Source organism: Galleria mellonella, unplaced genomic scaffold (genome assembly GCF_026898425.1).
Source record: "Galleria mellonella isolate WM207_F2 unplaced genomic scaffold, CSIRO_AGI_GalMel_v1 utg117, whole genome shotgun sequence".
In the NCBI taxonomy this organism is placed as follows: Eukaryota; Metazoa; Arthropoda; class Insecta; order Lepidoptera; family Pyralidae; genus Galleria; species Galleria mellonella.
In genome coordinates, this window is record NW_026441980.1 from 720,642 (window position 1) to 792,730 (window position 72,089).

At 34.9% G+C, this 72,089-nt stretch overlaps 1 protein-coding gene across 2 annotated transcripts; it reads left to right on the forward strand.

The window, feature by feature from the left end:
• Positions 1–20,064: 20,064 nt before the first annotated feature.
• Positions 20,065–45,237, forward strand: LOC128201242 (uncharacterized). Of its 2 annotated transcripts, none has more exons than XM_052897629.1 (4): positions 20,065–20,306; positions 43,175–43,218; positions 43,888–44,045; positions 44,871–45,237. In XM_052897629.1, exons 1-4 carry the CDS (start codon positions 20,080–20,082, stop codon positions 44,988–44,990), a joined length of 549 nt encoding a protein of 182 aa, XP_052753589.1. In that variant the 5' UTR covers positions 20,065–20,079; the 3' UTR covers positions 44,991–45,237. The 2 variants fall into 2 exon arrangements, 1 of the variants encoding a protein (XP_052753589.1); XR_008253129.1 differs by lacking the exon at positions 20,065–20,306 and adding an exon at positions 42,938–42,989.
• Positions 45,238–72,089: the final 26,852 nt, after the last annotated feature.

Here is a 72,089-nt window from a genome sequence, read left to right on the forward strand (position 1 = left end):
TAATAAATAGTCGTTTGCTTGGGCACCTCTGTCCCAATTGTTTCTACCTTTCTACCGTGAAGCAGTTGTTTTTGCATGGCTGTGTTTCGGTTTGAAGGGTGAGATATGGCAGTGAATTTACAGGGTACAGAGGAATATCACCTGAGTCCTCAGAAATGGCAACGCATGGGAGATATCATGGGCGAAACATATACTCTGTTATATTCAAGGTACTGCTCATGTTTACAGCTGACGGTTACCACTTTCTATAAGGTGGGGCGTAAACTTGTTTGCCATTCTAAGTTGCATAAAAAATAAATAAATAATTGTACATTATACAACGTTTCTCTTTAAAGGAAATATAATAAATTTGGCGGTAAAAAACAGCACAGTGGTATAATACCTAGACTGCAAGAAGAATGCCATAGTCAATACATTGTATTTTTGATTACATAGATAAAGCTTCTCCATATAAATTCTTTCCTACAAATAGGTTAACTTTTTTATCATTGTATGTGTAAATCGCATTACTATATATATATATATATATATATATATATATATATATATATATATATATATATATATATATATATATATATATATATATATATATATACTATATAGGTATAATAAAAGTAACCAATCTATCAACGCAATAATACCTGAGTCGAATCCTCGAACCACTCTCGCCGGAATGTAATTGTAGATACATTGCATGCACCCATTCAGATGAAATGAAGAAATAAACCGAACGGGGCGGCGATAAAACCTTATTACACATCTTTTGTATACAATTAAAGTGAATACCTCACACGTGTGCGTGTTATGGTAATATCGCTCGAGCGGTAAATTATTGCTCGCCATTTATCGTGGATGTGAATTATTCACGAAACTAGAGGATAAAAGATGCACTTCACGGTATAAAAATACATAGTGATTTATTAGAATCGAAATGTATAAGTAGGAGTGAAGTTTTTTTTTCAAACTACATCCAATACGTGGAAACACTGTCTTCGTGTGGTTTTTTTTTTTTTGTTTTTGCTTGTTACGCGTTATTTTAGTCGATTATAATTTTGTTCATTCTTTTTTGCAATCGACAGGATTTATTACCGTTGTTGTTGTTATATCAGCCGTGAAGTGTCCACTGCTGGGCATAGATTGAATACAAATTAATTTTGAAATTGCTGTTTTTAAATCACTATATATGATACTCAATATATTTTTTTTCCTTAAAATTAAAAATTTAACATCCATCATTTTACGTTAGTAAATATTACTTATTACATTATTACTATATAATTATTTAAATAAAAAAAGTAACTCTTTAGTGAAATATTAGCATAAAAAAGCAGTGGATCGCATAACAAAGTCTCGGGCGAGGTGAGTTGCCACATGAATATGGAGCGACTCATAATGAAAGGAAAGAAGAGGTGTTAATCTTAATAAAACTTTGAGGGATTCGAGTTTTAATTAATACAATCAAAACAAACAGTGGGGCCGCTCAACGGCTTATAACTAACAGGGATGGACTCCCGACACGGTTTGGTTAGTTAATTTGTGATTATATATTTTATTTATTTATTTATTTCTAAATAACTTGGATCCATTTTTGTTAGTAAGTATACTTAAAAATTATGTTAATACTTAATCACTAATAATGATCTAGTCCTCTCGGCGAGCATTTTCACGAGAGGACTATCTAATTTATTAACAAACATGTTCAGGATACTATTGCTACTCCCGCGTATTATATATATATATATAAAATAAATAAAATAATACAACAATAAATATAATAATAAATACAAATCATATTGTCTCAATACACGTATAAAATATTTTACATAGTCGATATGTATTTATTACATACATAATGTATTTTATGATTATTACATGGGTGATTGCCATAATACATTGATAAATAAAAAAAAATTACTAACAAATAATTGAAGATGTAGTAAATACATAAAAAAAAATGGCAACAGCAACCATGACGAAATTTTAATATAACTATATCTATATATAAATACATATCTATTTAAATAAATTAAGCGATCAAATCAATATGAAATTAAATTGTGTTTCACATAAAACTGACTTAATTTTATTTATTATACATATTTTTGATTTAACAACTAAACGACTGAACCGATTATAATAAAATTTCCTATGAGACCAATCTGCAAGTATCTCCTTTCAGACAATAAAAAAAATTCCAAATCGGTCTACAAGTATCGGAGTTATGAGGTAACATTCATTAAAAAAATACATAAAATAATGAATAAAATACAAACGAACTGTGAATGTCCTTCTTTTTGAAGTTGGTTGATAAAACATCAAATTAAAAAAATAATACCATATTATTAGTAAATTTTATTGATGGGTTCATATGAAATCTATTCTATATATGGTTCATGTATTAGGTTATAAAAAAAATTAAATATTTATTTTGAGATTTTTATTTCTCCAAAAAGAGTTAACAGAGTCCGCCCCTGTGCAACTCGACCCGTGGCCGACCCTTGAGACTTTCATTAACCGTTGAATTTTATTAAAAATCTCACCTATTAATCTCTACTGTAAACTCATTTTCATACTCAACTCCGCTCTCTTTATTTCACATAAATTTACCGACACTCGTTAAACTCCTTTAGAAAAACGAACATAGCGTTTTCTTCATTTATTTATTTTTTCATAATAAAATAAGTTTTAATAAAATAAGCCGACGGCCCACCTGATGGAAAGTGGTAACCGTCGCCTATAGACATGAGCAGTAGCATGGACATAACAGAGTATACTGTTTCGCCCATGATACCCCCCATGCGTTGCATAAGTTTCTGTGACATCACATTTTCAAAATATTTTTTATCTCTAAAAACTGATATCCGTCTAAAAAGCCTACATACCTATAATACGTAATATAATTTATCCCTCACAATCCATGTTTTCCATTAATTTTTATATACACACTAGCTGCATCCCACGGCTTCGCCTAGCAGAATTAGTATATAAACTGTCCTATGTGTCAATTAGAATAGCCATGCATCAAATTTTGTTTTTGCATGATGTAGTAATAAAGTAGTAGTACCAGAGGGAGACTTTGTATAAAAGTCGTTTGCTTGGGTACCTCTGTCCCATTTGTGTTTCAATCATAAAGCAGTTGTGTTTGCATGGCTGTGTTTCGGTTTGAAGGGTGGGATATGGCGTGAATTACAGGGTACAGAGGAACAACACCTGAGTCCTCAGGAATGGCAACGCACGGGGGTTATCATGGGCTGTTATGTCCATGGTACTACTCATGTCTACAGGCGACGGTTACCACTTTCCATCAGGTGGGCCGTCAGCTTGTTTGCCATTCTAAGTTGTATAAAAAAAAATCCATTCATCCATGCATCCACCCATCCATTCTAAGTTGTAAACTTACACATTTATTATATTATGAGAACTAAAAAAAATATATAGCACTTATTCTAAACTATTTGTTAATATTATTACTATTAAGTGAAACGTTAACAGTAAAGGCTACTGCACTACTGAAATATGAAGTACTTTTATTGGTTTCTAATATACAATTATAGATGGGAGATTTTATAATATATTGCAATAGATAGATAGATAATTTATTTACATCACTTACAGCACACAAATTACAATACAAACATACACATAATACACAGCAAAAGAGATAAAAGAAAAAAAAACAAAAAGCAAAATATGTGAAACAACAATTTCATTAATTTTTGTATATATCAATTAATATATACAAAATTTAATCGTCACTATATTATGAGGTAGTTACTATATTTAAAATTGTATAAAGAAAGATGCTTGCTCCTTCAATATTGTGAACAAGCATGAAACTTAGAATAAAAAAAAAATTATGTAACTTCTTCTTCAGTCGTCTATTAAACAGTGCGGATTTTATTCTTTTTATTATCACGGAAAGTGAAATTTAACTGCCTCTTCAAATGATATAAGAGTTTAACTATTGCGGTTTACCATAAAGGTGCGAGTTTAACTGTGGCGTTTTACTGTGAAGGGTTGGATGGGAATCCCTCAAATGCGACTTTTGGGCACTTTTATGGCGTGAGAAAAAACAGCAGGTGGGCTTTTGGCGCGATATTAAAATGTTTCATGTAAATTTCAGACGTTTCCCCGCTATATTTCAGGAGTTGTGATGTCTGTCTGTAAATTTGGTATTCATGGACGACTCTTAGTTTAATATTGGGGTTACAATACCGTCTCTATGGTGTTGTTTTTCCTCAAGAGATTTCCGAGTTTCACCAGATTATGAACTTTTTCGATTAAATAAATAAATATTTATACGACTGTATTTTTTAGTGGTCCCTTCCTTTCTTGTGGGTGTCGTAAGAGGCAATTGAGAGAACTTAATGGTCAGGAAATTGGGAGCAGCGTTTCTTAAAATATCACCAAAATCTAACTATGACTTTCAGCCTGCCTGCTAAGTATTGCAGCTACTGGCAAATCTCCTCTTATGGGGAAAGCCTACGTTCATCAGTAGACAGCTGATATGATGATGACGATGATGAATAGTAATATATATATATATATATATATATATATGAATGTGTAAATATAAATATTATTAGTAATATTATTAATCACTCCACATTATTTCTACATTACACCCGTGCGAAGCGAAACAAGGTTTATATTTTTTACGAGACCAAATCAACTCCATTCATGCTGTGTAATCGGTTTGATATTATCACAGATGTCTCTCGATGGCACATTGTGATGCATTACGCGTCAACAGTCTGATCCCTGGCTTTTCCGCTTTCGTGTTATTCCCTTTAAACGATGTACGATATATTTGCTGAAATGTTGGAGAACAAAAATAAAGTTTTATCTCGCAACAAGTATCTATGTTATGTTCTGCAAAAGATTTACTTCAATCGTAAACACACAGAAAAATCGCGTCTATATCTTATCAACAAAAAAAATACTCTGCAAAAAAAATAGCTTCAATCGTCATATAATTAAAACTAAACCAAATAGAGTTAAAACTATCGATTAATAATTAAACACACAGAAAAATCGCGTCTATATCTTATCAACAAAAAAAATACTCTGCAAAAAAAATAGCTTCAATCGTCAAATAATTAAAACTAAACCAAATAGAGTTAAAACTATCGATTAATAATTAAACACACAGAAAAATCGCGTCTATATCTTATCAACAAAAAAAATACTCTGCAAAAAAAAGATAGCTTCAATCGTCAAATAATTAAAACTAAACCAAATAGAGTTAAAACTATCGATTCCAAAAAGAATAGTGAAAATCGGTTTGTTAAGAGTAAAAAAAACAGACAAAAATCTTCTTTTTCTGTATATAGCTTAAAAAACAATGGTAGTAAGATTTATTAATTTAATAACCATATTACGAAAATGTCTGGTATAAAAGGCAGACTTAATGGTATGTAAAGGGAGCTTAACGATCGAATGAAGGGCAGCAGCATCCCTCTTAAAATGTCACCAAAGCCAAATTGCAGTTGCCAACCTGCCTGACAAGAGTGGTAGCTAATGGCAAAACTCCTTATAGAGAAAGCCTACATTCAGTGGTAAGATAACGACTCCTATAATCATATTATAAATAGTATGTAGCATTCTCCTTAAAAATATTTAAACTTAAAATTAGATTTTCTTCACGTTACGAACCGATACGACAACATAACCTTCAAGAAAAGAGCACTCGGTCTCTTTTTATGTTGGATTGTATTGGACATGTTTCTATGTCCATTAGTGGAATTTGATTAGAACATTTTGTTCTAAGTAGATGTATGTCTGTTATTTGTTTTTTTTTTAGTCTTACCTGGATTTCTTAGTGTAGTAATAGAATAGTAATTACAACTAACTATTCCTTATTAGCCTTTATTAATGATAACGTTGGGGATGAAAGGCGTTAGTTCGTGCGTTTTTCAAGGCACTTCCTTCCACGCGCAACCATTCTTTGGAATCAACTTCCAGCAGCAGTATTTCCGAACCGATACGACAACATAACCTTCAAGAAGAGAGTATATTCCTTTTTAAAAGGCCGGCAGCACACCTGTAAAGCCGTTGGTGTTGTGGGTGATCATGAGCGGCGGTAGTCACTTACCACCAGGTGAGCCGCATGCTCGTTTGCCCACGGTGTTGTAAAAAAAAAGTTACAAAATTTACAACTTTTCTCTAAAAAAGTCGTAACTAACTTGTCGTAATGCACTAAATCAAAATAAATGTGTTCGATCTGAAAATTTCAAATAATTAAAGATTATAAATGAAGGTAGCTAACGCGAATTTTTGTCCCTAAGCTCGGGTAGTTGACATGTTTTCTCGCAGAAGTGTCTCGCTCCTGTCCCCGCTGACTGAGTGCCCTCGACGTAAGCTATGTGCATAAATTTAGTAGAGAGTTGTGTCACGCCACCTTTGTGATGTGTCGAGGACTTGCAGTTGACACGGTCTCGCCTCGAATCACGAATAATACTATATACTACTATATATTAGTTCACCAAAAAAGTCTGTATGTGCAAACTAAATTTATAGACGGAAAAACTTGAGAAATCCATTTTTTTATACAACTCGCCCACCTGATGGAAAGTGGTAACCGTCGCCTATAGACATGAGCAGTACCATGAACATAACAGAGTATACTGTTTCGTGCATGATACCCCCATGCGTTGCCATCCCTGAGGACTCAAGTGTTATTCCTCTGTACCCTGTAAATTCACTGCCATATCCCAACCTTCAAACCAAAACACAGCCATGCAAATACAACTGCATCACAGTTGAAACACGAATGGAACAAAGGTACCCAAGCAATCGACTTTTGTACACAGTAAAATGCTTTACAAGAGGGAAACTTTGTCCTTTATGCCACCATTTAACAAACAAACTAAATTTTACATTTATAACATAAATAGAGCCAATAAATTAACCACGTCAAGAATTTAAATTGATGTAATCTTGTTCTAAATATTGTAGAATCACTACTGTACTTAATATTAGAGAAAACAAATCATAGATATAATATAGTATGTATATTTATCCTAAATCGTGCAAATAAATAAATACATTCATAAATACATTAAACTCATCACAATTTTCACATATCTCAATGTAATCCTTTCCGTAACAAAATGTTATAGCCGAATCCAATTTACTTCTAAACAACCTGCGAGTACCTTATTTCATAAAAAGAACCCCTTCGGTAATAAAGAATAATATTAACCTCACAAGCGCCAGATGATTCATTTTACTTTCCGAATATTTACCACATTTTGCTACCCTTTATTGGAAATGTTAGCCACAACTACGAAGGTCGGTTGATTGATTGAGCAATTTATTCGCAAACACTTACTGTTCCATAAAATATATTCGCGCTACTAATATTGTGGATAATATTAAAAAACAAAAATATTAATGACCTGACACACGTTTCCACAAAAAAAAAAATTTCGACATGACAAAATTCGTATTACACTACGAATCGAATGCGGGTTTACATAATTTTACAAAAGCATCAAGGCCAACTTTACAAAAGCAAGCATAAAGGGAGGCCAAAGTTTTTATACCACTGTGGTGGCAAACAAGCATACGGCCCACCTGATGGTAAGCGGTTACCGTAGCCTATGAACGCCTGCAATACCAGAGGTATTACGCGCGCGTTGCCGACCCTGAAGAAACCTCTTTACCCCCTTTTGAAGAACCCCATGCTGTAGTCTCTCGGGAAAACCTCGGCAGGGAGCTCATTCCATAACCGGCCAAAGTTCAGCAGTGGACAAATACCGGCTAGTATGATGATGATAATTATACTAGATAACATATTTTCAATCAATCGTTTAATATATTTTGTCATTCATCGATATATTTTGTTCGTTTTACAATGAGAACACTGGTATTAGTAAAGGACGAATGTGCATTTACAAGTGCTTTTGTAAATTTGTAAACACGCATTCTTACAATTGCAGAAAAACGAATGCGGATTTACAAAACGTTTCTATTAAGCAAGAGTGGCATTCATATAAATCAAAATAGAAAAACTCATTATCAAAAATCAAATATTTGCAAACGGCTTTAATTGAATAAAGAACAAGACGTCGATCAAACAACGCCGCAGTAGGGAATCAAATTGAAACAATATCCCGGTTCAATCAAGGCGCGAGTTGGGCGCTGAATTTTTGCATGTAAACTTATTCATGGACATTACTTATGCATGCAGCAGCGAAAATATTACAAGATTTTAATGAAAGAAATATTAATTTTAAGGTAAGTTTTCTTTGCGGTGGCGGCGAGGGTGAAATGAAGTTCGCTCAGCTAATACTCGGAGTGGCCGGCTGGGATTCTACGCAAAATTTCCACCACACATTTTAGTGGGGAAACTTTCTGTTGGTGCTATTTTTGTGAGGTAATTAAATATTATTTTGATGCTTTGGTATTTTAAATAATTCGCAAAGAATGAAACAAACTTATTCTGTTTAGAAATCACAATGAAAATGTTACTCTTTTAATTTTATTTAAATGCAGTTAAACGATTAAACATACTTATTAAGTATTTACTCATTAAGTATAGGTGTCCATAGATTACAGTAACCGTTTACCATCAGACCGGTCGTATGCTTTTATTACTCTGCTCTCTCTCTCTCGTACGCTATTAATACTCTACAAAATTTCATTTTGTACGTAATGCTCGTATATAATAAGATACTTTTATAAAAAAATATAATTTACATTTCTTTCCGAATAAAAAATGTCCAACTTCTTAAAATGTAAAGAACAATATCGAAGAAAGAGATCGACTAACTAAACGAATCTACAAATCTCGCGAAGAAGTTGTAAACGGTCGAAAAATAAAAGTTTATCAATTTAAAAAGACAGCTACAAGATGGTAATGTAAGAAAAAAATACAGTCACAGTACCTACTTTATTCAAATGCGCCGTCGCGAACAGTCGAACTGGAAAAAATATGAATATGATTTCCTCACGCACTTAGTGAAGTTTCCTCGCGCCAAATGAACCGTATTTCGAGCCATAACACTCGCATTATTCAAAAAAACTTCACAGAAGCGCCATAGACGGTACGACAAGTCGCACGCGATCGGTCGCATTGCAATAAAGAAAACACAATGGCGAAAAAATAAATACCAACCTCAGTTTAGCTGCTACATTACCTCACAATGAAAGTATTAACGTGTTACTTATCTGTGATTACATTTAAAAGTTAGTAAATTAACGTATAACTAATATAGGTTTCTCGTCGTATGAAAAATTTCCACAATATATATATTTATTGGCGTATTCATCTTACATTGAAATAAGAAAATAAAAAGTTTTTTTTTTCATTCTGCAGTCGGAGGTCAATTATCAACATCTATTTCACTTGTTCACACAAAAATTTTATTTTAATTTAACTTCATTCAAATATATTTATAAAAAAATATAATTTCTGTCATTCAGATCATCTTTGACTTTATTATATTCCACACTAATATAAAACAGGTATAAAAAAATATAAATTAACTAATTTACAATGAATTATTATAATTTATTTAAATATAAACATATAAAAGTACATAATCTAATTTTAATTTTGATAAATGTATTTAATTCTTCTAATTTTTGATATTATATAATTTTAGTTTTACCTGTAGTTTTAGGTACTATTATTGCTTGAGAAATCTTCCAGTGAATGTTAAGCTTTTATTCAAAATACGTCTTAAGAACACTTGGAGAGGGAAGCGCCTTAACTTTTTATATACATTTTGGTGGCTAAATGAACTGAAACTGTGTCTCGCAGATGCTCAAGAAAGTATTTCTCTTTTTTAGGGTTCGGTAATAAGATACAAACACCGTTTTTAAATTACCATCTTAATATTACATGCTATTTAATAATATTATCATGAAAATATAATTAAAGAGGCGCTGAAATATATATTTGCTTTTAAAAAATATATATTAATTATGTATTCGATAGAGAATTAAATGAAGAACCTCTTTTTATCCATAGGTACAAATTTTCACTGAGTTCATAGTATTATAAATAAAATTCTGGATGGGCTTAGATTTTTTTTTACAACGCAGGGGGCAAACGAGCATGTGGCTCACCTGATGGTAAGTGACTACCGCCGCCCATGATCACCCGCAACACCAGCAGTATTGCAAGTATGCTGCCGGTCTTTTAAAAAGGAATATGTTCTTTTCTGAAGGTTAATAACCTTCATTAGGCATTAAATCCGCCTTTTGTATTGAACATTTTTTTTTGTAACGTGGTCAATAAAGAATAAATAAATATATTATATTAAATAGTAATAGATTTTAAGGAGTCTTTCCATACAAACTGTATTTTGACTACATCACCTTACATATTATGGTCAATGCCCAAGAAAAATTAGAAGTAACGTGCACTTAACAAATATACACTATAGCTATGAGAGCTATGGTATATATCTGTATACCAGAGGGAGACTTTGTTCAAGAAACGATTGCTTGGGTACCCCTGTCCCATTCGTGTTTCTACCGTGAAGCAGTTGTGTTTGCATAGCTGTGTTTCGGTTTGAAGGGTGGAATATGGCGTGAATATACAGGATACAGCAAGAATGGCAACGCATGGGGGGTATCGTGGGCGAAACAGTATACTCTGTTATATCCATGGTACTGCTCATGTCTATAGGCGACGGTTACGACTTTCCATCAGGTGGGCCGTCAGTTTGTTCGCCATTCTAAGTTGTATAAAAAAAGCTACCAGAGAACTATTAAGACTTTACTGTTCAAAACTCAACTACGGACCCTCAGATTAAACAGAACTCTCTAATGTTAGCTTGTTTCATCCTGATTGTTAGTCTCGCAAGCAACGAGCCCACCCCGAAACGTCTAATGATGTGCATCAACAACGACTGTATTTTGCATATAACCTAACAAAGTATTTGTTTTGCTAGAACCTAAATTGGTTATATAGTAAACAAACAAAATGCTAGCAAATAAAACTATAATGAAGTTGTATAATAAGTACATGGTTAAAATATAGGTTCGAAAATAAGTAGAAATAGGAAAACTGGTAGTAAATTAAATGTAAATAAAATATAGAATAAGCACCCTAGCCAAGATGGTATATTAGATAGTAGACTAGATTGGACGACAACATAACCTTCAAGAAAAGAGCAGAGGGAGACTTTGTACAAAAGTCGATTGCTTAGGTACCTCTGTCCCATTCGTGTTTCTACTGTGAAGCAGTTGTGTTTGCATGGCTGTGTTTCGGTTTGAAGGGTGGGATATGGCGTGAATTTACAGGGTACAGAGGAATAACACCTGAGTCCTCAGGAATGGCAACGCATGGGGGGTATCAGAGGCTCTAAAATCCAGACTTATTTTTGGTTGAAGTTAGTAACCGTCACTTATTTTTTTTTAATGGATGATAATGGAATAGTAACCCCGCCTGCGCTAATGGTATACACTGGCGAGGCACCAGTGACGGACGATAGGTGAGGATGAAAGCAGGTCAGTTGACCCATAATGATGAATTCATAAAAAAACATTCAAGATGGTTTCCAGGGGAAACCGCTTGGAGGTCGACCTGATAAGGTATATTGTTAGCAATGGAGCCTCTAGTCCCATTACTAACAAACCCTTTCCCCCACCGTCACTTATTGAATACAGCTTCAATTTAACTACAATGTTTCCTCTATTTTTCAAAATACTTTTATACTAGTGAATTCATTCCAATCACTTGGTCAGCCACATTTTCATCCGAGTAATATTTACGGAAAACAAAAACAGTGGCGCACCTACCGGCTGAATTAATTTGAATAACATCTGAATATTTTCGTGGGTGAATCCATCATGGTAATACGGATTCCTGTACTTATATATTTCGGGTAGATACGGTGAGATTAGAGAGAATCGTGAGAGACAAAATTGATTTTTAGATGAATACAATAATCTGTCTCATTTATTTATATTACAAATTATCCTATTTTTTATTATCATAGTATATTTTCGAAACAGTATACTTTGTTATGTCCATGGTATTGCTCATGTCTATAGGCAACGGTTACCACTTTCCATCAGGTGGGCCGTCAGCTTGTTTGCCATTCTAAATTGCAAAAAAAAATATGTATGAAGATGTTTAGACTTTTAAATGTTTCGACGTTTACTAAACGTCTATACAGATATAGTATTATACCCTCAAATACACACATACAGATGAAATGTCAACAGGGCTTTATAGCTACTAGCTGACTCGGCAAACGTTATTTTGCTATATACATTATTTCGAGAACTATACATAAAAATGTATCGTACTACAATTATTATATTCGATTGCCATCTTGCAAACCTATTGCGGCATATAAAAATCGCGATTAAAAACAGGGGTTGATCGTAAAAGCATGAACATTTTAATTTGTATGTATTTTTTAATGCTAAATCATAATAAAAAAATATAAAAAAAATTTTAAAAAGGAATAAAAAAAAATTTGAGTTAGGTCACCCTCATCATTGAGGGGTATGAAAAATAGATGTTGGCCGATTCTCAGACCTACCCAATATGCACACAAAATTTCATAAATATCGGTAAAGCCGTTTCGGAAGAGTTTGGTAACAAACACCGTGACACGAGAATTTTATATATTAGATAATAGAATAGTGATAAAAGTGACGATTTAAAATAACTTTTCAATAGTCTTATTTAATAAAATTTACTTAGAAATTGTATTTTGATGGATCCGAATTAAGTTTCATATAAACGTATTTGAATGAATAGACGTCCCTGGTTTGATACACAGTATATTTTTTATAATGAATAAAACAAGATAAACTGTTTACAGTTAGTAATAACTAAATAAACATAATTAACCTTTATTATATAAATATAAATGTGCGTATGTTTGTGTGTATGTATGTATATATATATATATATATATATTTCATATGTATTAGTTTATCCATATATATTAAAAGTAATGTTTATGTATTATATGTGCATTTCTTATGTGTATATTATATTTATATAGTGTATTGCCTTAATGTGTTACTATAATTGTCACATATTTTTCACCACATCTGCCCTTCATACGCTTTCTGTTTTTATACAGTGGTTAGCTGGTAGAGAATGACATATGGCATTAAGCTCGCCATTTGTATATATTTTATATATATATATATATATATATATATATAGATAGATAGATAGATAGTGAAGATAAATAAGAATATACATACAAGTGAATATTGGTTGACTTCACAGCAATGTAAGCGTTATTTCCCGGGCATCCATCATTCCTATACACGAGGGTGAGCACAGCGAGGCGTTATCACACGCCATAAATATAGTGCATAACATACAGACTTACATTGATACCTATCTGCAATATATAACTATTCTTTTACACATTCATATCAATCAGCCGTTAACTGTCTACTGCTGTCCACTGCTGACATGTTCAGCCTTGCCCATAAGGGGAGTGTTGCCAGTCGTTGCCAGGCTTGGCAGACGGGTTGGAAACGGTTAGGCTTTAGAGAGGTTTTAAGAGGGACGCTACTGCTCATTTCTCGACTATTAAGCTCCTTTAGTCGCCTCCTATGTCACTTACAACACCCACGGGAAAGAAAGGTACTTGACGCTAGTAAAAATGGTCGTAAAAATAAAGACCAATTGCCCTTGAAGACAAGAAAAGAAAGAAATATTGAACTATAATCTTTTGAAAAAAAAATGTAGTATATCTATGCGTCAAAATAAATTACTGAAAAAAAGTAAGGATAATAAAGATTTTGCTTATTGTCCATTAAACAAACATTTATACACAATAGAAGCCACAGACAGCCCTCTGTGTCGAGGCTGTTTCGATGCTGAAGAAACGGCTGCTCACGTAATCCTGGAATGTGAAGCTGTGGCCCATCGACGTTTAGAAATCCTCGGAACAGTGAGATCGCTCCATGAGGCCTGTGAAGATCCCAGGAAGCTTCTGTGCTTCTGGGCGAAGCTAGGTTGGCTATACTAGCCACGACTCATACGCACAACGGCTCAAATGAGAGGCTAAACGCGGAAAATAGAGTCCTATTTACATTATATTACAAAAATTTTGCTTGACGGTTTTTTTAATTCATAATTACACTATTCATATATATTCATATTACTACTGTATAATCAAACTGCCATATTTTATATCTACATATATACTTGTATAAATAAATTCAATTTACCGTTATCTTATCGAGGGAAGAAGTTGACGCGATTGCAGCATCTCGATTCTCTTTAATTCACCCCCCTCGAATACATTAGACGCTATTTGTTTTTGCTACATTAACATTTTTATGGCCAAGGAATCACTTACTGTACGCAACAAATTAAACGACACGCAGTCGCACAAATAAAATGTTTATTGCCGTAGCATAAAGGCCAAAATTGCATAACGTTATATAGTAATTTGTTAGCAATGTGACAATGTCTGGCGATCTACTTGGAATGTGAATAAATGACTTTGGTACCGCTTTATAAAGTTATATCTCAATTATAGAATCTTTATTACAATATCCTTACGATAAACGACTTGCATTTCTTAAAATTACCACTCTACGGAACCAGGGAGCAGTCGCTGATTTGATCTTCTTGCACAAAATACTCCACAATAATGTTAAATGCATCAAAAACTGAATGTTTCTCATAAGATCCCTCGCCATCCCATCAACAAGACATTTAGTCTTAGCCAATATAAAACCAACTTAGGATTACACCAACCTATTGCTACAATATGTTCCCTTTATAACAAATTTAATACAAAATTAAAGGACCTCAATATTTTCCACGATTCACAGCGTACCTTAAATTATAAATTATTAAATCAGATTAAAAACCGTCGCACAATCTAAATATCTTCTTTCCCTTCTTTGCTGTATTTTTGTTATAAGTACAAATAATTTAAATAATTAAATATTTCCATGTAACATGATTATTATATAGCCAATACTGTGTACATCTATTACTAGTATGCATATATTACCATGTTTATAATAAGTGTTGTATTGTAATGAACTATATGTGTTATTGTCTATGGTCCAACAAATAAATAAATATGTTATTGTTTTAAAGTTGAATTACCAAGGGTACTTTGACAATCAATAATTATTTTCCTTATATATATATATATATATATATATATATATATATATATATATATATATATATATATATATATATATATACATATATACTAAACATATTATTTATTACATTTAGAACTTGTTATATATTTAATTTTTTTTATAAAATATTGTAACTTATTTCAAACACAATTATATGATTGTTATTGAATAAATGAATATCAATATACCTGTATAAATATTTCTTATATATGTACGTAGCTATATCCTTAACTTTATTAAATTCGACATATTTTTTATTTTTTAATATAAACATCTATAATGTTTCCTCCTATTATTGTACGCACACTGCCCGCTGGTAATTAATGCTCCTTTCCACTCAGGACTTGCTGAAAGAGAACTCTTACAGAGTTAAGCTCGCCTGTTGTACATCTTTATTTTATATATATTATATGTTGTAATTTTTTATTGTACAATAAAGAATAAATAAATAAATAAAAAATTCAAGGCTGCGTTTGTAACAATTACTTCGTTTTATATTTACCTTCTTATACGTTCATATGAAAAGCAATTCAGTTCTGATCTCGCTACATAACTGTTAAAGGCATTAAGCGTATTCTAAGTCGACATTTAATAGTTATGATTGAAACTATAGAATACCTATTGCTTTCTTTTGTTATATTTATGCATTTTATACAATGAAATTAAAAAAATTATACATATTTTTTTTTATGGGTGAAAATGCAATGGTAACCCCGCCTGAGCTAATGAGATGCGCTGGCGGAGCACCAGTGAAGGGTGATAGATGAGAATGAAAACAGGCTAGTTAGCCCATCATGATGAATTCATCAGGAATTAACCATGATAGTTTCCAGAGTAAACCGCGAGGAGGTCGACCTGGTTGGGTATATTGCTAGCAATGGGATTCTCAGTCTCCATTACTAACAATCCCTTTCCCTCCTATACACATATATTGCACAGGGAAAGTTTACTCCAACCATAGCAAAATTATAAACGTCTGGAACGAATATTGTTACCATGGGCGTCACATTGTTGTTAACTATACATGGTGGTTGCCGTTACTTTTCAGGTAAGCCCACAATTTTCATTATTATTCAAATTCCCATAAAAACACACACAGTAGATTACGTTTTTTCATTGCAATTATAAATTACTTTACATATTTTAATTTCCACCAAAATTTCCTTCCATCAAATCCCTTTATACGTTATCAAAAGCGAATTTCAAAACATTTCGTAAACCACTTTTATAACAACATAAGTTGTGTAAAGTGCTCTCTCTCACAAAGGCTCCCAACAACTCTTGCATAAACAGCTCTCCCAAATGCCCACAAAATTAAGTTTGAAAACCATTTAAGACCGACCAAAAATCACATTACAAAGTTGGTCCCAGCCTCCTACAATCTTCACGCATACATTAAGAGGTGTGAGCAGGGACTAAAACAAAATCATTATTCAAATCCTGTGAATAATGTTTTCAGGAATCGAGACAGAGCTCCGTGCGTCGTTTTTGAATTTTAATACATAGTCTAACAAGTTTTCTGTCAAAGGAGATTCGGTAGAACTCCGTGCGCTGCACACGGGAGCCAAGCGGACATGGCGCGAGAGACAAGTCGAAAATATTAATTGAATATTGTACCAAATACCGTATAGATTTTTTATTTCATTCGTTTTGTTTATTAAAAAGAAAATTACTCTGTTTTCATGATATTTTAAAGGGAATTTATACTTTTTACATGATTTTAAATGGCTTTCTCTTACTATAAATCATATTGGTATAGTGGATTTATTAGAAATTTGAACATTTTCTTTCGTGTTTACTAACATTTTTCTTTTTACCATTTTCTTTTTATTCCTCTAGAAAAAAAACTATTAACAAAGGATACGTCAAATTAAATGAACAAGTAATTCTTGGTTTATTTAACACATACTATAAACAAAAGTAAAGTTCTTGAATGGTGACATCGTATAGTCAAAAGTGTAGGATAACCCCTCACTAGGTTGAGTGACGACCTCAAATGCATTGCAGGGAGTCAGTGGATGCAGGTGACTCCGGACCGTTCCTTATGGCAGTCTATGGGGGAGGCTTATGTTCAGTAGTGGACGCGTAATCAGTAAGATGACGATGATGATTAAATAATGAACAAAAATCTTTTTAAAACCATATATTGAAAATAAGAATAAATAAATTTCCAAAACACATTTATGTCATGTCTATAGGCAACGGTTACCACTTTCCATCAGCTGGTTTGTCAAGTTGTTTAGCATTCTATGTTCCATAAAAATTAAACAAAAATATCTAACATATATCCTTATGTCCATTTCGCTACTAAGCACTACTTGAAGGAGTGTTGCACGTCGCCAAGCGGCGGCTCCGATCAAAGCAGTCATGATCAAAGGACGGCGACTGTCCGGCGGTAATTAGCTACCTCCGCACCTCCCGACTACACCTCCTAGAAGACTAGCAGACTTCTGATGTAGTGTCCAGTGTAGATTTCAAATTTACTACCTAACTCTTCTTTCAAGATGGCGAAAAGATAGTATCCAGTCAGGGCGACCGTTAGAAATTCTTCTAGTCGTTAACATGATTCAAATTCAATTTCATTATTTGCATTAAACATGGTTACATTAGACGTCCAGTTGTATACACTTCGAGGTGCATGTTTCACCAAAATATTGGTATGATGCAAACATTTTTAAAAATATTATAACCTAGTTATTTTGTATATAATATAAGTATGTCAAAAATGAATAATTATCATTAGAGTAAAATGGATGTCCATTTTTAATATTGTTATTTAGGTAGACAAGATAAAATAAAAAAATAACATTCATAATAAAAACAAATCAGTATTGCAATTGTTAAATTGTTACCTTAGATTGTATACATACACCATACTTCAATATATATTCTTGTTAATTGCCATTATGGTTTAAATATATTATTACGTATCAAACTATTTATAATAATAAGTATATACCAGAGGGAGACTCTGTACAAAAGTCGATTGCTTTGGTACTTCTGTTCCATTCGTGTTTCTACCGTGAAGCAGTTGTGTTTGCATGGCTGTGTTTCGGTTTGAAGGGTGGAATATGGCGTGAATTTACAGGGTACAGAGGAATAACATCTGAGTCCTCAGGAATGGCAACGCATGGGGGGTATCATAGGCGAAACAGTATACTCTGTTATATCCATGGTGCTGCTCATGTCTATAGGCGACGGTTACCACTTTTCATCAGGTGGGCCGTCAGCTTGTAGCTTGTTAGCCATTCTAAGTTGTATAAAAAAAAGTAGGGATATATATTTATATTATTACATGTATCACATCTCTATATTTTAGAAATAATAGAATTTTCATCGTGCCTCCGATCAAACTGTTTATAATTACTCCTTTCCATCCAAAGGTCGCCTGGAAGAGATCGCTTTTAGCGATAAGTTCGCCCATTGTTTTGTCATTGTGATTATTTCTTGTAATTGTTTGTTACTATATTAAGTTTACTATTGTAATCTTTTGGAGGAAACAATAAAGAGTATCTATCAAATCAGACCTCGTTCTCGTTGTTTCAGCATAGATGGTTATACTATTACAGAATCATTATTCATTCAAAAACTGTTGATTTGTAAATTATTAGTGACTATTAAGTAAATATCTATCAAGTAGGCGTAATATCTAGTAATGTAACGTAATATCTTTGTAAGATATGAACAAAATCTCAATATCTTCATCATCACAATAAAACAACCTATCAAATTTCCACAGCTGGACATAGATCTCTTCTTATAAGAAGGATATATAGGATATAGTCTACCGTTAGTAGTTCTACCATATATCGGTCGCGGCTATGGCTGCTATTGATAACAAAATTAGTATGTTTTGCTAATATTTAACTACCTAAATACTTGCAAAAATTAACTTTTAAAATAACTCATACAATATCGTAAAATATAATGAAATTAACTATATAATTGATTGATTTTTAGCAGTACTATTTCATAATCTAGTTTATTCCCATCTGCCAGTCACCCTGCAGTGACACGACGTAAATTCACAAGCGTATAGCAACATACTTAATACTGTCGACTGAAGACTTGGATTAGAAATATAGATGAGCCCGATTGCGCAATGACATGTGATTTCACGGAGCCGTCCGACTAGCGGCAGCCTCTATCGCCGGTCACTCGGTCATTACTGCCCTCTGCTCTATGAAATATTTATGACGACTCTCATAATAACGCCGGCGACGATATCATTATACTTTGTGATGGGGGTGTCGGGCGGGGTGGAATTTCTGAACGCTCCTTACCATTGCAAAGTCGCTACCGCGGCCTCTCCCTGCACGGCGCACCCGAATATGCTACAGACGACTTTCACGAAGCATCTTTCGTACAGGTGAATGCAAAATAAACGTAAAATTTCTAAAGTCCTTTCGCTATTTCGAATCGCTTAAATGATGCGTCGATAGAGAGCCGTATTCCAATATGTAGATTATAAATTCGCGTGAGTTTAAATCGGAATGAACGGTCGGTCTGTGCGCAGACGCGGCGGCCCCGGATCGCCCATATTAACTTGTTAATTAGGTCCATAATACGACTTGCAGATGAGCTACAGAGTTGTGAAGTTGAATACATAAAAAGCCCTTTTTCAGCGATCGCATGCATTGTTAGTGGTGTGTGCCGCGGGCGCCGGCGGCCCTAGCGGCCACGGCCGGGGAGGCGAGCCTATATTGTGTTTCGTGCGTCCCACCAGCCACCAGAAGTTTGCCTGTTCATAAATAAACGCGAACGGTATTCAACAGCCCTTGGTGCTGTATGCATAACGAATTTGAAGGAGGCAAACTTGGAGGCTCTGCTGACTGGGATGGAGTATAAAATTCAGTAACAACATGGTGGAGGTTTTCATTCGACGGTACGCTGCCGGCGAAGACATAGCTCCGTTATTCTAATTAACGATGTGTCAACTAATTAACGGTGCGCGTGTGTGTTTTGTCTATGGTCTGTTTCTCTGTGGCCAGTGCTGGTTGTGTGGCGCGCCGCGGGTGCAAGTTTACGAGGTGCCCGGAACAGGGTATTTATGCAAATGAGTTTAAAATTTTGTGCAAGGAAGTTGAGAGAATGCAATTTTGTTGCGATGCTTTGTGCAATGATCCGGGGAGCTTGCGGAGTGCGCTTGGCCGGAATCTTGGCCGCCATCTTGCGGCCGCTGTCAACGGAAACGTGTGAGTACCTAGTCACCGCTAGGTGGCGTGCGTGTCGCATTTGTGTAACAACATAATATGGCTGCCTAAACAGGCTATTTTGAATATTTTTGCATGGAATATACACATTTCGTTCATTCTTCGGATTCGTATTGACTTTTTTTTATTACATAGTTTAACTGCGTTAGGTTATTTACATAGATTAATATAAACCTAATCTACTATATTGTAACGTTATAAACCTGAAGATAGATTTGTTTGTTTGTAGTATAGTTGTATAAATAAATCTTGAATCTTGAATCTTATAATACTTTATTGTACTGTAAAATGAGTACAATGAGTATATATTTGCATTCGTTCTAAAACGAATCTGAGTATGGAACATATATGGAATGGAATATGTGAATACTCCGTTGAACAGTAACCATAAAATCCTAGTAAACTACAATTTTAATTCTTATAAAATCAACTAAATATTTCTTCATTGCTGGTCACGAATCTTACTCCATAAATAAAATAATTGCTTACTTTGACTACGCTGGCCAAGCGGTTTGGTATACTGAGGGTTTTATTTCGACTTTTCCTTCTCTTGCTTAAGTGTTGTACTTTGTTCCTATATTCTGTATATATATATATATATATATATATATATATATATATATATATATATATATATAATATGAAGTACGAGACTACAATTTGGTCCATTTTGTTAGTAACAATTTAGTTAGTAAAATTACTTTTAGAATAATGTTTTATCACTTGAAGATAAAAACCTGAAACACAGCTGCTACACGGCTGAAGCAGGACAGCAGACTGAACATAGTTGTAGGCGGATGTTGTGGTAAAGTTTATGTTTTCCAAATACTTAAATAAATAAATAAATTTATATATAATTAAATAATTTATAAAAAAAATAAATATGAGTTGAGTAACACAAAATTTATTTAATTTCATAAATTAAAAATAGTCTTGGTTGCACTTATTGTGGAGACCAATCATTGACCTAATAGTCTAAGATCCCATCACTAAATTCTGCAGGTGTTAAACTTTTTAATGAAACTCTTTTTAAATTAAATATGAGCGAAAATATACAACGCCGGTTGCCTGCTCTCAGTTATCTGCAATCTAGTTGTTGCTAGTTGAAAATAGGTAAAGATTTTGGTAAATTTGCTTAACTCGTTATGTTTCTTGATAAGATTAACACCAAACGGATATTTATTGTTTTCTAAACACGGTAACATATTGTTACCTGAAAAATGGCCGCAAGTCCTGCTTGAATCTATTGTTTTATTCTGTATGTTGATCCTGTAGTTACAAGAACTATCGATTCTTCTTGATAAATCTTACACTAAACGGAGGTTTACTCTTTTTTCTATACGACAACATAGGTTTGCCTTTAAAAAAGAAGCGTAACTAAGGGTTGCCACCTGACAACCTGCATTAATTATATTTTCGCTCATCCTTTCATTTAAACCAAGTTTTATTTTTAAGTACATGCAAAATTCAACGGCCAGATCTTAGACTATAAATTTGATTAATATAATAATTAAAATTGTTTCCAACGAAAATAAACAAATTTTAATTGTGACAAAACCTAAATTGCTTAACCGATTTTGATAAAATGTTTATGTGACTAATCTGTAAGTATATTATTTCAAATAAAAAAAAATTCCCAAAATCGGTTCATAACTAACGGACTTGACGAGATAAGGAATTAAATACCTCTTTTTTTTTGACTAAACCAGTTTAAAACGCCTTACTGCACCACTATTACATAAATTTAACAGTTCAGACGAGTGTAAATAAAGTAAATATATAACGTACACCAGCACCACAATCCGCCTAACAAACTGACATGCATTTCCAACGTAATACCACTCGACGTCATACAGATTCGCACAACAACTTCAGACGCGAACGGTGACGTGTGATTTTCCACGCTGGTGCATAACCATTGGAAATTTGGATATGTCACCTACGTAAATATGACCGAGTTAGGCATGCAACCGTGTACTGCCTTATTACAAGGCGGTAAGAACTAATTTTGAGTGTATGCGACTTGTGGTAGTTCTATTTTATAGCAGGTCATGGCATGTCGTTATCCAATTTCAACGATGGTGTGTACAATGTCGGTATTGAATTGAACGCGTGATTATAGGGACTTTTAGGTATAAAAGATAGTCTATCTATAGTAATATTATATCTATATAATATACAAAGAGAAAAACTTGATTGAAAACCCAATCGATTTTAAAAAGTTTTTCACTTAAGGAAAGCTGCATTTACAGCAAGTGCCTAATATAAGATGTGTATTATTTTCGATCATACTGTCTTCTATTTCAAAAATCTAGACCAAATCACTAGTTTTTTTTTTTTACATAGAAATAGAAATTAGTAGATTGGTTAAAACACAGGTGAAATAAATTTATTTATTTATTGTAACGCTCACATAGAGGAATGCTTTCAATGCGTGAATTTACTGGGTACAGAGGAATAACACCCGACTCCTCAGGAATGACAACGCATGGGGGTATCATGGGTGAAACAATATACTCTGTTAGGTCCATGGTACTGCTCATGTCTATAGGCGACGGTTACCACTTTCCATCAGGTGGACCGTCAGCTTGTTTGCCGTACTAAGTTGTATAAAAAAAACTTATGTAACTTAGTCAGAAATCAGGAGGTACAATGTGAGGACCTATCTATTAATCATTATAAATTTACATTTATTTCATTAATAGGATATCTGATGCTAAAATTAAGTTAATACAAATAAAATAAAATAAAAGATCAGTTATTTAGGTAACGTAATAAAACAATTTACTTTTAAAGATATAAATACAAAAAATTAATAAGATTTTTTTTTTATATAAATACATTAGAAACATTCCTTTGAAACCAAACTATTTGACTATTTAGGTTCTTCAAATCACAACCTGTCATACGAGTGATCGAACTTAAATAAATTTAACTACGTAACCTAAGAATAACTACTATAACAATACAAAACTACAATAATGCAAGCCTTGCATGTGTCAAATACGAGGTACGATTAAGCACTTGGCAGTAACTTATTCGCTGTTTGCATGAACAAGAAAGCCAATTAAAGAAAGGCTTGGACTATTTACCTTTTCTCATTAGAAACGTTAATAAAAAATAAACTTGAACTGTATGCGAGTGGCACACGTTGGTTGTTACACTGCGAAAAACAATTAGAATGCAAAATAATATAATAATAATATAAGCCTTTATTCAGACATTTTTTTTTATAACAACTTATTATTTATTTAATTGCTGTTGTCTGGTTGCTTATTATCAAAGGCCTCCTCCAACTGCCTCCAATGGTCTCTATTGCTAGCGATTCTTGTCCAAATTCCACCTGCTTCAGCCCTAATGTCATCTACCCATCTTCTATGTGGTCTTTCTCTTCTCCTTTTTTTGTCTTTTGTGTACCGAAACATTATCATTCTACTCCATTTATTTCTCCCTCTAATTGTATGCCCTGCACATTTCCATTTAAGTTTTTTAACTGTGACTGTAACATCTTTAGTTTTTATGTGTTTTTTAATATATAAGTGCAAAGTAATATACATATACATATATATATATATATATATATATATATATATATATATATAAATATTTTATCATTCGTCAAACGTTAAATTTCCTGCAATTATTTTTATAAATTTCCACATTAAAAATACTGACGGTATTTATTTTAAATTGGAAAATAACAAAGTATTTCATCATTATGTTTATATAGCTTTACAATACATAAATAAATCGGTGAAATTAAAATTTCAATTTGATATCGAAATATTTATTCTGATAAATAATATGAACTAAATTTCTAGTATTTTTATATAAATATATATAATTAATTCAGTTTATGATATTTAAAAAGAAAACAGTAATATCGTTAAACTATTAAATTAAAAGATGGGTATAGATAGAAATAGCATCTAAAAATCGACCTCTTTGCATATTTTTTATAATTATCAACAAACAAAAAACCTTGATTTACCTGTAAAATATAAAGGTGCTAAAAGGGTGTAACTCGAGCATGCAGGCTTAGTAACGGAAATCAGCAATCCAATTGCTAGCAATACGAGTATACCCTATTAGGTCGACCTCCACGCAGTTCCCCCTAGTGATTTGAATTTAGTGAACCATCGTGGTTGATTAATTATTAAGTTCATCAAGATGAGCCAACTGACCTGCTTTATCATACTACTCGTGTTTATAGGCGACGGTTACCACTTTCCATCAGGTGGGCCGTCAGCTTGTTTGCCATTCTAAGTTGTATAAAAAAAAAATGATCACCATCTGTCATCCCCCACTGGTACCTCGCACGTGTATACCGATAACGCAGGCAGAGTAACCATTCCATTATCATCCATTAAAAAAGAAATTCGAGCATGCACTCATAATATTTATGATAGTGTTTACTGTAAATCAACAAATAAATTTAAAGCTAAAGCTAAAAGAATGAAAATAAAAAAGCACAAATAAAAAAAAATAAAATATATAAACTAACAATCTCCTTTCTTTCCCTTCCTTCATGCGTGTGCCATAGTAACACAAAATGGTCACAACTCGAGTTTATTGTTTTGCCCTTAAAAGAGCAAAACACTGATATTCTGTTGTGGCCAAGAGTCAGTCGCGAAACTCCTCATTAAAAATAACAATAAAAAGCAATATAAATAAACTGCATTGTATGTGTCTATTATATTCGCCTTCATTTGATATTATATTCTAAATAAATAACAGATACCATTAGATGAGGGGTAGTCAGAGGTCACTTTCTGTCACATTCAGATATTCAGGCAATAAATATTTCCGCTGCGTACCTATTAGGTATGCCAATTTTTTGTTTATTAATAAAAAAAAAATTAAGTTCTTTTTTTAAAAATGTGTTTAGTTTAATAGAGTACTAATAGTAATAATATAAAATCTTTTAGATATAACTTGAGCGTGTATACAAGTCAGCGTGGCAGTGTCAAATGATTGCGCACTGCGGTCACAGGAGCGTAGGGGCATATCGGGCAGTGGGCGGTACCTAGCCTCAACCATTTATTGCTCTAACCATATGTCAGAATATAACTAATGTTTCACACATTCGTATATTTTAATAATAAGTTTTGTACTTGTTATTGTTTCACTATATAATAGTTTTTTTTCTCTAACCGTGTACTCGTATTGCTGGGGGAATAATGGATTGTTAAAAATGGGGATTAGTAGCACCATTATTAGCTATACAACCTGTCAGGTCGACCTCCTCGCGGTTCCCCCTGGAAACTATCGTGTTCTATTCCAAGTGAGTTCATCACGATAGGCTAACTGACCTGCCTTTTCATCGTCACTTATCATCCCTCACTGGTGCCCCGCCAACGTATCCCGATAGCGCAGGCGGGATTATTATTCCATTATCGTCTATTAAAAAAAAAGCGTGTATTGCTGTTGGCCGTTGATGACCTTTACAGTTTCACCGATTCCACAAAAAATATATGTAGGTACATACTATCCGACTCGACCCACTGAAACTGCGCTTTAACGAATATATCATGAGGAGTGCTCTGATGAATTGTTCGGATTGATACCTGCTACTGATTCACCACAACCGGCCTCATACTCTGTTATGTCCATGGTACTGCTCATGTCTATAGGCGACGGTTACCACTTTCCATCAGGTGAGTCGTCAACTTGTTTGCCATTCTAAGTTGTGTAAAAAAAAAACTAAAGTCTCATCCCAACCATCTGGATGAGTGGTTGTCCTCTACCGTGCGATTTTCAAGGCACTTTCTTCCACGCACAACCACTCTTTGGAATTAACTTCTAATAGCAGTATTTCCGAACCGATACGACATCATAACCTTCAAGAAAAGAGCATATTCCTTTTTAAAAGACCGACAGCACACCTGCAATGCCTCTGGTGTTGCGGATGATCATGGGCGGCGGTAGTCACTTACCATCTGACGAGCTGGACGCTTGTTTGCCCCCTGTGTTATGAAAAAAGACTGTTATTTCAAAGTTTTTATAATATTTAGAATAGCAAACAAACTGACGACCCATCTGAAATAAGATCATCGCTTATAGACACGAACTGCACCACGGATATTATAGAATGCCTTGTGCCATGCCTTATTACCCCTGATGTATTACCATTCCTGAAAAATAGATGTTATGCATTTCTACCCAGTAATTTCACTGCCATATCCTAAATCATGCAAATAGTATTGCTTCGTAGTACAAAAATACGATAGAAAAACGACAATTTTGCACAAAGTCTCCTCTGAAGCGACTAACTAGGCTTACACGAGGTAAATGTAGAAAAATCTTATTTTTCAGTCTATTGGCAACAGCCGGTATAGCCTAGTCAGTAATTCAAGTATCATAGATTACCTTTTTTTTACAATTTTTACAATTTACATTAAATGAGAAAAAAAAATCTAAATAATCGCGTTAGTTATTATATAAAACATTTAGTGTGATAATCTAAAAGTTAATAAAATCTTATTTTACCCATTCTTCTTATGAAGAATTAAAAGAAGGAAAAAAGAAGAAAAAAAATTGATTGTTCAAAAATATTTAAGTCTAAGTTTACTTGAGTAAAAATATTTCTTTCTCTCTTTATTTTCTTTCTCTCTTTCTTATTACATCTTATTTCGGATACTTCATACAAAAACGTCATATTCCATAGCTAATGTGTGCAAATATGATTTTTTACGAGGACAACCTGAATGCTAGGTGCATTCTAATAGTAAATTTTTCTAAAAGTAATTTAGTAACATAAACACAAGAAATATCGTCTCGAAAGCCTCAATAAACAGAAATAAAACGGAAAACTAATAAAACCTTCGAAAAAACAACGCCCTGCTATGCACAATCTGAATATTTGCATTTTAACTTGGACTTTCACACGAAAGCCTTCACTAATGGGGGAAATTTCATGATGAAACGTCACTGAATTTCGTTGTTATGCATTACTTGAATTATAATGTATTTAACGTTTTAGCTTTGCCCCTGACCTAATAAACAGAAGTGGATTTAGTTACATTTTGTACATACATATATATAGTTGTTTATTTAATAGGTAATATGTAACAATACATTTTTAACTTCATGAATTCTTTGTGATTTTTTCCTTTATCTATATCTTCTATACTTATAATAAATCTGTAGAGAGGTCAATTCTGTACACGAAATAAATTTCCAAAATAACTATCAGGCGGTGATTAGTGATCGATACTGATGCCAAAAATGCAATCAGTAAAATTTTTATCTGTCTGTCTGCATGTTCGTTATAGAAACAAAAACTACTCGACGGATTTTAACGAAACTTGGTACATTTATTCTTTATACTCCTGGACAGGTTATAGTATACTTTTCATTACGCTACGATCAATAGAAGCAGAGCAGTGAAGGGAAATGTTGGGAAAACTGGAGAAGTTACTCTATTTTTAAGCTTCCGTCGCGTGTGCAGTCTTGATGGCCACTTTTTAAAATGTAAAAATGTCCACCCGTGCGAAGCCGGGACGGGCTGCTAGTCTATAATAATAATAATGACGAAATAGTTTATTTTCTTTAAAATACCATTAGTACATCTATTATATTCAATGTAATTAATAGATTCGAATAAATAAATCATCCATTCACATTTATTTTTATTTCAGCCGTTACCTGTCCACTGCTGAACATTAACTTTCCCCTTTGGGGGAGTTTTGCCAGTAGTTGCCACGCTTGGCAGGTAGATTGGTAATCGCAGTTAGGTTTTTAGATATGTTTTAAGAGAGAAACTGCTGCCCATCCCTCTACCATGTGCTCCCTTAGTCGCCTCTTACGACACCCACGGGAAAGGAAGGGATGATCCATTCTACGCCCGGACCTACACATCTATTATACTATGAAATCATTATTAAAGTTTAAAATAATAAAAAAACCGCCAAAACACAAAGACACCAGTCTAGGATTATTATTATCGTCGTTTACCTCATGGATATGATGCGTTAAAATGCAGATCGTGTGTGATTCACTCATCAAAGTAAGTTACATAACGTCGATGTTATAATGATGAATAGATCCGTGAGAGCTGATGCCCTGACCGGTACAGTTGTTTGCACTGTGCTCCCATCAGCGGCGCGGAGTAATGCCCGGTTGCCGACCACGCCCGAGGCGTCCGGCGTCCGGCGGCCGCACGCCTCTATGGAATCTCCCACGGTTATTTACTTACAGGATGCTCTTCATTACATTAAATAAATAAATAATGGAAATATACAAAAAAAAAATAAACAATTCACTGGGAGATTAAAGCCCCGCTGTACACGAATCATGACTGGAAGAGAACTCTTACAGAGTTAAGCTCGCCTGTTGTACATCTTTATTTAATACAAATTGTATATTTGTAATTTTTGTGTACAATAAAGAATAAAGAAATAAATAGGATTTATTCACATAATCCGTCAAGATAAATATCATGATCATCATCATACCTTACCTTTAACTGTTCACTGCTGAACTTAAGCCTCCCCCTTAGGGAAGTTTACCAGTAATTAATAATAATAATAAACTCTTTATTGCGCACAGTAGAGATGTATACAAGGAGTATTTATACAGAATGTGCATATACAAAAGGCGGCCTTATCGCTAAAAGCAATCTCTTACAGACAACCTGGCATAAAGAATGGATAAGTACAGAGAGAAAGGTATATGGCGCAAATCAGACACAGTAAATGCATAAAAGGAATCAGACAAAATGCAAAAAATTCTAAATATAAAAATAAGATTACATAACCTAAATAAACATACATATATAATAAAAATAATAATACATAAACATACATATATAATAAAAATAATAATACATAAACATACATATATAATATAAATAATAATACATAAACATAAATATACTAAATAGATCAAGATAAATCACACATAGTAAATGTCAAAGCAAATTAGAGAGATAGGTAATGAGATTTTACCTGCCTCTCGAACGAGGCAAGAGATTGCGCTGATCTAATAGAAAGAGGTAAGGAGTTCCAGAGACGGATAGCTTGGATAGTGAAAGAATAGGAACAGAATTTAGAAGAATGAATAGGAGTTACTAAACGAAGGGATCTCGCGTTGCGCAATGTACGACCCTGAGAATCGACATTTTTTTTTTTTTTTACAACACAGGGGGCAAACGAGCATGCGGCTCACCTGATGGTAAGTGACTACCGCCGCCCATGATCACCCACAACACCTACGGCATTGCAGGTGTGCTGCCGGCCTTACATGAAACTCAAAGCACATTTTGAGGTAATCGGGAGTTGAAGGATGAAAAAGAATAGTGTAAAGAAGAGATAGGATGTGCCAGTTCCTGCGAAGGCGAATTGGAAGCCACTTGAGTTGATTGCGGAAATCAGAAATGTGGTCATATTTGCGAAGATTAAATATAAACCGTATACATATGTTCTGAAGTCGCTCAAGTTTATTTAATTGATCTTCTGTAAGATTAACATAACAGGAATCAGCGTAATCTAGAATAGGAAGTAGTAGACAGTAATTACCATGCTTGGCATGCGGATTGGCAACCGCAGTTAGGCTTTAGAGATGTTTTAAAAGGGACGCTGCTGCGCATCCCTCGTCCTCCCTTAGTCGCTTCTTACGACACTGGGAAAAAAAAGGGGTAGCCTATTCTATGCTAAACCACATGGCCAATACAAATATACTAGTTCGTTAATATAACACTCCCATCGCGAGAGGTCTCTTGAACTCGATTACGTACAGCACATTCTAAATTAATTGATTTTAATTTAAACTTATATAATTTCTTAAATAATAATACAAATAACTGATTATAAATAGTCTCCCAAGGTTCCCACACCGAGGTAACGTACTCAAGATACTGGCAACATTACCTCATTGGATTGCCAAACTTATTGTCTTTTAACTCCGCAAAAAACATCAAAGTCGTATGCATGAGTACCTCGGCAGTCTATCCTTTTAGCAACAATTTTAAAATCGATAATTATGTGTCACGAAAGAAATGCTCTGTTTTTATTATTAAAATTCTAAAACCACATTATATCTTAATATTATATATATATATATATATATATATATATATATATATATATATATATATATATAAAACACGTAAATAACATTTCACATTGAAATTACAGAGTGCCTACTAATGCATAACACCATTGTTTTTAGGAATGGCAATGCATAGAGGGTGCCATGCTGTGAGTGTCTATTGTCGATGGTACTATTCAAAACTGTATGCAAAGTTTTTAGCCGTTAATTTGCCACTGTAAAAAATAAGCCTTTACCATAAGGGGAATCTTGCCAGTAATTGCCATGCTTAGCAGGCGAGTTAGCATCTGCAGTTAAACTTTGATGATGTTACAAGAGACACGCTGCTGATCATCCCTCGACCAATAAGTTCCCTTAGTCGCCTTTTACGACACCCTCCAGAAAAGAAGGGGTGGCCCATACTAAGCTGGGACTAGATGGCGTGCTATTCGAAGTTTACCACCAGTATTTTGTAATATTTATAGTGTTGTTCATGTCTACAAATTACCGACGACGATTACCACTATGCACGACGCACCTTTTTTGTTTCCTATTTAATTTTATTAAAAAGAAGTTTTTGTTTGTGATTTGAAGTTACTGTCAAATTATTTTGTTTCGTTCGCTTTTTTGCTCTTGTTTTTTTTTTTGTATATTTTTTATAATTATATTACTTTTCTAAAGACACCGCGTTTCCATACCAGCGAACAGACCTTTCGCCCACTACAACTTTTCATCAGATACGCTGTTAGCTTCTTCATTTTAAGTTGCATAAAAAAATCTAACGGGTTATTTTTACTATTCATATTAGCTCGTTTTGTCAGTTAATTCCACTATCTGCTGTAATATAATTCCGTATAAAATAATTATATAATTATTTCCTTAGTTATTGTATCCACCTGTATAGTACGTAGTTGATAAATTCGTGCAGATCGAAAGTGACTGTTTGTACAGCGCTCGATTATCGAGCGATCGGTATGGATCACGATGCGCAGGCGCCGCGCGCCGCGCCACCGTTTGCCAAACACGAGGCTCTTATAGATGATTTTAATAATTCAAGTTCCTATAATTGCAATTCAATAGGAGCGTAAAATTGGAAATAAAAAATATTAAAAACTATTTTTATATGAGTATTCAACATGCTGTAAAGTTCAAATTCTATGTCATAGAAACATTTTGTGATAGTACCTTTTCTTTTTCTTTTATTCAACTTAGAATGGCAAACAAGCTGATGGCTCACCTGATGGAAAGTGGTAACCGTCGCCTATAGACACGAGCAGTACCATGGACATAACAGGGTATACTGTTTCGCCCATGATACCCCCCATGCGTTGCCATTCCTGAGGACTTAGATGTTATTCCTCTGTACCCTGTAAATTCACGCCATATCCAACCCTTCAAACCGAAACACAGCCATGCAAACACAACTGCTTCACGGTTGAAACACGAATGGGACAGAGGTACCCAAGCAATCGACTTTTGTACAAAGTCTCCCTCTGGTAAGTACCTCTTGTGATAGTACCTGCTAGAAATTTCCCGCAATTTCTACGTAACTGGGTTATGTTGATCGGGATAAAAAAATATCTATGTATTTTTTCATCCAGAATTCAATTTATAATCATAATTTCATACTGATTGGAGCGCCAAAGCGCCAAGAAGCATCAAACAAACACATTTTTCACTTTCACATTTACAATTTTTACTATTCTTCCTTCTTATGATTCTCATGGGGTTCTCATGACCTCTTTAACCCTTCATCATCATATCAGCTGTCAACTATTTACTGCTGAACAGAGAGCTCCCTCTTTGGGGGGGTTTTACCGTTTTAACTCCTCATAATACAAATAAATCCTCATAAAATAAATTTCCTCCACAAATAATACCACGAGTACAAACACAACAAAATTGAAAAGTGAATATGGAAATAAATCTTGTCTACTGCAAAAAGGATTATTAAAACCGGTTCAAAAATCCACGTAACCATCTAAACTCGTTAATAATATCTGTTTTTTTTTATGCAACTTAGAATGGCAAACAAACTGACGGCCCACCTGATGGAAAGTGGTAACAGTTGCCTATAGACATGAGGTCAAACAGAGTATACTGTTTCACTCATGATACCTTTCATACGTTGTCGTTCCTGAGGACTAAAGTATTATGCCTCTGTACCCTGTAAATTCGCTTGCATATTCCACCCTTCAAACCGACTATTTCACGGTAAAAACATGAATGGGACAGAGGTGTCTAAGCAAAGGACTTTTGTACAAAGTCTCACTCTGGTATGTATTGAAACCTCCCTATTTAAATATTCCATTTTCACCCATTAAAAAAACTCGGATTTCATATTTTTGTATTAACAAGGTTCAGTTTTTTTACATTACAATAATTAACTTTAATTATAGCGAAATATGTGGACTTATACCTACTGCTAACATTTGTATATCGATCATGTTTCTTGCAAATAAATTAATAAATTCATGTATTCATTCAATCAGCTGTAAGTTGCAGTACTGCATTTATTCTTTATTGCAAATCGTTCAGGCGTTTTGACTTATTTACTTTACAAAATCTCAAATATCTAAACATGTTTATAAATATTCACACTTAGTGTGATATTAGTAAAATAAACAACAATATGATAAAATAAAATTTATGGAGTGGCGACCCCGTATGGGCAAACATGGTGTAGGACGACTTCTTACTAGTTGAAGTGACGAGTTTAAATGCATTGCAGGGAGTCAGTGGATGCAGGTGGATTCCTTATGGCATTAGGAAAGCCTATGCCCAATATTAAACGGATAATGGCTGAAATGATGATAAAATAAAATAAATTTATATATGATAAATACGGAATAAAAATACGGACTGAAAGACGATGTAGTGACAAAAATCGAAAAAGGAATGTTACGATGGTTTGGTCATTTGGAGAGGATGGATGAAAGAAGAATTACGAAAGAGATTTGTCGAGTAAGAATGAATGGAGATGTCGGTAGGGGCCGCCCTAGACTGACGTATGTCGACCAAATAGGCGACGTGCTGAAGAAGGGCCAAATTAAAAGTACCCGTAACCGGCGAGCGTGTATGAAAAGATTGATGAATGTGGAAAAAGCGAAAGAAGTTTGTTTGAATCGAAGCATTTGGCGTTCCATTGTTTCTGCCTACCCTAATGGGAGACAGGCGTGACAGATATGTATGTATGTATAAATACGCAATCAAATATTTAGTTAGTAGTTCTAATTAATTATATTATAATTTTTTTTATGTGTATTTTACTAACAATACATTATAAGAATAGGTAATTATTACTAATACTAAATACATACTGAATATAGGCCTTCCCCTTGGGTGTTTTGCCCGTAGATGCCATGCTTGACAGGCGATTTGGCAACCGCAGTTAAGCTTCAATGATATTTTAAGAGAGATACTGCAGCCCATCCCACGACTATTAAGTTCCCTTAGTCGCCTTATAAGAGATACACGGGAATCAAAAGGTGGCCTATTCTATACCGGGATCCCACGGCAATGAACAATTATGCTCATAGATTTTTTTTTAATTTACTTATTCATTTTAGACAATTCAAAACATTTTTAATTCTAGTATTATTTTTCGAAACTATCTTAAATAAAGTAATATCGATAGATATTAGACTCTTTATTGTTTCCTCCAAAAGATTACAATAGTAAACTTATTATAAATATAAACAATTACAAGAAATAATCACAATGAGAAAACAATAGGCGGCCTTATCGCTAAATGCGATCTCTTCCGGGCAACCTTTGGATGGAGAGGAGTAATTATAAACAGTTTGATCGGAGGCATGATGAAAATTCTATTATTTCTAAATATAGAGATATAATATATGTATTTTTTTTTATATGCACGTAAGAAGCGACGTAAGGACAAACCACCTACGCCGGAGATAATGTCTACAGAAAAACGCATAAATCTACAAGCAGGGTACGGAACCACCATTTTGTACTTTTTAACGGTCTCACGGTTGGGAAAACCGCATTTTTATTCAAAATAGCCACTTAGTAAATAAAATATGTCTCTATTTGAAACAAAAAAACAGGCAGTGGGTGGGTACAGTCCTTTCGTTGGGGTTTCCTCTGTTTTTAGAGATTCGGGGCCCCAAGTAAACAGTACACTTGCGTTCAACTTTAAGTATACACTACTAGGCGGCCTTTGATCTGCTTTCTGTCGAATTGATTTCAGCCGATGGTACCTATACTCTCTTTGTATTCTTATCCCATGAATAAACTATGAATAAAACATAAAAAGTTCAATAGATTGTTAAAATAGAAACGGTGTTACGCAGTGAAGGTTAAAGAAATATTAGTATTGTAATATAACAATAAGTATTTAAAAATAAATATATCAAACTAGACTTAGTTTGATATATGTATTTAGTTCTAAATACTTAAAGGGTGGCTTTTGTTCAACATTGGACAGTTAAAGGCTGTTATAACGATACACGGCTATGTGTTCCCGGCATAGAATAGATCTTTTAGTTTACGACACCTACGGGAAAGAAAAGAGTGGCCGATTCTACCCTGGGACCACACGGCAATTGTAATCGTTCATGAAACAATAATTTAAAAGCTATCCAATTAAAATAATAGTTTAAGAGATAGGTTTAAAAAAATAACGCCGCAGAATGAACCTCCTTGTCTTACTTAATTAACCACTTAAGTATCTCGAACGAGACCCTTTCGCGCATCAAATGTGTTCCGATTTGGGCTATCCCAAGTACCGCTATACCCGAGTACCCAGTATTTGTATCTGGAGCGATACCTTATCACCCGTTTGTATTTCATAGAGCTTAGTGTATATTTATTATATGCTCGTTCGAATTTAGTGCGTGCGCCTGTGCGCCAGTTGACCTCATTTCACAGAAAGACCCTCGCATTAAGTGGTTAACACACAAATAATATTGCTACCTGTAATAAGATAGAATTTATTCCAATATTGTTGCAAATTTTTTCGTTTTTTTTTTATATATATTTTATTTTTATACATAGGAAAGTTTTGTTTTTAAACCAACTTCAAAAAAGGAGGTTCTCGTAATAACTTAAATACAATCATTTTTCCCTTTATCCATTGTTTAATTATATAAAATAAATGCATACATATAGTAGGTGCATATCGTCTATAGAGGTAAATATAAATTGCCCTAGGCAATACTATATTTCTTTAAGTATTAAAATAGTTTTTTTTTTTTATTATTTAAAGTTATTTTTTATTTTTTTAACTATTAAAATAGCTCAATAATTCAATTTACGTTCTTTTCTTGGCTAGAAGTGTAGTCGTTCTTGTTAGAAAAAGTACCGAAAAAATGTTTAGTTGTTGAAAAATTAGCATTTGTTTGGACCCCCGCGTCGCTCCTCGCCAAGTTACGGCTTGCGGCGCACTCATTAATTTGTTTTTTATTTTACACTCTTTTATAAGGGTAATTAGACGGATATTTTATGTACTCAGCGTATTATTTAAACGTATCTTATTCTTTCTAGAAGAATTGTTTAAATGTGTCCCCTTGTTGAGTTTACAGACAAAGGGGTATAATTTATAAAAAAAAAAAGATTGTGTGCCATAAAAAAAATCGATTTCGGTTATGGCAATACCAGTATTTGTAATTTAAATACTTAATAACTGAACCTATTTTGATAAAATTTCTATGCAACCAATCTATGTGGGTGTCGTAAGTGGAGTGGGGATCGTAAAAGAGACTAATGGAAGGCGTGGGATGGGCAGCAGCGTCCATCTTAATACATTTCTAAAGCCTAACTGGGGTTGCCAATCCCTGCCCAGCGCGACAGCTACTGGCAAACCTGTGTTTCGGTTTGAAGAGTGGCATATGGCGTGAATTTACAGGGTACAGAGGAATAACACCTGAGTCCTCAGGAATGGCAACGCATGGGGGGTATCATGGGCGAAACAGTATTCTGACTCTGTTGTGTCCATAGTACTGCTCATGTCTATAGGCGACGATTACCACTTTCCATCAGGTGGGCCGTCAGCTTGTTTGCCATTCTATGTTGTATAAAAAAAAACTCTAAACGCCTAACTGCGGTTGCCAACCCGCTTGCCAAGCGTGGCAACTACTGGCAAAACTCTCCTTATGGGGAAGGCTTATGTTCAGCAGTGGACAGTGAACGGCTGAAATATTAATTGATTGAGAAATGTGATTACATTTGTAACGTAGGTAGCAGTGAAAACAAATAGTATGCAGTTGATATCATCAATAGGGGGGGAGGGATTGTTAACAATAGAGTTTGACAGCCCCATTGCTAGCAATATGCCTTATTAGATCGACCTCCACGTGGTTCCCCCTGGAAACCATCGTAAACAATTCTTGTTGAATTCGTCACGATGGGCTAACTGACCTGCTTCATCCTCACCTATCATCCTTCACTGGTGCCCCGCCGGTGTATACCGATAGCGCGGGTGGGGTTACCATTCCATTATCATCTATTAAAAAAAAATATCGACTTACCCACATATAAATTAATGTAATATCTTCATAGATTCTTCGAGAATCTTTATTGATATGTTACATATAATATTAGGTAAGAATATATATAGAATAGAATAGGCCACTTTACTTTACCACTAAGAGAACTTATTGGTGGAGGGATGGACAGCAGCGTCCCTCTTAAAACATCACCGAAAGCCTAACTACGGTTGCCAATTCGCATGCCAAGCTTGGCAACTACTGGCAAAACCCCACTTTTGGGAAAGACCTAAGTTCAACAGTGGACAGCTAACGGTTGGTATGATAATGACGATGATAAATATTGACTTTTTTGTATGAATTACTCGAACAGATTTTTTTTTCTTTTTTTATGCTTATTTCCTAAGCGTTGGGAGATTACTTGTAACTTGTATTAGTATTTAAAAAAATGTATATCAACTTTAATTTATTGATGTACTATATAAAATGAATGAATGATACTTTATTTGCATTATACAATATAGGAAATAAACAGATAAATTGAAGTCTGATTTTATAATAATTTTATAACCAGAGGGAGACTTTGTACAAAAGTCGATTGCTTTACCATATTATATTATCTGTGGCTTTACTAATTAATCATTATTAACATAAATATTAATAACGATTAAAAATAAAGTAACCCCTTTTCCCAAAATTTGTTTTTTTTTTTAAATTAACATTGCTTACATGTATTAAATAAATTAAGTTAAACAAACAATAGAGATCTTTAATAAACTTGGGTGGTGTCCGATAGTGTATTCTTAGAAATGCACGAGGTATTAAGTTGCTATTGTGGATTATGTTTCAATTTTCTGTCGCAGTAAGCGTAATTCTCTTGCACGACTGTAATACTAAAGAAAGTGACAGAATGCTGTAACAGTTAAAATGGGTTTGTTGGTATTAGTATTTCTTAACAAGGGGGTTTATATTTGTACATTAGACAATTAAGAATTATGTTAAATTTGTGATTAGTTTGCCTTAACATTTATTATTATTATTTATACAACTTAGAATGGCAAACAAGCTGACGGCCCACCTGATGGAAAGTGGTAACCGTCGCGTATAGACATGAGCAGTACTATGGACATAACAGAGTATACTGTTTCGCCTATGATACCCTCATGCGTTGCAATTTCTGAGGACTCAGGTGTTATTCCTCCGTACCCAGTAAATTCACGCCATATCCCACCCTTCAAACCGAAACACAGCCATGCAAACACAACTGCTTCACGGTAGAAACACGAATGGGACAGAGGTACCTAAGCAATCGACTTTTGTACAAAGTCTCCCTCTGGTAAAATTTTCACACTGTATTCAAATGTTTTTCACAATTAAAAGTTCTATTAATTACAATTCAAATTATTAATACGTAATATTCAAATTTTCTTCAATCTGGTTTAAAATATAAAATATCGTTCCATATGCTTGACAAAATATTAGTTTTTTTTTTATACCACTGAGGTGGCAAACAAGCATACGGCCCACCTGATGGTAAGTGGTTACCGTAGCCTATGAACACTTGCAATACCCGAGGTATTACGCGTGCGTTGCCGACCCTGAAGAAACCTCTTTACCCCCCTTTTGAAGAACCCCATGCTGTAGTCTCTTGGGAAAACCTCGGCAGGGAGCTCATTCCACAATCTGAGCGTTCGTGGGAGGAAACGGGAGTTTTTCTAGTTTCTTGAACATTTGACAGACTTGGATTTAGCTGTCTTTAATTTTATAAGCCTCAATTATGCTTAATCTGCTGATATGCCTGTGTTCATCGGCTGACGTGTTGCTAGCAGTGTCGCAATAAATGTCATCAGACAACTGCAGCGTGTGCCCTAAAAATAACTCTGCCGAGCTTGCACTCTCGTCGCCAATGCACTGCGCACGTAGGAGTAACGTAAGCAACTAGCAAGCCTTCCTGCCCCACCTCACGTCGCTTTTTATTTTGCCCAGCATTTTAATGACACGCTATAACGCTACACAAACAATATACCCCGTCAGGTCGACCTCCCCGTGGTCTACCCTGGAAACCGTCCTGCTGAAGGGGGAATGGGATTGTTAGTAATTGAGACTGAGAATCCCATTGCTAGCAATATACCCAACCAAGTCGACCTCCTCGCGGTTCTCCCTGGGAACTATCATGGTTAATTCCTGGTGAATTCATCAAAAACTTCTTCTAATATTATTCCATCCTTGTCTCAACCCACCCTTTGTAGGGGGGAAAGGGATTGTTAGTAATAGAGACTGAGAATCCCATTGCTAGCAATATACCCAACCAGGTCGACCACGCCTCCTCCTCCTCGTGGTTCTCCCTGGAAACTATCATGGTTAATTCCTCAGAATTCATCACGATGGGCTAACTGGCCTGTTTTCATTCTCATCTATCACCCTGCACTGGTGCTCCGCCAGCGTATCCCTTTAGCGCAGGCGGGGTTACTATACCATTTTCACCCACCAAAAAAACCGTCCTGCTGAATTCCAGTCGTATCATGATGTATGTATCATGACAAGCTAATTGATCTGCCTTTTCATCCTCATTTATCACCCTTCACTGGTACCCCGCCAGCGTATACCGTTAGCGTGGGCGATTTACCATTCCATTATAATCCATTAAAAAAAAACCATTCTGCTGGATTCCAGGTATATCATCATGACAAGCTAACTGATCTGCCTTTTCTTCCTCACATACCATCCTACACTGGCGCCACTTCATTACCATCTTATTAAAAAACGTCTAAAATAATATTTTATCAGAAAAGAAAAAAGAATTTTCCAAATTGATTTATAAATAACGCTAAGAAGTAAATAAAAAAATAGAACCACCGTCATTTTCATGTAACGTAATATAATTAACTTAGCTAATGATATTTTAATAAATCTTTGAATTCATTTTACAGTCAATCAAAGGAAACCAAATTTCATTACGAACAAGTCCGATAATTTTTACAGAGAATCTCATTTGTATTATTATTAAGTTTAGTAGAATTTTACATACATATATATATATATATTTTTATAGAACTTAGAAAGGCAAACAAGCTGACGGCCCACCTGATGGAAAGTGGTAACAGTCGCCTATAGACATGAGCAGTGCCATGGACATAACAGAGTATACTGTTTCGCCCATGATACCCTCCATGTGTTGCCACTCCTGAGCACTCAGGTGTTATTTCTCTGTACCCTGTAAATTCACGCCATATCCTACCCTTCAAACCGAAACACAGTCATGCAAACACAACTGCTTTACCTCAGATTCCCCTCCTTAATCTATATCTTATACAAATTACAAATTCTAACTTAAAACCGATATTAATAATCTCAATACACATTTAACCTCAAATTAAGTCTGTGCTTAGAACGACGAATATGTATCTATAAGGCGGGTATATTTAAATGAATTTTTATTGATCTACCCCAAATACCAGAGGGAGACTTTGTACAAAAGTCGATTGCTTAGGTACCTCTGTCCCATTCGTGTTTCAACTGTAAAGCAGTTGTGTTTGCATGGCTGTGTTTCGGTTTGAAGGGTGGGATATGGCGTAAATTTACTGGGTACAGAGGAATAACACCTGAGTCCTCAGGAATGGCAACGCATAGGGGGTATCATGGGCGAAACAGTATACTCTGTTATGTTGTCCATGGGACTGCACATGTCTATAGGCAACGGTTACCACTTTCCATCAAGTGGGCCGTCAGCTCGTTTGCCATTCTAAGTTGTATATAAATAAACTATTATGTATTTGTAAAAGCCTAACTGCGGTTGCCAACCTACCTGCCAAGCGTGGCAACTACTGGCAAAACTCCCCTTATGGGAAGGCTAAACATACGTTCAGCAGTGGACAGTTAAGGGTTGAAACAATAAATGTTTCAACTTAAATTTAAAATAAGTATACGAACCGACCATTGCGTCATCAATCTTTATTACCGAGACAGAAAAGTTTTATATACCACTCAACTAATTATGTACCTTCAACGGATGTATATAGGCACTTATATATCTGTAGAGATCCGGGTATATTACCCGGGTGAAATAAACGAGAAACTTAAAGCGAAACCCCGCCTACGCCATCGGGGCGTGTCCATGCACCCAACCACTCCTACCCACCCATCCCTTTCGGGATAGTAGCCGTTTTTCCGGGAATCTTATGTAATATCACCGTGGGGTGGATGGTGGACATTTGTTTTTAGTAGACGCCCGGGATTATTAAATCTACAGAACGAGCGTACCCAAGATGGCCGCTGATTTATGTAACTTACATAGGCTATGTATCTTGAGACTTTGTTATGTTTCCCAACTGGAGTTTCGTGTAATAAATCGAGCAATAAAAAAGTGTGGAAACTACAAAGTTTTGAAATAACACGACGCTGTTTGTGTTATTTTTAACAAATTTCGTCGGTGGATACGTTTCTTGTGTTTTTTTATCTACCATCGTTTGTTGATAGTTTGCACACTCAGAAGGAAAACGGGTTATCTGCAATTTACATTGATTGCCTATTATTTTTATTTCAATTTTTTATCTTGTAAATCTTTTTTTATAAAATATATAGGAAATGACTACATCATGATCATTATAATTATTATATAACAATCAATTGTTAATATTAAAAATGTGAAACTGAGTTTGTCACCTAATAGTGCCTTATCGGCTTACCCAGTCGCTATACAATTTGGTATACACGTATTATACGGAACAGAAAAGGGTATAGGCTATTTTTATAGGCTACTTTCTATCCCGATTACTTAGACGAAGTCACGGGTAATTGCTAGTAAACAATATTTTTGCTAGAAGCATTTAATTGTTAATACTAACGTAATGAGAAAAAGTGGGCTTAAATACTTAAGATACAAATCTTAAGTATAAACAATATCATTTTTCATTATCAACGTAATATCCCACTGCTGGGCATAGATCTCTCCTTAAAAAAAAATAATAATGGCTATTACAACATAATACTGGGCAGGTAATTTACTATAGGCTTTCAATTTATTTTGTTAAACTTATCTATTCTGTTACCGTCACAGACTAATAATTATGCCATTCTGAAGTTATTATGATGTGTTTCTGTGATTTTTCAATACATTAACAAGTATTAAAACATTTTTTTCCGCCTACGACTACATTATTGATTGTGATATTTAAACTGACAGGATTAAAACTATCTTATCTCTCTCTTTCTCTCTCACACACACTTTCTCTTTCTGAAGTACTATATTTACTCAGTTTATAATAACTAGTTAACATGTTATTAAAATGCCAGACGGTGACAAATAAAAAAGAAACATATTCAAATTCACATTTATAATATTAGTAAATTTTTTATATAATTTAAAGTAAATTAACCGATTATAGAATGTATTATTTTCATATATTATTATATATTAATATTTTTTCACTGCAAATATAATAATCATACCTATATCTCATAACTATGATATTTGAGAATATTTTTATTTATTTATTTAAACTTTTATATACAGTGAAAGTCTGTATACATTTTCTACTAGTCAACCGTACGGGCAAACCGAGATTTATTTCTCGGTGCATTATTGAATAGCGGAAAAATAATGCAATACTTGATATATTCATACGATATAAACATATAATTAGACTAATATAAACATACACATACTATGGAAAATATTTGAATATAGACATATAATAAATACATACATAAATAATTACATAAAATATGATTACATCAAATAATTTTTTATTATTATTTCAAATTTACCAGAGGGAGACTTTGTACAAAAGTCGATTGCTTGGGTACCTCTGTCCCGTTCGTGTTTCAACCGTGAAGCAGTTGTGTTTGCATGGCTGTGTTTCGGTTTGAAGGGTGGGATATGGCGTGAATGTACTGGGTACAGAGGAATAACACCTGAGTCCTCAGGAATGGTAACGCATGGGGGGTATCATGGGCGAAACAGTATACACTGTTATGTCCATGGTACTGCTCATGTCTATAGGCGGCGGTTACCACTTTCCATCAGGTGGGCCGTCAGCTTGTTTGCCATTCTAAGTTGTATAAAAAAATAATAATAATTACAATTAGAGAAATTTCAATTTACACCTTTTCGTTAACAAACGCAACGGCATTCCTATAAAAGGCGCGATGCGCATGCACACCGCGCACTTGGGTGACGTAGTAGGACGTGAGTATTTGCATTGATTCAAAATCTAATCTCTGAACAAAATGGCGGTTGCCATGCGGGCGCCATTTTAAGCACGTGCCTTTTTAACTATCTTAATTCAAACCAAACTCAAATTTAGACTGTTCCCAAATGCACTATTTCGAATAAACAGTGCTTTGATATTAATATTTTCTTTTTTTTTGCAGTGAGCCAGGGTACCTGCTAGAAGCCCGTGGCCTGCGGCGGTATGGTAAGTACAATAGATTTAATTTACTTTACATCGGGATCCCTTTCGAAATAAGCAGTGAGTATCTTATTAAACCTCATCCCTGCATGCATTTTCTTCATCCACATTCACATGTCATCTCATGCATCAGTGTACCATGCCATGACTCATGACATACGATCTTCCCATAGGATTATATACTTTTTTTATTCAAACTAGCTGATATTGCTACTTCGCAAGATATTCGCGTACCCGCTGCTGAATATAGGTCTTCCCTATAAGATTTGCCAATAGTTGCTACGCTTGGCAAGCAGGTTGGCGAAATTGGTTAGGCTTTAGTTATGTTTTAAGAGACACTGCCACCCATATGTTTTCTTAGTCGCCTCTTAAACACCTACGGAAAAGGAAGGGGTGGTTCATTCTACGGCGGGGGCCCATACTGCGTAAATTAACGTACAATTTTTCCAGAAGTGTTGTTTAAATGTTGCATTTGTCAAGTTTGACAAGATTACAGAGCGTGGTTACCGGAAATGTGAAAAGGACTCCATTTTCCGCGCTTAGCAGAGCGTGGTTACCGGGTCGGAACTTATTTTGCAATTTAATTTGTAATTAATAAATTTATTTATTTATTTAAAAATTCAATAAATAAATATTCTTTATTACATAAATAATAATATTAATTAATAATTACAGGCAGCGATGTACTGCCAACGGCGGCAGGCCTCGGAGCGCCCGGTGCGGCGGCCGCCGGCGTCGATGGACGCCGCCCGGCTGCGCGACTGGCCCGCGCCGCTCGCCCGGCTCCAGGCGAGCCGTGCGATGCAAAAGCGCCTTACTCGACATATTTTTCTGTAAGTACTTCCTTCTTTTTTACTTCCAATAGCAAAAAGATTTTTTAAAGAGCATAGTATAAGGAAAAATAGAGGGCAAGAGAAGAAAAGGAAGACCGAGGAATAACTACACGGGACAGATAAAGAAACGCTAGGTGTCATGTCGTATAGGGAGGTCAAGGATATGGCCTGGGATAGAGCTGGCTGGAAGAAGATGCATGAATTAGTTGCACCGACAAGAGGAAACTCTTAAATGAAAAGAAGAGACCAAAATGAGACAAAGAATGATAGAAAGTGGTGATCGTCGCTTAATAAACACTGAGATGTGTTAGTGATTACCTGTTTTAAACCAAAACACATTCTTGCAAGCTGCTTAGCGGCAACAGCATGAATGAGTCAGAGGTACCAAACTGGATTACGTTTTGCAGTCTCCCGCTGGTAAACTTTGGTGAAATTTGGTAATAATTCAATAAATATCTTAATATACTTGGATAAGCTTGGGATTAGATTGGATTTGATAAACTTGGATTGGAAGATCTATTAATTTTCTCTCATTATGTATTTTTAGTTAAATCTTATGTGTGAAAATTCTGAACCGATTTTTATACTCCCTTTTTCAATCTATATAGGGTTTTGTATACGAAGGTGGTAATAAATCAATACAGTCCACTGCGTATACATATTCACCATTGTATTATGGTCCGATTATATCCATTCTTTTTTTAATCTAAAATGTTTTATGTTTAATTAAAAAGGCTTCTTTTCTTGTTTATTGAATTACAGACTCATTTGTTATTTTTTTTGCTATGATTAAATTATAAAACGTTTCAATGTTTTTTGTTGCAGATCGTAGCTGTAGTTTATCGACAGATACCGTCTGGTAGAAAAATAATGACAATTATGAAACCAGCCCCTTTAAATTATCATACGCAAGTTTATTCTAACACAAATAATGTATGTGTATAAATCGAGCGTTTAAGCATGTGAACTCGTTCACCAATGCTTGTATTATAGTTTATGGACTTGATAAATGTAGATCATTATTCCGTACGCTTTCTTAACATTGTCTATGCTCATTTAGTCTTTAAGCGATAATAAGTTAAGTTTTGTTTCTGCAAGTTTTTCGTTTTTGTTATAAGTCAGCTAATTGGTCCAGATAGACGTATGTAATGCATATTTCTTTATAAAAAAAACATTATATTTTCTACTATTATCTTTCGTTTTATTAGTCTCCTTTAAACCTTTGTACGTATATTTATTGTTGCGCTCGCTAGTGGCATTTATTTAAAGATTTTTATTTAAAAAAAACTGTAGGCAGGGATAAAATTACATCAGAGGGAGACTTTGTACAAAAGTCGATTGCTTGGGTACCTCTGTCCCATTCGTGTTTCTACCGTGAAGCAGTTGTTTGCATGGCTGTGTTTCGGTTTGAAGGGGGGATATGGCGTGAATTTACTGGGTACAGAGGAATAACACCTGAATCCTCAGGAATGGCAACGCATGGGGGGTATCATGGGCGAAACAGTATACTCTGTTATGTCCATGGTACTGCTCATGTCTATAGGCGACGGTTACCACTTTCCATCAGGTGGGCCGTCTATTCATAACTATTTTAAAATTCTCAGATAAGAATATTTTATTTTTACTTCGGAGAAGTAAAATGGATTCTTACCTGAACTTAAAATACATAAATTCATTAAAAGCTAAATAACGTTGAGCAATAAACATGAATTTTAAGAATTTTTATATTTATAATGTATCTAATATAATTATAAATATAAAAATTGTTTAAATGTTTGGTTATCATCCTTGGTTGCCCATCCTTCGACCATTTTATTAGTTCTTTGTAATATGAAATTTGTCATGTAAGCTACTTTTTTATCTCGAGCTTAGAATGGCAAACGAGCTGATGGCCTAGCTAATAAGATATGGTAAATAGGTTAGCAAATACCAAAAACAGTTCAACAATGGACAATTGGCAGTTGAATTAAATAGAAAAAAAAAACTTAAACTGTAAAAGTGTCACATCGTGTCCAGTAAACAAACGTTGCTCGATAGAACACTAATACGCTGGGTAAGTGGTGAACTCGCCCGCTCTTGGCTTTGATCCCGCGATATTGACTGCATCTCATTTGCACCACGCACACGGGTGAGGTTTTCACATGAAAAAGTTTAGAATTTTTTTTTTATCTACATTCAATTTGGGATTTTTGTTTTTTAACATGTCAATCCCATAAAATCTAAACAAGTTATCTACTATTATAATTATGACTAAGCAATACTACTTACTAATTCACTTAAGCACAAAGCAATTTTGGTAGTAGGAGCATGCATTAAGCTCTGAACAATACCCATATCAAATTTATTAATATTAAATGTTTTTAAAAATGTTTCCCTTTCCCATCGGTTGCTATCACATTCCATCAATAGGTGCTGTACATCTTCAACTTTTCCACAGACAATGCAAAGACAATGCAATTTGTTGAATTTTCTTTTTTCATTAAATATGCAAACTTTATTAATGGATAAACTTTGAAAATTTTATTGAGTCATTTTGATTGGTATTTTTTAAACTATCCTTTTGTTGCACAGTTATACCTCTCATTATGATTATATCAGCCATTGTCTGGTTACTATTGAACATATACTTCACTCATAAACTGCCATAAGGAGCTGTCCTAAGCCATCTTTTTTTGTATACAACTTAGAATGGCAAACAAGCTGACGGCCCACCTGATGGAAAGTGGTAACCGTCGCCTATAGACATGAGCAGTACCATGAACATATCAGTACACACACACACACACATACTGTTTCGCCCATAATACCCCCCATGCGTTGCCATTCCTGAGGACTCAGGTGTTATTCCTCTGTACCCAGTAAATTCACGCCATATCCCACCCTTCAAACCGAAACACAGCTATGCAAACACAACTGCTTCATGGTTGAAACACGAATGGGACAGAGGTACCCAAGCAATCGACTTTTGTACAAAGTCTCCCTTTGGTAAAATGTTATTCGCATGATTAAATTAATAGTGTCCACAGTGAATAAAAAGTCAGCCGGTGTGATCCGAGCCGGGCTTTCCGCTAAGCACCCCCCAATGTCCCTCGCAAAATATTCAAATGAAGATCATCTGTTACTTCGCAGGCTTTTTGCCCGTGCCGCGCGCCATCTTGCGACCGTCCCACTCATAATATTGTTTTAGAAAATATTACGTCAGATTACGCACTCTTTTCAATGAGCTTATTTTCACATAATAAAAATGTCACTTAAATTGATACATTTAATTTTATCAATCCAAATGTGTCCAACCAATAAATTTTATAAATACTGGTTTATTACAAACACACTATCTAAAATACAAGCAAGTGGATGGCAAATGTTGTTACTGGTATGAGTACACTTTTTTTTTATACAACTTAGAATGGCAAACAAGCTGACGGCCCACCTGATGGAAAGTGGTAACCGTCGCCTATAGACATGAGCAGTACCATGGACATAACAGAGTATACTGTTTCGCCCATGATACCCCCATGCGTTGCCATTCCTGAGGACTCGGGAATGGCACACACAACACAAACACACATTAGTATATGCATGTATATGTGTACAAATATGTAAGTGCATACATGCATATGTGTGTATATGTATGTGTATGTATAAAGATATAAATTTAGTCTATAGAATTAGGATATAAGTTCATAATTGTTTGTAAAGCTGTATGTACAAGAGCGCAAAGCTGCAGACAAACTGCAATGCAGTTTGGCGGCACTAAGAATATGTATTGTCTATGTAACTGTTTACTTTAAATAAATAAAAAAAAAAACAAAGAAGAAAGCATTATGTATATAATGGCCACGAAAGGAATGCCACCCATCCCAGGAGTGTCAATAATGAAGAGTGCCACAGGCGTCACAGTGTAATGAAGTTACAACTATTTATTGCCAAAAATTAACCGAAAGATTCGGCCACGCTGACACTTTGTGTATGTGTTTGTGTTGTGTGTGTGTTTAACTAAAAGTTGTTTTTTTTTTAAGTTTACTTCCAAGAGTAAGTCATAATTTTAACATGTTTTTACATATACCATAAATATATATAACATATTTGTTACATACTTTAATTAGTGTTTATTACCCTTTAACTATCTGTGAGTTTGTGTAAATAATTTTATAAAAATAAAACTAGATTTCAGTATAGAAGAGAAATGTAAAATATGTTTCAGTAAGTTTCGGTTTCGATTTCGGCCGAAACTGAGACCAAGGCCGAAAGCTCGGTTTCGGTTTCGGCTGTAAAACCTGTTTCGGTCGGATACTAACAAATATACACACAAAGAGACATATTTATATTAATACAATTAATTTCTAAACACACCCAGTTTGACAGGCACGAACAGTTTGTATGGGAAAATAAAATTGTTGCTTTTGATATTTTCCTTGCAATTCGTTTATACTTTCTCACATTTTGTATCTTCCTTGGATTTCTACAAATATTCCAAAATTATTCGGCTAATTGTGGTTTAGATTTGACGGTCCAGCCGTTATCAAATTTAAGTGAGACTAACAAACTTTAATTTATGTATACGTATATTTATGTAGATCTAAACATGTGTAAATAAGCACAGTCAAATCAATACATTAACATATATATGTATATCAATATATATACATATATAACACATATAATTCTGGTAGGAAATAAAAAGAAATAAGTGGTTGTAAAGATAGGTAGTGGGATTTAACTAAATTTTTTAAAATAGCCAGAAATTTAGCATAAATATATAAATTATATTCCTGCTAATCCTTAATATTATAAATAAGAAAGGTAACTTTGTTTGACCTCGAAATGATACTTGTAAAGTAAAAGCAAAAAAAAAAAAATACATAACTCAATCTCAATTTTTTTCCGTTAAAACATACTTCATTTAGAAACATAACACAGTTAAGCCATTAGCATAGTGTCAACATTAGACAGGTACAAATGCCTCTACAAAGGCACTCGTTCGCGCATAAATTGAAATGAGATGGCGAATTAAAAAATAAATCAAAAGAGGATTTTTCCCGACGCGTCGCCGACGGGGAAATTGGAAAAATGAGGCGCCCCACCGGGCGGGGGCGCGTTCCCGTTACCCTCTCTTCCGTATGTAGGTCGAGATCGGCTGTCAAATGGAATTATTGATCGGAAACTAGAATTTGTGCTTGCCATTTATTCCAATAGTCTTATTTATTTATTTTATCAACTGAGTCAGCTTTACAGTTTCCCAATACGCTCATCCAGGAATACATCAGTACAGTAACACATGTATAATTAAATGGAATTATATTATATAAATTTAAATCACAACCTATAATATAAATAACGTTAGATTTAAAATCTTTGAACACAAACACTCCATGGTCATTCGACGAAACTTCAACAAGTTAGAGGCAAACACGTCTATATGCGGATATGGGCTCAAAACATCATTGAGTAGTTTCAATGCAATAGACAGAGAGGAGCTTGCTTCGCCAACTATGTTCTTCTTAACTACATGCTCGCACGTAGTTACCGGGTGCTCCTATTGATATTGATACTAGCATAGTTTGGTTATTATTATTATTATTAGGTCGTCCAATACTATATTGGTTTTTAAATTGCTCGCCGGAATGTAGTCATGTCGAATGCTACATTCGCAAAAGCCAAAAAATACGTTATGTTATGTCATGTTAACCGTTAACTGTCCACTGCTGGACATTTTACAATCAGCCATCAAGTCTCTTTGACATGTCCATATTTTTAAATTATTAATAAAATTTTCAAAATTTTGAGATGTTGATTTTGAAATCACCTAATACACATTTATACCCATGTTTATTATACATATTTATTAGATAAAAAATATATTAATTGTCAGGAATATAAAACAAGATCGGGAATATATTTCCGCTGTCAAGTTACCTGCTTACTCAACTTGTATGAGGGTTTTTTTTTTTTAATTACAGGTGGAATGCGGTAATGGAAACCCTTATCCTCAGAAATGACAATGTATTAGAGGCGTCCCAGTTTATTCGGTTATGTGGAAGACTTAGTTTACGGATTTAGGTTTTGATCAAATAGATTAACAACTTGTTGCCATTATAAATTACATTAAGAATTTTTTTTATTTCTATTTATCCCAAAGGCTGTCGACATTCTCGTAACATGTGATGACGAATATCTGACAAGTGTCGTGTGTCAATGGAGACGCGCATCCGACAAGATAATAAGAATGTACCGTACATATTAAAGCACCTCTGCATATCCGAACCGACGTAATACAAACTCCATTTAAATATACATGATGAAATTGAAAGAATTACAGCGGCTCGGGGAGGCGGGTGACAAAATTATATGATATATTGCATTATACAAGTTATTCAGGTGCGAGATGAAATGTACGAGATATTACGAAGAGTTTTTATTGCGGGGGTTATGGTTAAATATATGGTTGAACTTTGTCTATATATATATTTTTTATATTAACCGACTGCCGAAGCAAGGAGGGTATAATGTTTTTCTGGTGTATGTATGTATGTATATATGTCCGGTACTTCGGAGAATATGTAGCTTAAACAGTATGATAGATTTTTGTAATCATAGTACGTGTAGATATCTTTAGTTCTTAATTGTGGGATATAAAACTACAATATTAATTTAACGTTAATTCCATTCGTAAAGCAGTTGTGTTTGCATCGATTTATTTTAATTTAAAGGGTGGGATATGGCGTGAATTTACTGGGTACAGAGGAATAACACCTGAGTCCTCAGGAATGGCAACGCATGGAGGGCATCATTGGCGAAACAACTCTGTTACGTCCATGTTACTGCTCATGTCTATAGGCGACGGTTTCCACTTTCCATCAGGTGGTCCGTCAGCTTGTTTGCCATTCTAAGTTGTATAAAAAATAAAACCTTCCAATTTTGAATTTGTATTTATGACTGTATTGTTGTACGTGCTGGATAATGTGTAAATTTATATATATATATAGAATGACAAACAAGCTAACAGCCCACCTGATGGAAAGTGGTAACCGTCGCCTATAGACATGAGCAGTACCATGCACATAACAGACTATACTGTTTCACCCATGATACCCCCTCTGTACCCAGTAAATTCACGCCATATCCCATCCTTCAAACCGAAACACAGCCATGCACTATACATGCATACACAACTGCTTTACGGTAGAAACACGAATGGGATAGATGTACCCAAGCAATCGACTTATAGACATTATCACATTTAAAAGTGAACTTTATTCATATACAGCGAGAATTTTAACTTGCCGTAACACAGTTCTGAACTAGTACGGGAGGTAATAATTGTTTTTTAAATGTCTACCCACAAATTATTTGTCAATAGTTAGGTAATTATTTTTAAGATCTATGTTTAAATTAATAATTCTTGTCGTATGGTCCCAGCATAGAATAGGCCACCATTTCCTTTCCCGTGGGTGTCGTAAGAGGGTACTTAGGGAACTTAATGGTCGAGGAATAGGCAGCAGCGTCCCTCTTTAAACAACACCAAAGCCTAACTATGCTTGCCAATCCGCTTACCAAGCGTGGCAACTACTGGCATAACCCGTCTTACGGGGGAGGCCTAGTTCAACAATGGACAGATAATGGCTGTATAATAAATATGTCCAATGATATTTATTTATTTACTAATCTCAACAATTTATTTATTTATTTTATTTATTCATTAGTACGTATATGTGTACATGGCGGACTTAATGCTAAAAGCATTATCTCCCAGTCAACCATAGGAACCTGGAATACTTGAATGCGGTACTATTAATTATTGATATACATACATATTAAAATTATATATATAAACGAATAAATATATATAAATAACAAATATACTTACACATATACAAAATATACTATATTATACACGAAATTGAGAATAATATAAAGTAGTTCTATAATTTACAATCTATAAATTACTTTAGATACAGTACCATTTTTGCCACGGTTAGAGTAAATGTAGGAGCAAAATCTGTTTATTGTAAATTCTTTTTACAAACGATAAGGTAAACTCTATTGTCATTGTTATATTTGAAACAAAAAATGAAGTGTGTTTTATAATGAAATGTTTTTTAAATTAAATTTGAATTATTTTCAAATGGATAGTTAAATAATTCAAATTTGAAAATAAAACAGCAAAATGTATTTACAGTGACTTTTGACCGATTATTAGTATAATAACATATTTCAGTAGTCTGAAGTAATGAAACCTATGCTTTTTGTTAACGTACAAACAGTATACTAGTATATTTTATATAGATATAGGTACAAAGTACCGCACGCCATCACCGAAATAGGATCCCGAGTACGCAGTAAGTATTTTTCAAGCAAAAATAATCCATCCAACTGAAGTGCCACTTGACACAGTTAGCCCGGCTCCTCCCCTGCCGTGGCCCGCCCACAACAGACCACGCCCAGCCAACTTATCTCCAAGAAGATTCTCCACGCCAGTGTGGCCACAAAATTTTATCGCTTGGCAAAAATGAGGTCTCGAATCTCGTTTATTTTCTTTGATAAATGCTACTTTTACGCACTCGGTTAAAATGGCTCCCAATCCGACTTCGATGTAGTGTAGACATACTTTCCACTCTTTATAGGTAATTAATAAACCCAACTCTCCGGAGGGGAAAGGGATTGTTAGTGATGAAGACTGAGAATCCCATTGCTAGCAATATACCCAACCAGGTCGACCTCCACACGGTTCCCCCAGGAGACTATCATGGTTGATTCCTGATTAATTCATCATGATGGGCTAACTGGCCTGTTTTCATTCTCATCTATCACCCTTCACTGGTGCACCGCCAGCGTATCCCGTTAGCGCAGACGGGGTTACCATTTCATTTTCACCCATCAAAAAAAAAACCCAACTCTCCATCTTACCTTCGCTCCTAATGTCGAATCCTGCCCCCTCTCTCACGAATCAGGCGTACTTGCCTGGCCCAGTCCAAAGTAGTTGAACTCCCTACTTACTAAGACCTATTTTTTGAAACTATGTAACGAACTTCCTTCTAACATACATCCTTCCTTCAATTACTTTATAAGTAATAAGTTTGATTGTTTGGGTAATGATACTTAATACACTTATATATATATATATATATATATATATATATATATATATATATATATATATATATATATATATATATATATATATATAATATTATTTATTATTATATATTTCTATTCATATATTTCTTCTGTATGTTTATTTTATTAGTATTCTATTTACTTTGTATTTCCGCTAATTTCTTCGTTATCTTTTTTTTTTTATACAACTTAGAATGGCAAACAAGCTGACGGCTCACCTGATGGAAAGTGGTAACCGTCGCCTATATACATGAGCAGTGCTATGGACATAACAGAGTATACTGTTTCGCCCATGATACCACCCATGCGTTGACATTCCTGAGGACTCAAATGTTATTCCTCTGTACCCAGTAAATTCACGCCATAGCCCACCCTTCAAACCGAAACACAGCCATGCAAACACAATTGCTTCACGGTAGAAACACGAATGGGACAGAGGTACCCAAGCAATCGACTTTTGTACAAAGTCTCCCTTTGGTGAGAAATCTTCTGGTGAGAAAGAAGACTTCTGAAATCCATCCGAGTAGCGGTCAAAAAGCCAATAATATTTGTTTATACAAATCCTAATGCTAGGTTTGGAATATTGTTACAAGATTATTACTGACGAAATAAAAAAAAAAAAAATAATGCACCTTCTTTAAATAAAAAGGTTGCCCAAAATGTTTAATAAATTCCATAAAGTCCGTATGTTTCAATAAAAAAGAGAACTACCTAAAACCAAATAACGAGAACAACCTCCATAAATTGAGGTCCGCTATCCTCCCAGGAGCGGAGCCATTGGAACGTGATCGAACGTTTCATAAACACAGGCCAAAGAAAATATCCCTCAATCGCCAGCTTTCATCGTCAAAGCGAAATATCAAAAAAATACATGGACCGGCCTCTCCGCGCTTTATTAAGAATAAATTTAGGGCGGCCGGAGCTCTAGACTCGGTTTTAAGTTATAAGCTTAGAGTTAGTGTTAAATATTTTTTTTTAAATAACTTTCAGAACTAAGTTTTCCTTTTCAAACTAAATGCCCGTAACAAATGCAAAGCTGTCTTTAAAATCCCCAGACATAAAACTAATTTGGGGTTGCATGCTCCTGCCTCGAGGTCAATCAATACGTACATGTCCTGTAACGAGTCCCTCAATCTTGATATATTTCACGACCATCCCAAGTCATTCAAGAGTAAAATTCTAAAAGTTCTCTCGTACTACCATAATTTTTCCACAACCAATAATTTTAATTCTGTGTGCTGTCTTCTAATAATTTTAATAATTATATATTTTAAGTATTCTTATGTTTGTTACCTGTATGTATGTATTTTTTTATTGTTTCGTTGGTGTCAGTTTTGTTAATATGTAATCGATGACTTATGAAAATGTTGTGCACATCTGTAATTGGTGTAAATGCAAGATGCAAGCCCTGTATAACAATTAAAATTAATGTATGTATTTACACTGTTGATGTACATTTTAAAAATAAATAAATATATAACACAAGGAGCAAACGAGCATGCAGCTCATCTGATAATAATCGAAAGAGTGGCAGTAACCACACATGAACGTTATGTTACGCTTATTTATAGAAAATATAAAATATCTCGTACTCTTAAATAATTTTCACAATTATTTTTTAAACTGACAGTGTACAATACTCTCCTGTTGGTTCCATTTTAACTTTGCGACGAACGAAGCTGCTGTTTTGCTTATATATATAAAAAAAAACTGTTTGCTGCGAACCAAAATCTACTACGCGATTTCGGATACTAAAAACATATGACATATTTAATGTTCAAATTTCAGTTAAGTCTATTCTGTAATTTATATATGAGTAACAAATATTTAAACAATTATCAAACAATTAATGAGTATTTTTTTATCATTCTACTAAGAAGAGTTATTTTTACAATACATTTACTGGCCACTGACCATAAGAGGATATTGGTCTACGATAACCGTCTCTAAGCAAATCAACTAAGCTATCATAAAAATATGAAAACATTGTTTGCAAAATAGCATTTTAATCGCCATTTCGTTTAAGTGACCGAGATATATTTACTAACTAGTATAAGTAGCCTATATATCCTGTAAATATCCTTCTCCATCCCGTATAATATGTGTATAATAAAATTCATAATAATTAATTAAGCTGTTAAAGCGCTTTAAGGTAAAAAAAAACACCTCACTTTCACATTTATAATATTTAGCAGGGATTCTGACAAAATTTCAGCTGTATATTAATTTATTTAAACTTTATTAAATTATACCAATAAAATGTGATACAAAACACGGATTTAAAGCTATATGCCAGCGATTCCTAAAGTGGGTTGTGTAAATAAGTCGCCAGGGTTCCGCGAAATTATTGGTCATGGCTGGAAAGAAGCCATATAGTATATTTAAAAAAAGAATAAGAATGATTTGAATTTTTGTATACCATTCTTGTATCTCTGTGTGTAATGTCTTATAACTATAATTTTGTTATGTAAATAAATATAAAAAAACACTAGTGGAACTATAAAAGTGGTATCATTTTGGAGTAAATCGTCTATATTTTTGGTCCATCGAGTCGGAGTATCGAGGATTAACGACAAATTTAAACTGCTTTTTTGTACGAAGTCGGCGAGCGTCAATTGTTGTTGTTGAACATTGTATCGTCATATTGCAGCCGTAAGGACATCAAAGCAGAACTGAACATAGTATTGTAAGTGATAAGTGCTGGTGAACTGTGAGTACATTTTATTTATCTAATTACAGAAGACTAAGGAATTTACTCTAAACATTTCATATAAATATTTACTTGTAAAAACTTTGGATATTATTGAAACTTTAAAATTAAACTTATACAATGGATTCATATATAAAAGTACAGCTTGATTTAAGTGAAAGAATTAGTAGAGCAAAATCTAACTTCAAAAAGGCACCCAAGGAGCGACTTCGTTCTATAGATTATATAAATACTAGATTAGAAGCTTTAGAAGAATTATGGCGTCAGTTTAGTTCGACACATACACAACTCATTCAAAATACAAACTACAAAGATTTCAATGCTAGTTCCTACGTATGTAATAACGTCTATGATTCTACTGAAGAGTTATATATAGAATACAAATTTCAACTGAAGGAAGCATTGACTAGTTTAAGGCAGTCTAGTACTGAAAATGCAAGTTATTCCGAACAAAACAATAGTAATAATATTAATTGTAATTTAAAGCTGCCCAAGATATCTATATCCCCGTTCTCAGGCAAATATTCAGAATGGATTAGTTTTAGAGATCTGTTCGTATCATTGGTACACAATAATAAATATTTAGATGACGTACAAAAACTACATTACTTGAAAGGATTATTAGTTGGGGAAGCGGAGCAATTACTACGTCATGTACCGATTACACATGATAATTACACTATTTGCTGGGAACAATTGGAGAAAAGATATAATAATAAAAAATATCTTTCAAACTGTATTCTGAAAAGGTTTATGAATCAAAAAAGCATCAGTACTGAATCAGCTAGTACACTAAAGGAGTTGCTAGATACTACTAATGAATGTCTTCATGGGCTTAACAATTTAGGAATAGACATCAGTACTTGGGACGTGCTTGTTATCTATATTATAAGTCAAAAATTAGATATGGAGTCTCGCAAGCAATCGGAACTCAAAATCAGCGAGTTCTCAGATGAGTTACCTACCTTGAAGCAGTTCCAAGACTTTTTAGAAACTAGATTTAGAGCGTTAGAGTTTATTGATCCAAAATTGTGTAAGTCTAATGTAGTGCATAAAAGTAATGTTATTAATAATAGCCCTAAAGTATATCACACAACCAATTTTATATGTCCTTACTGTTCTGAAAGTCATCGTTTAGCAAATTGTAAAAAGTTTTCTAAAGAGGAAACTGATATTAGACGCGAATTCGTCCAATCCCAGGGTTTGTGCTTTAACTGTTTATGTCCAGGGCACTCTGTATTTGCTTGTCGTCAAATCTCTCGTTGCCGTTTATGCAGACGGAAGCATCATTCTCTACTCCATTTAAAAAATGTTACCAATATCAATTCAACCGACACTACAGGTATCGCAAATCAATCGGTTGAACAAGATGTCGTTGCACATGCAACAACATCATCGTCTGTAAATCAATCCACTAGTGTCACAGCCTGTGTTTCGACCTCAAACTGTCAAGTCTTACTTGCAACAGCATTAGTTAGCTCACAATCGAAATCAGGTAATGGTATCACACTGAGATGTTTAATAGATCCAGGTTCTCAAGCTAGTTTTATTACTGAATCTGCTGTTCAATTGCTGACCTTAAAGAAGATACCACACAAAAGCGTCATTACAGGATTAGGAAGTGATCAGGGTCATTCATTGACCTCTAAGTCTATGGTATCGGTTTCATTACAATCACTTCATGATCCCAATTTTACGTTTAAGGTTCAAGCTTTTGTCTTGAGTAAACTCACTTCAATCCTCCCTGAGAGGCAAATTATTGTAGAACCGTGGTCAGAGTTTTCAAATATCAAACTGGCAGATCCATCATTTCATACACCAAACAAAATCGATATTATTCTCGGAGCAGATGTTTACAGTCAGATCTTGTTAGATGGTGTAATCAAAGGTCCACCAGGTGTACCTATAGCTCAGCGAACAACGCTTGGTTGGATTATTTCTGGCCCTGTAAATTTAGATAAAAATAATATACAAAGGCTACTAATTAGTATGCATATTTCTCATGTAAGTGAAGATGACTTATTAAAGAAATTTTGGGAGTTGGAAGCTGAAAACAATGTAGATATTAAAAAACATTTATCTGAGGAAGAAAAGAAATGTAAAGAGATATTTACAAACACTACGAAGCGGGACAGTTCAGGGAGATATATAGTTAATCTTCCATTCCGTAGGGATGATCCCAATTCTAAATATGGCAATTCTAAAACTAGTGCAACTAAAAGATTTCTGCAACTGGAGAAGAGATTGTCAACAGATATTAATTTAAAAATTGAATACGCCGAAGTAATTTCAGAATATCTAAAATTAGGGCACATGGAAAAAGTACCAATAACTGAACGTGATGATTCTGAAGCAGACTATTTACCATACCACGCAGTGGTACGAGAAGATAGAACCACTACAAAAGTAAGAGTTGTTTTCGATGCAAGTTGTCCTGGTACAAATGGCGTATCTTCAAATCAATATCTATTAGTAGGACCCACTCTTCAAGCTGACTTGCGTCATCTCTTAATACGTTGGCGTCGTTATCCTATATGTATTGTGTCTGATATAATTAAAATGTATAGACAGATAAAGGTTGAAGAAAGACATACTAACTTTCAACGTCTGGTATGGTGTGATCATTCGGAAAGTGAACTGCAACATATGAGACTATTACGAGTAACATTTGGAACGGCATCAGCACCTTACCTTGCTGTTCGGTGTTTACATCAAATTGTTTATGATGAAGGCAAAAATTATCCTCTTGCTGCTGAAAGAGTTCTAAATCATTTTTATATGGACGATTTACTAACAGGTTGTGAATCAGTCGAAGAAGGTATTAAAATCTATAAGGACATAAAAGAGTTATTGAAAAAAGGATTTGAGCTTCAGAAATGGAGTAGCAATAGTAATGAATTATTGAAAGTAATTAATGAAGAAGATATAGCTTCACAAGAAAGCGTGCAATTAAAAATAAATAGTGTTATGAAAATTCTAGGACTTACCTGGAATCGAAGTTGTGATCATTTTGAATATGTTGTACAACTTCCTGAACTGAAGGCACCTGTAACTAAAAGAAAAGTTATTTCCGAAATTTCTCGGATTTTTGATCCAGTTGGATGGTTAGCACCTGTTGTTATTCGAGCAAAAATATTCATTCAAAAGTTATGGCTCTCTGAAATAGGTTTACAGAAAGAATTACTAATACAACTTTTGAATAAATGGTTACAATATCTAGAGAATCTTCAAGAAACTTACCTGGTCGATGAATTAAAGAACCTGAAAGAAAAAAGAAAGATTAGTAATAAGAAAAGTGTACTTACCTTCTCGAATCCGTGGAATGATGAAGATGAAACTCTAAGAGATGATGGACAGTCGCAATGTACTAATATTAATGGTACATATCATCAGTACATTATTTTACGCAGTTTTTACATTATACTCTCATTAATATATAGAAGTTTACTTAAGTATCTCCTTCGGTTTCATCATAGATATAAATGTAATCATAAGGTCCCACAACTACAAATAGGTGACATAGTGTTGGTGATGAAGAATGATCTTCCGCCAGCATATAATGGCTTTATGGTTTTATAGTTGAAAAGCACCCGGGAATAGGACGGTGGTACACGTGTTGTTAGTTTACGCTGCAAAAACAGCATTATAAAAAGGGCTGTATCAAAACTTTGTTTTCTACCATAGTTATTTTGTTTATTTTAAGAGTGAGCATCTAACATTAATTGATAACTATAATTTAGATCTAAAGCAGTTCAAAGTATTATGTTATGTTTGTTCATTATTATATGTAGTGTAATATTGTTAAATTTCTACCAAGGACATTGTTTATTCTTTAGTTATCTTAATTTTGTGAAGTATTTATTCATGGTGGGCGGATTAAGGACAATATTGTCATATAGTCCTTGGTGGGTGTATGGTCATGGCTGGAAAGAAGCCATATAGTATATTTAAAAAAAGAATAAGAATGATTTGAATTTTTGTATACCATTCTTGTATCTCTGTGTGTAATGTCTTATAACTATAATTTTGTTATGTAAATAAATATAAAAAAACACTAGTGGAACTATAAAAGTGGTATCATTTTGGAGTAAATCGTCTATTATTTATATGATGAAACAATTTCATTCCTCACATTAAAAATTCATGGAAACTATAAAGTGTTATACTTTTAAAATATTTCTTATAAAAGCTTGTTTTTTATTTAAATTACAGTGTTTTTGATTTGTAATCGTTTGATATGGGGTTCCATAAAATTAATTATACGCCTATCAAGGCATTTTGTTATCTTAAAAGTTTAGGAAACCCCGGCATCATCCTAAAACGAACATACATAAAAAGTTAAAATATAAATCGCCCCGCTTCCGTACCCGCGTCAGCTCGTGTCACACGCCACACTAGTAGTGCGAGGTGCCTATCTTCAGACTAATGCATTTATGCAACAGACGCCGCGGGAGGATCGATACATCGCGTAATTTGACGAAATATTGTGAGAAAGATGCCCTTATCTTTAACTGTTGTTTTAGTCAACCATTAGAAAATATTCAGTTCGGTATATTTAATAACAAAATAACTTTTATGTTATTTTTAAAACTTATGTTAATTTTTTGATGTCTATATAATATATAAATTAAGTGCATAAGGAGAAGGGGGAAGGGATTATTAGTAATATGGACTACCAGTCCCATTGCTAGCAATATACCCTGTCAGGTCGACCTCCACGTGGCCCCCCCCTGGAAACCGTCGAGCAGAATTCCAGATGTATTCATCAGGATACTGACTGACCTGCCTTTTCATTGTCACCTATCATCCCTCACTGGTGCCTCGCCAGCGTATACCGTTCGCGCAGGCGGGGTTACCATTCCATTATCGTCCATTAAAAAAATGAAGTAGATGTTTAAAACTGACAAATGCCTACTGTGTCTTTGTAAGGCGACTAAACCCGATGTTCGGTAGGCATCGTGTATTATACATTTAATAAAAATAAAAATTTAATTCTATTTTAATGTAACAAAACATTTTTTATGCAATTTATAATGGCGAACAAGCTGACGGCTCACCTGATGAAAAGTGGTAACCGTCGCCTATAGACATGAGCAGTATCATGGACATAACAGAGTATACTGTTTCGCCCATGATACCCCCCATGCGTTGCCATTCCTGAGGACTCAGGTGTTATTCCTATGTACCCTGTAAATTCACGCCATATCCCACCCTTCAAACCAAAACTTAGCCATGCAAACGACTGTTTCACGGTAGAAACACGAATGGTACAGAGGTGCCCAAGCAAACGAATTTTGTACAAAGTCTCCCTCTGGTAAGTATGCTGTGGTTGCCTCTAAATGTAAGAACAGTTAGACCTAATCCACTAGTTTGTATTGAAATGCTTCGCTGTAACTTATGTTGGTGATCCTATATAAATAAATCTCTCTTCAGTCGTACACTCTTGACAGAGTGGCCGTGGTTTTTATAATGATAGTGGATCTTCAATGAGGCTCTTCCTCGCGATTGAGGTCCTCGCAATGCGTCTCCATCTACTTCTGCTCACAGCCGAGCGAGAGCATTCCACAATAAACTGCTGTGTGGCCGTTTTAATGAGGCCAGTCCATCGCGTTGGTGATCTACCCCGAGAACGTTTGCCTTGTACCGCTCCTTGGACAATTAGGCGTTCTATACAGTTTTCATTCCGGATGATATGGCCGATGTACTTGAGAATTCGTATTTGAACAGTCGACGATAATCTCTCTCTGATTTAAATAAATAAATACGCTAGTTTTATAAATCAGTAAAGCTAAAGAACTAAAGATTAAGGACGTTAAAACTACCCACGTTATCCTACATTTAAGATGAATGTACCGGCATTTCATCAATATCGATCATACAGTTCCACAAGCCCATCTAATGTAGGTAAGTCACTTCGATGAATATATATATATATATATATATATATATATATATATATATATATATATATATATATATATATATATATATATATATATATATATATATATATCATATAAAGGATTGGAAAGATCAGGATCAAAACATTTTGCCCATCGTATATTTGTTCGAAATGAAACAACCTGCAATGTCTTTGAGGACAACACTCCATCTAAAGGGAGGTCGTCCTATACTGCGTTTGCACTTACGAAGTCGTAACTCAAGGACCTTTCTTTCCCATCGATTGACGGTTTTTTAAACTAAATGACCAGCCCATTATCGCTTTAAGTCGTTTATCCTTCGAGTTTTATCGGTCGCATTGGTTCTTCTTGCGGATACCCTCATTTCGGATTCTATCATGGAAAAGAAACTCCGAGCATAGCCATCTCCATAACTCGCTGTGTAAACAGTGTAGCTAGCAACAATGTCTAGTCGGCTCTCTATAAATTATTCCAACTTCCCTATAAACAATTCGAATAATCGAATCACCGTTAAACTTTTATTTCAGCTCTGGAAGTAAACAAAAATCAATACGAGTGCCCACCTACTGCGAAGTCAAACAAGGCACTTTTAACAAGTTGCAAAATAAATCCGATTTGCTCAGCATTTGAATAAAGTGGAGGCACTCCGATGTTTTTGTCTTTTTTTTTTTTTAAATATTTACATAAGAATACCTAATACGTAAGAAGGAATCTACATTCTGCTATCGATCGTGCTTTCTTTTAGCGGTAATAATAAATACAATGAGAATTACTTATACGTAAAAATATAAAAATAAAACTGGCAAATTGATAGATAGATAGATATATACTCTTTATTGTTTCCTGCAAAAGATTACAATAGTAAACTTATTATAAATATAAACAATTACAAAAAATGTGCACAGTGAGAAAACAATGGGCTAAAAGCGATCTCTTTCAGGCAACCTTTGGATGGAAACGTGTAATTATAAACAATTTGATCGGAGACATGATAAAATTTTATTATTTTTAAATATATATAGTGTTGTAATTGAAAGGAAAGGAATAATTTATTCAAAGAATTATGCAACTCACACAGTAGCACACAAAACAAGAACAAAAAAAAGAAAAAAAAAACAATAGCATACAAATAAAAAGCGTCTACCGTTTTCTGCTCAATTGAAGACTAAATAAAAAAAATACATGCAATAATGTAAATATATAAATACGAGTATATGTCTATCTACATAAATAGACCAGAGGGAGACTTTGTACAAAAGTCGATTGCTTGGGTACCTCTGTCCCATTCGTGTTTCAACCGTGAAGCAGTTATGTTTGCATGGCTGTGTTTCGGTTTGAAAGGTGGGATATGGCGTGAATTTACTGGGTACAGAGGAATAACACACGAGTCCTCCGGAATGGCAACGCATCCCCATGCGTTGCCATTCCCTATTCGCCCATGATAACCCCCCGGTTATCATGGGCGAAACAGTATATTCTGTTATGTCCATGATACTGCTCATGTCTATAGGCGACGATTACCACTTTCCATCAGGTGGGCCGTCAGCTTGTTTGCCATTCTAAGTTGTATAAAAAAAAAAACATAAAACACAAAGTTATAAAATTGTTAAGTATGTAAAGAAATAAATGTGCTAACCAATTAGCAACCAACAAGCAAATTAATATAATGACAGCATGCTGAAATAAAAGTCCTTAAGTTTTGTTTAAAACAACTTGGCAGACATTATATATTTCGTATAGAAATAAGCAATCCATTTGACTGTACATACAGTCCATTTCCCAATAATATTTTTTAACCATGGAACTTTCGTGTACATGCTCAAGCTTCAAAGTCACCTACAGTGATGGTATCATGATGTTACTATGAATACTTTTATGCCATAAATAATTTTGTTACTGCCCTTGTCCTATATTACACAACTTATTAAAGTAATGGATCAGATTCGACAATGAAAGCTGTTTGCGCAGTCATTTCCCTAAGCGGTGAAATAAGCTATTCTCTACGTGCTCGTTTTGTTACCACTGTAATAACTTACCCTAAAGTTATTTTATTTACGTGTTATTGGCACGATAATATTTATACCTATTTAATTAGGTAATTGCCGTTTAGTCCCGGCATAGAATAGGCCATCACTTCCTTTTCCATAGGTGTAGAAAGAAACAACTAAGGGAGGGCGAGAGATGGACAGCAGTGTCCCTCTTAAAACATCTCTAAAGCCTAACTGCGGATTTTTTAATGGCTGAAAATGGGATGGTAACTCTGCCTGTGCTATCGGTACATACTGGCGGAGTACCAGTGAATGATGATAAAAATTATGAAAAGGCAGATCAGTTAGCCCATCATGACGATTTCAACGATAACCAAAAATAATTAGTCACGATAGTTTCCAAAAGGAACTTTTTTTTTTTATACAACTTAGAATGGCAAACAAGCTGACGGCCCACCTGATGGAAAGTGGTAACCGTCGGCTATAGACATGAGCAGTACCATGGACATAACAGAGTATACTGTTTCGTTCATGATACCCCCCAAGCATTGGCATTCCTGAGGACTCAGGTGTTATTCCTCCGAACCCAGTAAATTCACTACCATATCCCACCCTTCAAACCGAAACACAGCCATGCGAACACAACTGCTTCACGGTTGAAATTACGTGGAGGTCGACCTGATGGGGTATATTTATAGCAATGGAACTAACCTCCCAATAACTAACAATCTCTTTCCCCCGCCTAACTGCGGTTGCCAACTCACCTGCTAAGCATGGCAACTACTGGCAAAGCTTCCCTTAGGGGGAAGGCTTATGTTCAACAGTGGACAGCTAAAGGTTGATATGACGTTGATGAATTAGGTAAACCATGTGGTCCCGGCATAGAGAATGCCACCCCTTCTTTTCATACAGGTGTCGTAAAAGGAGACTAAAATAACTCAATAGTAAAGGGATGGGCAACAGCGTCCCTCTTAAAATATCTCTAAAACCCTAACTGCGGTTGCTAACCCGCCTGCCAAGCGTGGCAACTACTAGCAAAACTCTCCTTAGGGAAAAGGCTTACATTCAGCAGTGGACAGTGGAGGTCACCCAGTTGATGAAATAATTAAATAAAATATTTAATAGGTGTATATTTAAGTCAAAACCAATTATTTACGTATGTGTAAACAACGCGTATTAAAGTTAACAATAACAAAAACAGTTTACTTGTAACATTGTATTGCCCTAAATATCACTGTAATCTAAAAATCGTTACCAGCCCATTGTACGACTTGAGGCCCAATCGACAATATTTGTATAATGTGCATGAATGCGAGCATCGTTCGGTTTTGTCGTTTGTCGCACAAAGGGACGATACGTAAACATTTTGTCGCGTCACCTTTATAGGCGATTACGTTTTCTTCAATACACCGCGTGGAATTGAGAAATGAGAAGGACATGGCATTTTTTTTAAAGCATGAAAATAGAATGGTAATCCCGCACGCGCGAAGTTTAAACTTTGGCGGAACACTAATTTTTTTTTATACAACTTAGAATGGCAAACAAGCTAACGGTCCACCTGATGGAAAGTGGTAACCGTCGCCTATAGACATGAGCAGTACCATGGACATAACAGAGTATACTGTTTCGCCCCCATGCGTTGCCATTCCTAAGGACTCAGATGTTACTCCTCTGTCCCCAGTAAATTCACGCCATATCCCACCCTTCAAACCGAAACACAGCCTTCGTAACGAATTCAACAAGAATTGTTCACGATGGTTTCCAGGGGGAACCACGTGGAAGTCGACCTAATAGGGCATATTGATAGCAATAAGGCTGTCAAGCTCCATTGCTAACAATTCTTTTCCCCCCATGACATAATGGTTATGTGGTCCCAGCATAGAATGATACCAGCAAAGAAGGATCTTTCCCGTGGGTGTCGTAAAAGGCGATTAGGGGGAAAGGGATTGTTAGCAATGGAGTTTGACAGCCCCATTGCTAGCAATATGCCTTATTAGTTCGACCTCCACGCGGTTCCCCCTGAAAACAATCGTGAACAATTCTTGTTGAATTCGTCACAATGGGCTAACTGATCTGCTTCATTCTCACCTATCATCTTTCACTGGTGCCCCGCCGGTATATACCGATAGTGTGGATGGGGCTACCATTCCATTATCATCCATTAAAAAAAGGCGATTAAGGGGAAAAGGGGGTCGAGGGATAGGCATCAGTATCCTTTGGAAAACTGCAGTTGCAAACCAGCTTGCCGAACGTCGCAAGTACTGGCAAAATGAGGGAGCATGTGCCATATGCTATGTCCAGCAGTGGACAGTTAACAACTAATATGATTATGACACAATGGAAATAACTACATAATAAAACCCTCACCATTATATTTTAAACAAGTACATATAGGTACGTAGCATATCCAAGCATTTACACATCTTTCTGAATACGTAAAAATCGTCAAATCACGTCGATTAGTGGTTGGTGCTCTACAAACGCATTGTTACGGGTCCACAAAGCTCGCAAACGACGCCCGATACATTGGCACCGTTATACAATCTAATACTGTTAATATAACACTGTCATTTGTACATGACAACCCCACGACTATTTAAGGGCACACCGATAAAAATTCACGACAGTTTTCCGTGAAAATTTGACTGAAAATCATAGATTTTTAATGTCGATCTTGTAAAACTATGCTAGTACATGTAGGCAGCTAAATACGAAATAATAGTAGGTACCCAATTAAATTATCATTAATAATAAAAAAAAAACTTACAATTAGAAATTGTACTAGTAACATACATGTTGAAAACTACTCAAACTTCTAAAAAGGTTATAAAAAAATGTGAAAATTCAACTTTAGTTTCATTATCTTAGTCGATCTTAAAATACCAAATAATTTTTATAATGGAGATCCAAACGGAGCCTTTGGATCTATCAACAAAATCCAACAAACCTAACAAATACCTGAATATCATAGACTTCAAATTTCTCGCCGGTTTGAACCATCACTTGGTGAAATTATACGAGCGAACGAACCTGGTGTGCGACAAGGACAGCTTCTGTCTTCCACAACGAGCGGCAAATATGAAGAATGTTCTTCCTTGTCAGGTGTGCTTGAAAACCTTTGATCGACCCTCGCTGCTGAAGAGGCATATGAGGACACATACAGGTAATATTAAGTCTTTTTAATGAAGGATAAATAATATATTTTTTTTATTGCAACTGCTGTAAATTAACTGAAATTCCACCAGATTGAAAGTGGTACATCTTACGGGATGAAAATGGAATCGTAATCCCATCTGTGCTATTGTTCTCTGCGGGATGTAACAATGAGTGATAACAGATGATGATGAAGTTAGATTAGTTAATCCATTTTTGGGGGGGGGGGGAAGGGATTGTTAGTAATGGAGACTAAGAACCCCATTGCTAGACATGAATATACCCAACCAGGTCGATCCCTCGCAATATATCAGGTCGGTCCTCACGATTCCCCTGGAAACTATCATGGTTAATTCCTGATGAATTCATCATGATGGGCTAACTGGCCTGTTTTCATTCTCATCTATCACCCTTCACTGGTGCTTCACCAGCATACCTCGTTGGCGCGGGCGGGGTTACCATTCCATTTTCACACATCAAAATCCATTTTTTTAATTAACCACGATAGTATATAGAGCAATTAGAAAATTTTACTAATAATCCCCTCCTCCAATATTTGAAGTGCTATGTCTTCATTATTGGCCATTTCACTGCCTTATTTCATCTTGCATATTGCCTTATCACAGCTTCTTGGCGACAGAAACACGAATAATTACAGAAATTATCTAAGAAAACGATTTTGTTCAAAACTCCATTTAGTTTGTTTAAAAAAAAAATAATAAAATTCGCTGTGTGTGCCCCAGCATAGAATGGGCCACCCCTTCCTTTCCTGTGGATGTCGTAAGAGGCGACTAAGGAAGGCCGAGAGATGGGCCAGCATCCCTCTGAAAAGTGGAAAGTGTAACTGCGGATGCCAATCTAGCCAAGCGTACCATGGCAAACCCAGGGGTATACTGTTTACGTTCATGACAGTTAAAATCAGATATGATGATGATTCCATTTTACATTATTGCCTTATTACAGTTTTTAGGCGGCAAAAACACGAACAAATACCGGAGTAACTATGCAAACAAACAAAACTCCATCTAGTTTTTTTTTTTAATGGGTGATATTGGAATGGTAACCCCACGCGCTATCGGTATACACCGGCGGAGCACCAGTGAGGGATGATAGATGAGGATGAACACAGCCCATCGTGAAACAACAAGAATTGTTCACGATGGTTTCCAGAACCACGTGGAGGTTGACCTGATAGGGCATATTGCTAGCAATGTCGAACTCCATTGCTAACAATCCCTTTTCCCCCAACTCCATCTAGTTTGTTTCAAGAATATTAAAAACTAAAATTAAGAGTTTTAATTTATGCTTAATTCAATCTATACATTTAGGTACCTAAGTATCATGAGATACAATGACATTGCTAAGAACGATTTCTCTTCCAGGAGAGAAGCCTCATATCTGTAATGTGTGCAATAAAGGATTTAGCACGTCAAGCTCTTTAAACACACATCGCAGAATACATACAGGTCAGAATATTATAAATACAATAAACTAGTTATCCTGAAGGTCTTAACTTGATTTTTTTTAAATAAATGACAGCCCATTTGTCTCACTGAAATAGTATTTCTTCTTTTCATTTAAGAGTTTCTTTCAATTCATGCATCTTCTTCCAGCCAGCTCTATCCCAAGCCATATTCTTGACTGACATTCCTTCCTATGCGACATAACACCTAGTGTTTCTTTGATGTGTCCCATGTAGTTATTTCTCGGTCTTCCTCTTCCTCTTTTGCCCTTTATTTTACCTTCTTATATGCTCTTTAAAAAATCATCATGTCGTATAATGCTGAGTATAATGAAGAGGCCTCTTCTATTCTCTGTTGTTTTTATTAATGTTCGTTTCGAATGAAAATTTTAAATCGGTTGTATAATTTTGGATTATATATTACAAACAAAAATCTATTTTTTTTTTTTGCTTAATAATAGTTTTGACTAATGAGGTGCAAATACTTTCAAATACTTTCAAATCCTTTTTTAATAGTAAGTTTTACACTTAATTAATTTTAGCAATTTTAACTTTAACCGTGTGATCCCGACACAGCATGAGCCACCCGTTCTTTTCTCGTGGGTGTTGTAAGAGAGGACTAAGGGAACTTAATGGGCAAAAAATGAGCAATAGCGTCCCTCTTAAAACATCACCAAAGCCTAACTGCGGTTGCCAACCCGCCCGCCAAGCGTAGCAACTACTGGCAAAACCCTTCTTATGGGGGAGGCTTATGTTCAACAGTGGACAGTTAACGGCTGATAATGTATGGTATGATAATCCTTACTTATTTTTTCGCATATTTTTTCATATATTTATGGGGTCAGTTAAGCCGATGCACGTCGACCCATACGGATCTTTTGTGCTTAAAACTTACTTACTTTCAGGTTTATAATATTATCTAGATAAATAGTGAAAATGAATTTGTTTGTATGTTACCTCTTAAACCCATAACAAGTTAGCTTATTTTTTTTTATGAAATAGTGACCCTACATGTGCTATAGGTATACATAGGCGGAACAAAAGTAAGGGATGATAGGTGAGAATAAAGGTCAGTTGGTCCAACGTGATGAATTTAATAATTATTAAAAAAGACGGTTTCCAAGCGGAATCGCATGGAGGTTGACTTGATGGGGCATATATCTAGCAATGACTGTCAGTTAGACCCCATTTATATAATCCCTTCCCCCCAACATCATGGAATTGCATATTTCTATCTTGAGTATTATCTGTTATGTATGGGACGGGATAAACTCATCTACAGCGGTGGCAGACAACAGGCAAGACTCATTATGGGTGCCCTAACTGGACATATGCCAATAAGGCATATACTACACAAGATGGATCTATCTTCGGACACACTGTGCAGACTGTGCGGGGAGAAATCGGAATCCATGGAACACTTGATGTGCAACTGTGATTCGTTGGCAAGTATGCGTATGAGTCTACTGGGAACGGCTTATCCAGAACCAGGGGACTACAGATATCTTAAACCGCGGGATATCGTTAGGGTAACACATAGGATCTATGAAATGATGGTATAAGGCAGGGGGAAGCATAAAAGATCCATATGGGTCGACGTGCAGCGACTTAGCTGACCCCATATACGAAAAATAAGATCTGTTATGTATACCACATAATGTCCAAGATAAAAATGTAACATTTATATAATAAATTCAAAAATATATTCAAGATATATGGGTAGTAAAAAAAATTACAGGCACAGATAAAATACTTTTTCTTATTTTACAGGCGAGAAACCTCACAAGTGTCCAGAATGTGGAAAATGTTTTACCGCTAGTTCGAATCTGTACTATCACCGAATGACACATACCAAGGTATGGAATCGTCTATATCACGGTCATCCACCGTGCGTTTTTCAAGGTACTTTCTTCCACGAGTTTTGTTTCGAAAAAACTAGTTTTAATTTATTGACCAAACTTGGCTGAAATGATAATGTTATATCCATAATAAAAATTGATTATTTTTGCAAGGGTGGGCTATAGCGTTGAAATAACAGAAATACCTGTATATGCAATTCAAGTGGAATGGTGTACCTACATAGTGGAATAAAATAGAAAATATTTTTCTCAAACATGCTTGGAAATGTGAGCATTATTTTGACAATTTTCTTCGAGATAAATCAAAATTGCCGTACTGGTCAGATACATGCGGGCAGCGGCCGGCAAAAATTGTATGAAAATCCATATCTGTCGTGTTTTCCGGCCAGATAAATTATATAATTAAATTATGTAAACTCATATCTGTCCTGTAATTTAAAAATGGAATGACCTTTTACTTCGAAACATGACTACCAAGGAGGTAACTAATAAAAAGTTATATTTAAATTTCAAACTGGCTTGCAAATATAAAGCTGTTTATTGAAAAAAAAAAACAAAGGATCATTATGGCGCGTGAAAAATTATTATTGTTCGTTATTTGTCATTGAACTTAAAAAGTAAAATTGTGTTTTTAATTTCCGCGCATTGTTTGAGAATAGTACTATACAAGCCTTGGCCACAACTAGGCATTGATGGACTCACGCATGTGTGCCTCGGCTACGTCTCGGCCCACATTTGCACGTTCGTCCATCAATGCCACAATTGCTGGCCGCTGCAGTAATGTACTATATCATAATTGGTTAAGTAGGTTAACCTTTAAATTAAAATATTGGTCATGCCACAATTGGAGTCGGTTTTTCTTTGTAGGAAGTGTGGGTAATCTTATTTTGTTTCCATATGAACATCAGAACAAGCCACACAAGTGTACGTGGTGCCCGCGCTCGTTCCCCACGCCGGGAGAGCTGCGCGCGCACGCTGCCAGCCACGCGGCCGGCTGGCACCGCGCCGTCCTCACCCGCCGCACACATGCGGCCTACTCACCGTCTTAAGTATTAGGTGATTAGTTTTTTATGCAACTTAAAATGGTAAAATAGCTGACGGCCCACCTAATGGAAAGTGGTAACCGTCACCTATAGACATGAACAGTACCATAGGCGTTACAGAGTATACTGTGTCGCCCATGATATGCTGCATGAAAATTGGAAATGATTGTTAGGAATGTGGACTACCAGTCCCATTCCCATTGCTAGCAATATACCCTGTCAGGTCGACCTCTAGGTGGTTTCCCCTGGACACCATCGTGCTGAATTCCAGATATGTGTTCATCACGATGGGCTATCTGACCTGCCTTTTCATCCTCACCTATCGTACCTCACTGTTGCCCCGCCAGGCGGGGTTACCATTCCATTTACATCCATTAAAAAAGACATACCCTGCATGCGTTACCATACCTGAGGATTATGGTATTATGCCTCTGTGCCCAGTTATTACATTGCCCTTCAAACCGAAACACAACTGCTTCATGAAAGAAATTTTATATAATCTTATTTTACTGTATGTTTCAATAAAATCTATTGAAAACGTGACCACTTGGTCGTACCAAATTTACCCCACTAGGGAAAAAAGGTGGAATTTTATTCCACCTACCTCCACTGGTAGAGATGAATGGAAATTCTTTTCCACTGACCATCATTCAAAAAAAAATATCAATAGGATAATGTGGCATATTTATCCCACTTATCCCTACTAGTCGGCCAATGATAGGGACAGCTGGAAAAAAATCCACTTTTATCTCACAAGAAGGAAAATTGGCCAGGACAAGTAGACCTGGCCC

Excerpts from the sequence above, each read along its gene's own strand:
- LOC128201242 (XM_052897629.1), top strand. The coding sequence starts at position 20,080 with ATGGTCTGTTTCTCTGTGGCCAGTGCTGGTTGTGTGGCGCGCCGCGGG. Across the intron at positions 43,219-43,887 it reads CCGTGGCCTGCGGCGGTATG|GCAGCGATGTACTGCCAACG; the intron begins GTAAGTACAATA and ends TAATAATTACAG. Across the intron at positions 44,046-44,870 it reads CTTACTCGACATATTTTTCT|ATCGTAGCTGTAGTTTATCG; the intron begins GTAAGTACTTCC and ends TTTTTGTTGCAG.